The sequence below is a fragment of the Pristis pectinata genome, chromosome 3 (genome assembly GCF_009764475.1).
Source record: "Pristis pectinata isolate sPriPec2 chromosome 3, sPriPec2.1.pri, whole genome shotgun sequence".
NCBI classification, from domain to species: domain Eukaryota; kingdom Metazoa; phylum Chordata; class Chondrichthyes; order Rhinopristiformes; family Pristidae; genus Pristis; species Pristis pectinata.
In genome coordinates, this window is record NC_067407.1 from 111,604,909 (window position 1) to 111,676,997 (window position 72,089).

Consider the following 72,089-nt stretch of genomic DNA (forward strand, 5'->3'; position numbering starts at 1 on the left):
TCATCTGCAAATCTGCTGATCCACTACTCAAGTCATTCAATTATTTACCCAGTTACAGGTCCTTTTAGGCATCAAGCAGGCTTTGGGCAAAAAAAGAACATGATGCTAGAGAAACTCAGTGGGTCAGGCAGCATCTGTGGAGGGAAATGGACTCGCCATTTTGGGCCAAGACCTTTCATCTGGACTGAAAGATAGAGGGGAGATTGCCAGTATAAAAAGGTAGAGGGAAGGAGTGGAGCAAGAGCTAGCAAGCAATGGGTGGATCCAGGTGAGGAGGGGGTGACAGGCTGATGGAAGAGGGGAGAGTGGAAATAGCAGCAGAAGCTGGGATGCGATAGGTGGAGGTGACAAAGGGCCGAAGATGATGGAATCTGACAGGAGAGGAAGGTGGGGCTTGGAATCGTACAGGAGGTGGGGTGGGCAGATGGGAACAGTGAGTGAGAGGAACCAGTGGGAGGACTGGGTGGGGGATGGAGTGGGTGGAGGAGGGGAAAGAAACAGGGTGATAGGGGCTGGGGTGAGTGTAGGAAGAACTGGGTAGATCAGGAGGAGAGGGAAAGACGGATTGGGAGCAGTTTACCTGAAACTGGAGAATTCAATGTTAATGCCTTTGGGTTATAGACCACCTGGGTGACTGGTGGCCATCTTCTTTTGACAGATCTAAAGCACAAAAATGCTCTGCTCTTCCAATCTGTGTTTCCTGGATCTGAAGAACAAACAGATGATTGCATTCCAGCAGCTCGCTCAGTTCCTGCCAATATCCCAGCCAGCCGTTCCAGGCAATGACTTCAACTGTATCATTGACGCGACTGGGTGAACTGGCAGAACCAGCCACAAGCTGCACACCTCAACAGGGCTCCCCATTGAAACATTGGAAAATGCCATGTTTTGTGGTGTCCCCAGCAACCCTGTAGATGGTGCACTATGGCAATATACCTCGTAGAGACCAGACAGCTCAGTTAGTCACAGCTAGACTTCCTGTCTATGTCTCAAAAGCCTATGATCAGATCCATCGATGTTGGCCCAGTGTTCTCTGTCCATTGCCTCCTGGCTGTCTGTTACCTACAGAAGCCTGGCAGGGGAAAATGAAAGCTGAACATGAAACCAGTGGCCCCAGAACCTAAAGGAGATGACACAGTATGGAGAACCGTGCAAACCCCTCTTTGATTACCCACATCAGGGTGAACATCAAGGGGTTCTCCATCCTGAAAAGTTTTTCAGAAATTGCAGTTTGGGACTTCAGAAGAGCATGCAGAGTCTTCTCCCACTGCAGACTATGGGGGTCAACATTAGGGAAGAGCTCCAAGAGGCAAGGAGCCAGCAAGCCTCTCTCTTTGTCTAAGAAGCCTTCAAGAGCATTTTCCAATCCAGAGTCCTCTCCATGGAGCACAATACGTGCTCACCTTTCCTCTTTTGAAGGTTCACAGAGGGAACACCATGACCAGCAGCTTTAGGAAGAGGACAGCTCAGTAACACTTTTAAGGCCTGAGATATTCAGGATCTGCAAATCCTTTTCTGTTGAGCTTTATTATTTGAAGTCCACAGACAGCACAGCCTCTCCAAAAACCCGTCCACTAATGAGGAGGTTTTAGATGACAGCAAGCGGAGCCTCTGGACCACTCATTAACACTTAATGAGCTGATAAAGTTTATCCTTTTTTTTCCCCCGAGACAAGTAAAACTCTTGAGAGCGACAGCTTGCCAATTGAGTTGTACTTGGCTCTCTGGGACTGGATCGGCCCATATCTGCTGGAAGATTTGCATTATGCTCCAAGTGGTAGCACTCAGAATCTATGAGTAAGGGCATCATCATTAATCTATAAGCAGAAGGGGGAAGAGAGAAGATATCAGGAACTAGTGCCCTCCTCACAACTTAACACTTAATATTCCAGCCAAGGTCATTGCCAATCAGATCAAGTTGGCTCCCAGACAAGTTATTCATCTGAACCAAACTTGCACTGTGCCCAGCAGGAACATTGCTAATGCCCTTGCACCGCTTGTGGAAATGATCACCTAGGTGCCAAACAGTGAGGTAGACACCTGCCTAGTCAGCTTGGACCAGAAGGCGGCCTTTGACAGAATATTGCATATACATGCAATGGACGTGTTCCCCAAAATGTGATTTGGGGAGGGAATCCACAACTGGGATGCATGTCAAGGGGGAACAGTAAGCCCACAAGGCACATGTGCAAAAGGTGGTGAGCAAGTAACCCTGGAGGCCAATGCCAGGAGTCAAGCCCAATGGCCAAATGCAGTGCTGCAAGTTGTTCAATGTTTGGTGAAGGTGCACCTTCAAACGTAGATCCCTGAAAGTGGCAGCACAGGTGGATAAAGTGGTGTGATGCTTGTCTTCATTGGTTGTGGCTTAGAATACAAGAGCTGGGATGACACATTACAGCTTTATAAAACATTGATTTGGCCACCCCTGGAGTATCGTATGCAGTTCCGGTCACCACACTGTGATTTTACTGGAGAGGGTACAGAAGAGATTCATCAGGATGTTGCCTGAATTGGAGCATTTCAGTGATAAGGAGAGACCGGAGAGACCAGGCTTGTTTTCCCTGGAGCAGTGGAGGTTGAAGAGTGGCCTTATGTAATGTTATGAGGGGGATTGATAAGGAAGATCGTAAAAATCTTTTTCCCATGCTGCAGTTGTCCAAGACAAGAGGGTGTAGTTTTAAGATGAGAGGGAGGAGGTTCAGAGAGGATCTGAGGGGGAATTTTTTTCATGTATGTGGTGGATGGAATATGAAATGCGCTGCCCAAAAAGCTGATGGAGGCAGACACACTCACATTTAAGAAACATCTAAACAAATGCAGGCATTGCCAAGGCACAGCAGACTACGGACCTAATGTGGGTAAATGGGATTAGTGTAGATAGGTACAACGGGCGGCAAGGACATGGTGAGCCAAAGGGCCTCCTCCTGTGCTAGGACACTAATCCTACCATTGTGCCATCAGCAACATGCTGCCCATCACCTGCCTAGCAACAATCACCATTAGGTAGAACACACACAATATTCAGGTGCTTCACTTCATCAAATGTGGTTGATTCTTAACTGCCTACTCAGTTCAGGGGCGATTAGGGATGTACAATAAAGATTCTACACCCTGGACTTATTTTTCTTTCTCCTCTGTTACCAAGGCTGTGGCCAATGGTGCTGAAGCTATTGAAAATTATCTTTCTCACATCCCACCACACCCTCAGCTCACACAGTCTTCAAATTTCAAGCTAGAACAGATGTAAGCATCCACCTTTTGCGTCTCCCATCCTCCAAACTTCCCCTTGAGCCTTTTCACTTCAGGCACCCAATAAGGCAGCAGTCATGAAGATGGAGACACAAGAGAGACTGCAGATGCTGGAAATCTGAAGCAACACACAAAAAACAATGCTGGAGGAACTCAGCAGGTCAGCCAGCATCTATGGAGGGAAACGAACAGTCGACGTTTTGAGCAGAGTCCCTTCATCAGGATGAGAAAGGAAGAGGACAGAGGCCAGAATAAAAGGGTTGAGGGGAGGGAAGCAGAGGAGCACGAGCTGGCGGGCGGGTGATAGGTGAATCCAGGTGAGGGGGAAAGATGATGAAGATGCACTATCACTTGGTCTCACACTCACAGCCATCACTACAGATGCTGTAATTCAGAGGATAACAGAGAAACACATGGGGAAGACCCCAGGTATGAATGGTTTTCACTTAGGACAGCAGGCTAGGCTAGCAGAAATGCTAGTTCAAGAGAGGGCAATCTCACACACAAGTTCTGCTATAGAGGACTTTGATGGGACAGGTTGATTGGTATGCAGATTGAAGTGTTGGCACATTTGGAGAGTGGAGGAGTCCATAGCAACTTGGCACAGGCATTTGTGCAGAATGAAATCCAAGGTCCCAGATTCAGTACTGCAATAAGTTCAATGAGTGATTAGGGCCAGTGAATCCATATCACCATGTGCACCATTAGCCTTAGATATTGGTCAATATATAAAATTACTCATCTTCCAAAAAGCTCTACCAAACAGGTCTTGTAACTCACATTCATATGCCCTGTTGAACCTTCACACATATAACAATGCCAACAGCTTCAAATGCAACTCTCACCAGGCGTTCTCAAGACAGTGCACAACATTCACTGCCGCACCTCTCTCGCACAGCTGAGGTGGAAATTAAATGGCAGAGGACAGACACACCATCCCACAGTGTTGGCCATCATTGCAAGTGCCATAGCAGAATCCAAGACCAGTAATTTAGCTTAGATGTAAGATCTGCACATTGTGAGTCATCTGGCAGGAATAGCCTATTTAGAAGCTTCAATGATCTTTTTTTGTGCAACAGTGGGCAGTTGACTATGAGATATCACAAGTATTACCAGGTCCAGCTTGGACGGTTGGGGAAAGTATCAGGAAATTACAGCCATACTCCCCAAGGCCACTATCCTTTATCAGATTAGAATATAATGAGAGAGGTCAGATTCTGAATATCTGCAGCCACCATGTTAATTCTCCTCCCAGCTCAGAAGGAAACCATTATCTCAAATATCTTTTTAGTACATAATGACTGAAGGGATGTTAAATTGAATTTTGATTTGGATATTTCCACTACTGGGAACAGTAGATCTCATTCTACTTTTCAACAATGGCAATTCTCATGATATTCTAGTCCTATCACTCTCTGCAAGAAACAGTGGCCCATTCATCTTATTTCTACTCATCAGCTGCGACTATGTAGAAACTTAGAGCGTGAAATTGTACCTCATAGTAAATCTTTTCTGAACAGTAGATAAATGTCAGGGGGTAAATATAAATCTTTTTCCCTGAAATTATGTTTCTCATATTATCCAGTTCTTGATACTTTATCCTCAAATTTGTAAATTTTCTTCATGCTCAGTGCAAGCTGATCTGCAGATATACTAAATGAAAATCCAGCTTGGTCACATATACAATGATACTGGTTTTGTTAGTATCATTTGAACACAAGATTAACTTTACAATCAACTCTGGTCCTTTGTGATTCTGCAAGCCAACTGCAAATACATTACTGCCAAAAATCTAGCTTGAAAAGTTAAGGCTGTAGAGAAAGTAGTGTGCCCTCATAGTAATATGATCAAGTTGGCCACCCTGAAGTACAAAGTTTTGTTTAAACATTTCGTAGAAACATAAACAGTAGCACTGTTTAATTGAAATGCAAATATGTCACTAATACATCACCATAAGTTTCTTCAATACTTTTTTGCCAACAAGAAGTTTATACGAACAAAGAAGAATGATTTCTTGTTAAATTAAGTGGCAATACCAAGAATCATAATGCCAGTCCCAGAAATGTCCATTTTACAAGTTCATTTCCACACAAGAAATCTTTCAGAAAATCTAGCACATAATAAATTAAACTTGAATGCATTTTCAGAAGTGAGGTGTGAGTGACTGCTCTTGACATCAAGGCAGCATTTGACTGAGTGTGGAATCAATGACCCTGGGTAAAATTGAAGTCAATAGGCATTGAAGAGGAGCACTCCAATAGTCAGAGTCATATCTAATACAAAGCGAAATATCTTGGTTATTGGAAGTCAACCATTCCAACCACAGAACATCACTGCAGGTTTGTCACTGCAGTGTCCTAGCCCAAATAACCCAACCATGTCGACACTATGGCCAAGAAAGCACACCAGCACCTCCACTTCCTCAGGAGGCTAAAGAAATTTGGCATGTCCCCTTTGACCCACACCAATTTTTATTGATGCACCATAGAAAGCATCCTATCCAGATGCATCACAGCTTGGTAGGGCAACAGCTCTGCACGAGACTGCAAGAAACTGCAGTGAGTTGTGAACACAACTCAGCACATCATGGAAACCAGCCTCCCCTCCATGGACTCTGTCTACACTTCTCGCTGCCTTGGTAAAGCAGCCAGCATAATCAAAGACCACACACCCACCCCGGACATTCTCTCTCCTCCCCTCTCCCATTGGGCAGAAGATACAAAAGCCTGAAAGCACGTACCACCAGGCTCAAGGACAGCTCCTATCCCACCATTATAAGACTATTGAATGGTCCCCTCATAGAATAATATGGACTCTTGACCTCACAATATACCTCAACGTGGCCTTGCACTTTATTGTCTGCCTGCAGTGCACTTTCTCTGTAACTATAACACTTTATTCTGCATTCTGTTATTGTTTTTCCTTGTACTACCTCAATGTACTGATGTGATGAAATGATCCGTATGGATGGCATGCAAAACAAAGTTTTTCACTGTACCTCAGCACATGTGTCAATAATAAACCAGTTTACCAAATATCTTTAGCTACTTATCAATGATCTTCCCTCCATTAGAAGGTCAGAGATGTGGATGATCACTGATAATTACATAACAGTCATTTTCATTTACAAATCCAAAGTAAATGAAGCTATCCACACCAGCACGCAGCAAGACCCGTACAAGATTCAGGCAAGGGCTGATAAGTGGCAAGTGCCAGGCAATGATCATCTTCAATGAGAAAGAGTCCAATCTGACATTCAATGACATTACCATCACCAAGTTCCCCACTATTAACATTCTGCCATAACCAAAAATTAAGTTGAACCAGCCACATATATGCTATAACTGCAAGAGGAGGGCACAGGCTGTGACAAAATACACCCTAAAACCTTTTGACCTTGCTTGGATGAATGCAAATCCAACAAACCTCAAGAAGTTCAACACTATTTCAGACAAAGCAACCTGCTTGTTTGGTAGTCAATCAACAACTTTAAACATTCACTCCCTCTCCCCTTGGCGTACACTGGGCTTCAGTGTGTATCATCTGCAAAATGCACTACGATTACTTACCTTAGCTATTCACAAGCCCACAACCTCCACCAGCAAGAGGGATAAGGACAGCAGCTGCATGCAAACACCACCACCTGCAGTTTCCCCTCCAAGTCACACACAGTTCTGACTTGGAAATAAATCTTTGTTCCTTCATCATTGTTGGGATTGAATGCTGGAACTCCCTACCCAAGGCCATTGTGGGAGTATGCTCACCAGAAAGATTGCAGTGGTTCAAGAAGGTGGCCCATCACCACTTTCTCAAAGTGAGTTAGAGATGGCCAGTAAATGCTGGTATTGACAATAATACCCACATGCCAAAAATGAATAAGTGAAAAAAAATTAATCTTAGGAATAACATGGCCAAATAACTGAAATCAGCCTCTGGTATTCAAAGTTGAACCAAAATTTTTCATAGACTGGCCCTAATCTTCTGCCGAAATGTTAGCATTTACGTTTTAACTACATGGGAGTTTATTTCCCATACAGATCCAGAAGTTATGGCAGGCATAAGGTATATTTACAATTAATATATTTAATTAAAATGCATTCATTTTAAGTTTTAATTCAAAATTTAATTTTAAAAAATTGACAGATCTTAATAGTGTAATTAATTTTTAATAAAATACAATTAACATAAGGAATAAAAGGAAAAGACATAGGATATTCTGATTAGAATGTGGAAATCTTGCCAGCTCTAATGTCTTTATGAAACTCTTTCCCCTTGATGTGCGAATATTCTCTTTGAGGGTAGTGAATACTTCAAATTTTAAACCACAAAGAGTTGTGGAGGCTGAATCATTGAGTATAATTAAGGCCAAAGTGGGCAGACCTTTGGTTTATAGGGAAGTCAGGGGTATTGGGGGAGAGACAGGAAAGTGGAGCTAAATCCAAGATCAGATGAGCCATGATGTTACTGAATGGTGAAGTAGTCTAGAGGTACCAGAGACCTAATCTTGATCCTCTTCCTTATCTTCTTACATTCATTATTATCCCAACATTTTTCAAATAAGGACTTCACTGTTAATTACAAATTACTTTCCTTACTGCTCATTATGTTCATTAGTGACTTAAAAGTTCTTTAAAGGGCTGCTTTATCAATGCATCTATTTATATATTTTTTGCATATACAGAAAAATTCCAAAAAATGTTATTTTGATTAAGAGGCTTACAAGTGTGGACTTTGGAAAATGGAAGCATTTCACTGAAAGTCTTTGGAAATGCATTCCACATCATTTTGTTTGACCTGAGAGGCCACATGGCCCACTCTAGCTCCTATTTCTTATTTCTTATGACAGTTAAGCTGAAGTAGTGGAGGTTCCAGTTGCAGTTATACTGAAATACAAAAAGGCAAACACACTGAAGTCTCCACGGATTCTGTATCAACGAAACCTCCTGCCTTTGGCAGGTCATACTATCAGTTTTATTAATCACACAGACATTTATCACAGAGGAAATAGTAAAGATGTTTATGGAGCTCCTAAAAGAATGATGTTATGCTTTAGATGTCACTTATTCTCTTCAGTAGATGAGAAATCACAGCTGGCACTCAGTGAATTCATTGTTGAAACCTGCCCAAAACTAGGTTTACTTAAAAATTAGCCTGAGCCTCTGCCGAGTCAATTGCTTATGTGTTTAACCTGGTAGATTCCGGATAAAGGTAGGTGCATGTTCTGAGGAGGCTTTGCGTTGTTAGATAATCTGTGCTTTGGGTGAAACATTAAAGCAAGTCCCTTTCTGCTTTCTCATGTGGGCATATGTAATCTCAGGGCACCCATCAGAAGAAGAGCATGGGAGTTCTCCCTGGAAGTTTCTTCATTTTTGTTCTTCGCTCCAATGAGTTCTGCAAAGATGCATTCACTACGCATACATAAGGGTAGCACTGCAAATGTTACATTTTGATATTCTAGTAAACTTCCCAAAATCTTGAATTATATCAAATGATGAATGGTTATTTTTCCGAAAGGTTAACTTTATTACTCTCTCTAACAGATGCTGCTTGACCTGATGAATATCTCCAAGATTCTCCATTTTCACTGCAATTTCATTGTCAACTTTGCAAACATACAAATATATATCTTACGCCGTCAACATTAATATTTGCACGATAAGATGGACTCTTGACCTCACGATCAACCTCGTCGTGGCCTTGCACCTTATTGTCCGTCTGTACTGCACTTTCTCTGTAACTAACACGTTATTTTGCATTCTGTTATTGCTTTTCCCTTCTACTACCTCAATGTACTGCTGTGATTAAATGATCTGTATGGATGGCATGCAAAACAGTACCTCGGTGCTTGTGACAATAATAAACCAATTTGCAATTTGTATTCCTATATTTGAAAGTAAACCTGTGGCATCTCTTGTTTTACTTTTCAACTTATTCTATATATCAACTTCAACACTTTACATAGTAACGTGCATAGTAATACAGCCACCAAAAAGAGAAAATGGATGCTATTTATGTGGCACCTTTTACAACCACTGAAAGCCCTAAATCACTATGCAGCTATGGAAGTAATCTTTGCAGTGTATTCTTGTTGTAATGTGGAAGTGTAACTCTTAAGAAGAAAAAAAAATCACTAATTATTCCAAAGGAGACGATCCAGAATAAAGGAGAACATCTCCATGAAGTAAAAAGGTTTGCTGAATATCTTACTGAGATGAATGATCAGTCAGAATTAAATTTTGTTATGATGTTTAACTTGGAACAGAGTAAATGGTATATTATGTCATATGTAAGTATGGTATGTATATTTAATACATTTGTTTTTTTTAATGACAACATGTGTGCCTATTCCATGTAATCACTTTGTAATTATAATGCATATAGCTAGGATGGTTTGGGGTTACTGAGGTTTTTCACAGAATAGTAAAATTATTCTGTATTGTAAGTTCAGATAACCAAATTCCAGGTGGTGTTACTGAGGATAGTGGCTCTGGTTCTGTACTATTCTGTTGTTTGAAAACTAATATGCTGGGATCTACCAAATGACAATGTTCCATACACACATTTCATGTTAATGTAATATGTCAGGTGTGATTATGTAGAGATCTGTTTTGTACTGGATTTCTTTACAATTCTTCACATACATGTGTTCATATAATACATACATTCATACATATGTTCGTGTTATCCCCTTTTGCTGTGGCAACAAAGCTTTCGTTCCTTAAACAACTCTCTAAAGAATTTTTTCCTTGGTCTTGATATATCAGTTTTAAATTGTTGAGCTGGGTCATTGACACATCAATCAGAAGACATTTGACTTTATTTTTAGTAGCAATTTTGATCATTTATAAACCTTTATTACATTAAATCACATTATTATCTGTTCAATTAAAGGGTTTACCAATTGAAAGACCTTCATGTGCAAAGTGTATCTCAAATGAGGCCTCTCTTTGGCCTAACCCCTGGTTTCATTGTGGTATAATCCCAACTCCATTCCTTATTTGGATAATGAGTACTTCAGTAGTTCTCAGAACTTCAGGAACTTCAAATGAGAAACTACCAGCAGAAATTTCTCAGATTATTAAAATTGCAAAAACATTGAGATTTACATTGAAGTGATGTGTTAATATTGGAAATAATTGCATTGTGTAGATTGGAAATCAAAATATCTCACTTCCCCTCTCCCTCCATTTCCATCCCTCATACCAATACACACACCCCAACCTTTAAATGTGGTCTTTATATTCAGCTTTTAATAGTGAGTTGCTGCAATCCCTCTTTAAATATCTAGCAGGGTGATATTCTTTATATGATAAATACTTAGGTTTCAACAATGTTTATTCAGAAAACACTGAAGTATTTGAAGCCAATTCCAAATAGCTGTAAAGCACCCCAGATCTCCCAATGGTTGTGTAAATGGTTCTTTCTTACAGGCCACAGGCATAATCTATAATGTAATGCTTTTATTCCTGTCATCTTGGTGAAATTATTCGGATGAAAATCTCATACCGTTGTTAATTGTTATTCCTTCTAATTTGTCCTAAATGCATAAAAGAAAGAGGCAATAGATTTGTCAAAACAACACTTCCTGTCAGGAAACAGTTGCTATAAATGTTATCATAGCCTGTGGTTCAGGAGATAGGACAAACGCCTTACAGCAGGCAAAAAAAACAGAACGTTTATCATCAGTATCAACCTTTTCTGGGTTCCAATTTGTGATTTGCAAGAATGAAGAAAATGTAATGAGACTGTATCAAGAGTGCAGCTGGAGAGCTATGATTAAGTCCAATCAGTCATTGTTAAAGGACAAAAGTAAACTCAAAGTGAAAGGAAATGACTGATTAAAAAAGGCAAAAGAATTTGTTTTTTATGTGGTGCTGCAATAGTCTTCTAGTTTTTGAAATAAAATTAACACCTTAAGCAGAAAGAGTGTTTGTAATGTTAGCTATATTTTTAAATATACTTTATAGATTTTATACATTGTTTCAGGATCCAAATTATTTCTTGAATGCATTAGAGCTGGGCAACTTTCTGCTGTAATTCTGTGCAACGTAACCCCATGCCCACCTGTCTTGAGTGAAACTAGATTGGACAGATTAGCATCCATGACCATCTGAAGAAGATAGGTCAAACTGGTGCATAAACTAGGGAAACAACAGTCGAGGACTTCAACATCAGGTTCATGGACAGCAAAGTTTCTACTTATGTACTTTGTAGCTGAGTATTGTGCACTGGAAAGCACTTAAAAAAGACAAATTTGACTTACGGACAACTAAACTGATCATTCAAGTCAGCCCTAACAACTTACTGTCCATTTTGCACATCCTTCCTCCATACATTCATCAGAAAGAGCACTCCTGTAGGAAGTCCAGTGAACTAAGGAAAATAAATGTCTCCCCACTCACTCGATCCTCAAAAAATCTCCCTGACCGTTGGTTAAAGTTGTGAAAACTCTTCTGGATCCTTGCATTTTAACAATCATCCACATTCCGACATCAACCCTGAAGCAGCATGGAATATAAACTGGAGTTCAGAAGATGTCCTAAAGAAACATCTTGTAACGGATCTAATGTAGAAGATCCCTGCCTTTAACATTAGATGATGGCAACTCTAAACAAGGTTGACATGAACTATGAGGGACATTAAGACATGGCACACAAAAAAAAAGTTAGAAACTTTCTAATATGCAGCTGCCGTGACCACAACAAAGAAATTTGTGCCTGATCCACAAATATCACAGTGGTGCATTCTGCTACTCCTATTGCAAGTGTCTGCTTGACCACTGAAAATAAAATGAGGTGAGCATTGTTGTAACACCACATCTAAGACATCTTAATGAATTATAAGTCATTCATTTGATTCTTTGAATATTTTTGTAATTATTTGGGATTGGCAAAGGCTAGAAAATGTAATAAAGGTTTATAAATTATCAAGATTGCTAATAAGAATGAAGTCAAATATCCTCTGATTGATGAGTCAGTGACCCAGGTCAACAATTTAAAACTGGCACATCAAGACTAAGGAAAAAAATTCTTTAGAGAGTTGTTTGAGCACAGAAAGCTTTGTTGCCACAGCAAAAGTGGACAAATAGTTGAAGCAGAGAAAGATTTTGCTTTTTTTTCATTCCCTGGATCCAAGAGTCATTGGCAAACACTACTTTTACTGCTGAGAGTGATTGAATTTAGTTGAGATTGGTCCACAGAGCTGCACACTGCAGTTCCCAGCACGTGGTGGGCACTCCAGGCTGTTAGGTGATGTAGGCCCCCAACCATAAAGCTGTGTGTGCAGTTACTGTGCTGGTTGCATGCTGTTGTCAGATAGAGCCTTGGGAACAATAGCCTGATTTATTTATTGCATCCTTGAAAGAGAAGAGCAGAACTAACATTTCAGGCCTGTCACTCAGGTGTTTGGCCCAGTTATTTACTAAGTCCTTTGTGCCAACTGATGCTCAGTCTCAAAACTTCCCTCATGATTTACACACATGCATACATTCTCTAGATGCTAATCCACAGTGTTCCTTCTCCTCCATCACTCTGCTAATGATGTTGCTGCCGTCAATATCACCATGACAACCAGCAGCATCAGACAAAGCAGTTTTGATTATAATTGGATATTTCTGTATGGAGGATAACAATGACATATCACAGCGACCAGGAGTTCGTGTCCAAGTAACATTCATAAATTACTCCAGGGAGGATCCAGAGAGTTCCCAGCAAAAAAGACCATTTATATAAATTGAGTCAAATTAAATTCTGTTCAGCTGTTGGGAGTATCAAATAAAAGGGCAAGTCTTGGTTTCAAAGAAGTTTCAAAATTCTAGGGTTCTTGGTGATGGTGACAGTTTTGGGCCCTAATCCATGCTGGACTTTGTATCCCTAAATAAATCTAACTCTGAGTTCTTTGAAAGACCAGGATAACTCAGGGACTGAATCCAATCAGACTACCCAGAAGACAGTCACAGGTGTTCAATTATTTCACATTAAATATGTCAGCTATTTCACATTAAATGTCTCATATGTGTAAGTTCCAAATGCCATTCAGAGGGTGCTTGCTCTAAGCAATCAAAACACCATAGAAAGCATCCTATCTGGATGTATCACGGCTTGGGCAACTGCTCTGCCCAGGACCGCAAGAAACTGCAGAGAGTTGTGGACACAGCCCAGTGCATCACGGACACCAGCCTTCCCTCCTTGGACTCTGTCTTTACCTCTCGGTGAAGCAGCCAGCATAATCAAAGACCCCACCCACCCGGGACATTCTCTCTTCTCTCCTCTTCCATCGGGTAGAAGATACAGGAGCCTGAGGGCACGTACCGCTAGACTTAAGGACAGCTTCTACCCCACTGTGAAAAGACTATTGAACAGTTCCCTTATACGATGAGGTGGGACTCTGACCTCACGATCTACCTTGTTGTGACCTTGCACCTTATTGCACTGCACTTTCTCTGTAGCTGTGACACTTTACTCTGTACTGTTATTGTTTTTACCTGTACTTCATCAATGCACTCTGTACTAACCCCATGTAACTGCACTGTGTAATGAATTGACCTGTACGATCGGTATGCAAGACAAGTTTTTCACTGTACCTCAGTACAAGTGACAATAATAAACCAATACCAATACCAAATTTGCCCTTATGGAAATTCACAATTTGGTCTTGAGGACAAGACATAGAAAGTAATTCGTTATCTGAGTAGGACATGGAGCAGCAGCTTACCTCTGTACTTTGAAGCTCTAATTCTCTCCTCAAGCATCCTATCCCACTCCATGATTGTCCCTTCCCACTGGTGAGACTGTATTGGACCAGAGCTGGCAAACCAGAACAGCTCTGATGAGCCAGGTACCACCTTCACCCACTCTCTGGCCACATGTTCCATGCCTGGAGTTTAAATCTACTGCATATGTTTTTGAAATAATTGGCAATGATACAGTGCTTACACAGCTTAAACTATTAACAATTAAAATAATCTTGGTTTTTGAAACAACACAGGTTGGGGCATAGTTCACTTACAGATGGATGTCATGTTTTGTGGCTCTTTCCTCCTGTCCTCACTCCCACTGTAATCCCATGTATAAAAAAAACACAGCTGGCAATAGGGAGGAAATATGCTTGAAACCACAGGCTCCAGCTAGTCGCATTGCACATGCAGCACCCATTTAACACACCAATTTCTAAGCAGATGTCACACAGTATGCCAGACTAAAAACCTCCAGCCTTGTATGCCAGTCTAAAAATCTCCAATCTCCAGATTGACTGGGACAATCATTCCAAAGCCATTTTCATTCTTTGTTTCTTTCATTGTTCTTAAATTGAAGTTGCATGACTGCTATAGTCATGCAACACTGGACAGAACTAACAAATATTGGCATAATAGCTCTCATCCCAGCATATACATTCAAAGGATAATTCTAAAAATATTCACAACCACGCTAAAATAATCCAAGAATATTGTTTCATTGACCTTTCAGTCCCATCTGAGAAATGAAAATATCTTCTTGATTCAAACTTACATGAACAGAGTAATGATTACCTCCCAGCTCTCCTCATATCCACACGCCAATGGATACTGCAGGAAGGTGACTAATTTACATAAATATTAACCTGTCTAATAATATTATCATAGATGGGAGGCATTTTCAAGGGTAACCCACTCTTGAATAACTGCACTAATGTCACTAATTTTCACTGGGAGAATAGCAGAACTAAACTTGTGTGGTTGAGACCAAAGAATTTGTATGTTTTACCCGTTAAATTGATTTTATGAAGAAGAAGACAATGTTGATGTGAATCTAACAGGGTCATTAAATGCTCTAATCACAATAATCCTTGAAATTCGGAGCGGGTGTAGCATTATTGAAACTTTTCTATATCTGACACTGACGCAAATGAGGTCTGACTGACACTGGAAATTTCTAACCTTGAACATGATGAAAACTGTTATCATATTCCTTTAGGAGACATTGCCAATTGGTTTCCCCAGTTCCTGACATTATCATGATTGAATGGTTTACATGACATTTTTGAAATAACGTTTAAACACTTACTCCATTAACCTGATCTTGACAGAAAGACTTTCTGGAGCTATTGTTTGTTTAAGAGTTTCTACTGATTAATGGCTGTATGCCAAGTAAACTTTAACCTCTCACCTGGGAAGGTTAATTGCTAAAAGGAAGGAGAACTGTTCAGAATTACTTAGAGCATGCACACACCCAAGTCATATCTATTATGGTTTGCTTCTTTTTGGAAGTATTAATTCAGAAATATTTTACCTTTGACTTCTTGTACATGAATAACTTCACTGCACAATGTTACTCATGGTTCAGAATATTTATCTAATATAGGAATCCATCTATTATAGCATTGTCCTAGTTTTTATATTATTTGTTTCAATGAGAAAACCTAGATAGCTAATCAAATATTTCAATATTTCACTTTTTTAATGTTGCCTAGAGCATATTTTCCAAAGAGTGATTAAGTGATAACTATATCAGCTTTTAATGACAAACGTTAGTTTTTGGCCTGGATTTTTCTGCCAACACTCATCACTCAGACATCCTATTTCCCTATATTGGCTTGCATCCTGCATCTGATAGGTGAGGCCCTGAACAGCTGAAGGGCCCAAGCCTTGTGTGATATAATCAGGTCACACACATAAGCTTGAACAAACACTGGCCATCAAAATGCTGATTAAACCTTTGGCAGAGAGAAAGCCACACCCTGGTTTTGCCATCTGTCAATGCAGCCAAAGACTTTGGGACTACTTTGTAATGTCCCTGATGTGTAGAAACATACAAAAATGATTACAATAGAATAAACAAATTAACTATTACGTTCCCCAGAAAAGTAATATCACCTAAAAACATTCAAAACATTTTTTTAAATAACTGGAAACATGACTGTACACACAAATAACTAAAAACTATATTCTTCCCTTCCTTCCTTACAGCTGTAAAGTCTCCACTGAAGTGAATGGATCAGGCCTAAACTGGCATAGAATCTGTGATCATATTTCCCTGCGTGATGCTGAGGATGCTCAGCAAACTTGTGCTACCCTGCTGAACCTGTAACTGCATGGATTCCACGCGGACTCCGGTGATAGAGGGTATTGACAGATTTACCAGATGGAGTCTGTCAGCAAGGTCTGAATTTATGCGGCTGAATGGTGGCCGTTTCCAGACAACTGCTGGCATTTGCCAGCAAGTTTTAGTCTACTACATTTTTCAAGTAAAATACTCACTTAATATAACTAAAGCTTTATATTGATAGAAGTTAAACAAAGACAAACAATAACAAGTCGGATTTAATTAGAAGTAAACAGAATTACCAGAAATATTTAGTACTGAACAGGCCATTTGATCCAAATAATCTACTAATGCCCTCTTTTGATCCTTCCTCACAATCTCATCAACATAATCCTCAATTCCCTTCTCCCTCATTTACGATACAGATTTTCTTCAAATTGATCATTATTATTCGGCTCAACCACTCAACTTGGGAATGACTTCCCCATTTTCACCACTCTCATGATGTGGATGTTTCTTCTGAATTGCCTATTTTATTTCAAAAAGCAAAACAACTGCAGACGCTGGTAATTTGAAATAAAACAGAGTATGCTGGGAACACTAAGTTGGTCAGGCAACATCTGAGGAGAGAGAAACTGAAGTAACATCACAAGTCATTTGATTTCTTGTATTGTCAGCCTCTAGTTTTGCTCTTTCTCACTCCCTTCTGTGTCTATTCTAACTATCCTTTCCTAATTTTAACAGTCTTTATTAAGACATCTCTCAAGCTTCATTCTACAAGAGATCCAGGTTGTTACTCCTTTCTTGATTGGAATAACTTTATAGATTTGGAATCATCTTTTTTTTAATTCCCTGTACGCTATACTCTAACAAGGACTTAAATGAATATTTTTCATCTGTATTTACCATGGAGATGGTCATGGAAGCTAGGGAATTCAAGGAAGGAAATAGTGATGTCTTGCAACATATCCACATTACAAAAGAGAAGTTGCTGGATCTCTTACAAGCAGAGACCAAACCTTGAGAAACTATCCTGGGAAATAAAAATAATGGCAGAGAACTTAAATATTTTCCTTGATGGAAGAAGATGTAGAAAAGCTCCCTGACATAGTAGAGAATAAGATCTCTAGAGCTTATGTACTGTAGTTAGATTTTCATAAGGAATTTGATACATGTCCTGCATCTAATATGTGTGAAAAACAGTGATGCAGGAGGAACTCAGCAGGCCAGGCAAAATCCAGGGAGAAAAGCAGGCAGTCAATGTTTCGGGTCAGAACCTAATGTGGCTGTGCAGGCTAGGAGATTATTTGAATAGTTGAGTTTCGGGGGAATAGTTGAGTCTGGATGAGGGCTATATGTAGCAGATGGTTGTAGCGTATAGTGTAGGTGTCCAACATATGAGGTGGAAGTAGGCAGTTTCTTTTGCTGAAGAAGGCTATATGTTGGACAGATTTTTGATGGGTACCCCTGTCACTAACCACTCACTTGCTCCACAAGCCAAGTTTCCCCCAGCGTTCACCCCTACCCTACGCTTGAACTGTTATATAGAACATAGAACAGTACAGCACAGAACAGACCCTTCGGTCCACAACGTTGTGCCGACATAGCTATTCCCTCCTACCTACAGAATGCCCATCTCCCTCTATTTTCCTCTCATTCATGTGCCCATCCAAGCCCCTCTTAAAAGCCCCCAATGAATTTGCCTCCACCACCCTATCAGGCAACGCATTCCAGGCATCCAACACACTCTCAGTAAAGAATGTACCCCTCATGTCTGTTCTGAACCTACCCCCCTCACCTTAAATGCATGCTTTCTGAGTTTTTTCTTTGTCCCTCCTCATGCCCTCCCTGCCCACATGAGCCACCTGCTGTTGCCTGGACCCTTTTCCTGAATACTCAACTTCTTATCCTGACCCCCATCCGTGCTGACAGATTAAAGAGTCCCCACCTTCCATCACCACCTACTACAAAACAGACCAAAATTTGACATTTCTGTACTTAGAAGCTATTACTCCCTTTTCAAAGTCCTGGAACTTGTCATCACCTCCCAAATCTCTGCCCATCTTTCTCACAGTCCCACATTTCCACCTGCACTCCTTAAACATGATAGTAAAGTGTGGCTTTAGGTAATGTCTATGGGCCTAAACTCCAGTCTGCTAAATAATGAGGCAAATATGTGCTGCATGCAGTACCTGGAATTGGTGGATATTGCTAGAAGTTTTATCATTCTGAGATGTATGTTATTACTTACACTGTTGACAAATTAAATAGAGCCACCTCCCACTGAATGAAATATGATCATAAATCTTCCCTAACAATTAGGGTCTGGGGATTTTTAGTGGGAGACAGCGCCAGGGAGAATTGGATTTTTCTGCATCGGTGTACTCTTATGTTTTAGATTAAACTGATACCAACAAAATGATGCTTATTGTGTCCAATTGCCAGTAATGAAGCAACAGTCATTTGTAGTTTGAAATTGTTGGAACAGAACTTTATTCTACCCTAATAACTGATCATAAACATGTGGCTATTTAGCTTTCTGTTCCATTCACCATCATCCTATATTCAGGTAAGCTGAACTCATACATGAATGCAGGTTTTTTAATCAATAGCAAAAAATGAAAATACAAGATGCATTTGGCAGGATAAAGAAAAAGTCATTTTGTAGATTTCATGAGATAGATTGTTAAAATTAGTAATTGTAATATACAGCAAAGTAGTTTGGATACAGGATACAGTGTGTATTAAAGTCTTACTTCACATACAACAGCAAATCTGATTTCTTTAAAGAAAGAAGGTTTGCCCCTTACAAATAGAGTTAAAAGGATCTCCTCTGAGCAAGTATCCAAAAGGAGCTTGCACATTGCTGGGGTTTCCCTCAGACTTGAATGCGGCTATGGGAAGTGCTGGGTCATTCTCAGGGAATTGTCTCATCAGTTGGCCAAAGTGGACAATACTCTACACAAATGTTGTTTGCACCAATCACATTATTTATTCAATTGAAGACATTGAGAGCATGTCTTATGAGGATAGGTTGAGTGAGCTAGGGCTTTTCTCTTTGGAGAGAAGAAGGATGAGAGGTGACTTGGTAGAGGTGTACAAGATGATAAGAGGCATAGATTGAGTGGACAGTCAGACTTTTTCCCAGGGCAACAATGGCTAACATGAGGGGACATAATTTTATAAGGTCATTGGAGGAAGATATAAGGGGGATGTCAGGGGTAAGTGGTGGGTGCGTGGAACACACTGCAGGCAGAGGTTGTAGGGGCAGATAGAGAAATGGGGAGCTATGTGGGAGGGAAGGGTTAGATAGATCTTAGAGCAGGATAAAATGTCGGCGCAACATTGTGGGCTGAAGGGCCTGTACTGTGCTGTAAAGTTCTATGTTCTACGAAGCAATTTTTGACAGTCTTCATCACCCCTAACTAACAAATGATCAGCAACAGTCTCCCTCCTTTACATCAAATCCATTTCTCTTTCTGCTTCATGGCTCCTCCAAAGTCTAAGGCAGAGAATTGCTGACTACAACTCAATTTCACATTACATAATATTCAACTAAAGTGGGTAGAAAGGAAAACTTAAGATTTGTTTTGTTTGGATAATAACTAATGTGAGTAGAACGCTCAAAAAATGTACAGAGCTGCTACCATCCCATTATTTTACCGTATCGATCACAATTGGTAAATTGATTCATTATTGTCGCATGTACTGAGGTACAGTGAAAAACTTTGTTTTGCATGCCATCCATGCAGATAATTTCATCACAACTGTGCATTGAGTTAGTATAAAGGAAAACAATAACATAATGTGGAATAAAGTAATTTAGATTAAAAAGAGTAGAACGATAATAATAGAAGTAATGAGCAGATCTGCAGAGAGAAGCTTGTGATAAATCGCCAAGCTCCAGTGCCATCTTGCAATTGATTTGGAGAAAGATAATAGTGATTCTGCAAACATTAAATACTTTTACAATGTTGATGTTTATTGGCTCAAGCAAAGGTCTGTGAGACATAGGCTGACACTCTATGGCTGCAAGGTTATAGCAATTGTTCTTTATGAACAGCCATTGCCAGATCATGAGTCAACCTCATGTCTATTATTAACTTTTGAAAAATAAATCTTGAAAAAAAGTTTCTTTTTAAATTAGGACAGGCACACTGATGGATCCTATTACATCAGTAACCAGACACCCATTCCAGGAAATTAGTAAACTGTGTCTTCTTTACACTTTTAACAAGAGATCTTTAAGTCAATGAAAAGCAGCAGGGATGAGCTGGTTTCACATCAATAAAACATCATATTCAGAACACAATGAACAATCAGCATTTATTTGCAGATGACACAGATTTTGCAAATAAAGTTTAATCTTGGAACTATTTAATATGAATATTTTCCACCTTATTATATGGAGAGTAATGGTATTGTGATGTTCCTACCAGTTTGGCTATTCCTCAATAAGTACATGTATGTTATGGAACTAAAACTAGCTGATAATGACTATCAGCTCTCACCAGTCTCATAGGCACACATTACAGAACATTTGCTTCTTTCTTTTAAAATTGGGTTTGTTCTGACAAGGGTCATCTGGGATTGAATCACAACAATTCTGGGTTGATACTTCCTGGGCATCGCAACAAAGTGTAATAAGTTTACTGAATGTTTGTTTAAATGTTAAACTGCATTGTGTTAGTGAATTGATATATTTCACTTTTCATTAAAAAAATTACAACTGTTATAAAATCAGTAAAAATTTATAATCTGTGGATTTTCAGAACTAATTAACTCCAACTGAAAGAAACAAAATGTCAATAAAATTTGTAAATTCATTTGCTTAGGTACTAATTTTGACAATTGTAAAACAATCTATTATGAATTTAAAGCATACAAGTGTAACAGAATTCTGCTCTATAGCATCAGTTTTTATTTTCACAAATGTTTTACATGTAAGCAATGTAAGTGTACCTTTAAGAAAAGAGTGCACCATGTTGTATGATCTTTGATACATTGTTGTACAAGACATTGCCATCAATCAAGTGTAACTGTGTTCAGTAAAGAATGTTATGTAGATAGCTCTGCCTTGTTTCTGCAGCACTAAAAAGCCTACAGACACTAAACAGTCCTTACTCCTTACTTGCATCATTTTCTGCACGTAGTCCACAACTTAAAGTCACTATCCACCTAATTAACAGGATCTTCTCCATTTATAGAAGCACATTTTGCTTCACCTATTGCTGCTTTCATCAATCGCACCTTGACCATTTATAATGTGCAAATCCACAAACCATCTCACTGGATGACAACTAACACTATCCTTTCTTCTTTAGAGCAAAGCCAGTGATCACAAGTAGAGAAGATGTGAGAACAGAGGAGGCAGAGAATCGATGCAGATATTCTCCCTATTCTGTTCAGCGAGCAGGGTATGACGATGATGGGACTGGATTATTTCAGCAGTCTGGTGAATGGCTGTTCTGTTGGATGCACCCTGCAGAAATCTTGGCCACATGTCATTCTAATCTTTCATAAAGAAATCTCACTCCCAGCTTCCAAATATTAAAAAGTGCATTTGCTTATGTTTCACTAAAATCTAATCCTCTTGGTTTCTTCCCATTCAAATCAATACAATGTAGAATGCTCAGGACATGACTGAAAACAATGTCCAAAATGGCACGACTTCACTTACACCACTTAACGATTAGCCTATAATGGATAGGCATTGATGCAATCATGAAGAAGGTACGCTAGCGGCTCTACTTTGTTAGGATGGTATGTCACCAAAGATTCTTACAAGTTTCTATAGATGTACGGTGGAGATCATCCTGACTGGTTGCATCACAGCCTGGTATGGAGCCTCCAATGCACAGGATCGCAAGATGCTGCACAGGATTATAGACTCAGCCAGCTCCATCGCGGACACAACCCTCCCCACCATCAAGAACATCTTCAAGAGGCGGTGCCTCAAGAAGGTGGCATCTATCATTAAGGACCCTCACCATCCGGGACATGCCCTCTTCTCATTGCTAGGATCAGGGAGGAGATACAGGAGCCCGAAGACCCAAATTCAATGATTCAGGAACAGCTTCTTCCCCTCCGCCATCAGATTTCTGAACAATCCATGAACCCATGAACACCACCTCATCATTCCTTTCTTTTTGCACTACTTATTTATTTTTATAATTTATAGATTTTTATGTCTTTGCAGTGCACTGCTGCCACAAAGCAACAAATTTCATGTCATCTGTCAGTGATAATAAATTTAATTCTGATTCTGGTTCTGATAAAGAGGTCTAAACCCAGAGACACAGCGAGCACATACAAGGAAATGGCAGAAGGACTGATTGCTATACAACAGGACCTTTAAAATGCATTAGACAATCTGCTAGAAAGCTTGCATGTAATGGCACAGTTGAGGCCATAATGTGCAAGGCACTCAGACCATGTGGACAACTTCTCTGAGCACTGCAGTTGGGCCTCCAATGAAAGCAGTCACAAATACCTGATTTTCTATGGCTCCTCAACTCTTGAGGTGATAATTCATAAGCCCAGTAACATGCCCCTTTGAAAGAGCAATGTTGTTAACGTTATCCTGACTTCAAATCCATATGGCTATACCGCATGACTTAACAAAACAACTTTCCTTTCTATAAAACCTTTGATATTTCACATTTCCAAGGCAGCTCACAGAGCCACAAAAAGAGAAATTATCCAAGTGTCACCATGCTTCCAGCGCCAACATAGCATGCTCACAATTTCCTAACCCATACATCTTTTTGCAATGCGGGAGGAAACCGGAGCACCCGGAGGAAACCCAGCAGACACGGGGAGAACATACAAACTTCTTACAGACAGTGGTCAGAATTGAACCCGGGTCGCTGGCGCTGTAAAGCTTTATGCTAACCGCTACACTACCGTGCCTGCCCCTCTTGCCCTCGTGCTCCAGGGATTTTCCCAGTGAATCTCTTCTGGACTGTCCCCAATATGAGTGTATCCTTCCCTAAATAAGGGGACCAAAACTGTACAGAGTACTCCAGCTGCAGCCTTGTCAACACCCTGTACAATTGTAACAATATATTTTTATTCTTTAATCTCCAATCCCCTTGCAGTAAAGGTCAATATGCTATTTGCCTTCTTAATTACTTACTGCTCCTGCCTGCTAATTGTGTGTGTTTCATGCAAAGAACACCTAGATTCCTCTGTACACCACTCATTTGCAATCTCCATTTAAGTAATAGTCTACTTTATGATCCTTCTCACCAAAGGTCATGACCTCATACTTACCTACATTAAACCAAGTTGTTGTCCACTCTTTCAACCAGACTGTACCTTGTTGCAGAGTTACAATATCCTCATTACAACATGCCCTCCCACCCATTTTAATGCCATCAGCAGACAAGGCTATCCTACACTCTGCCCCCTCCTCTGATTTATTGATATGGGTAATAAATAATTGAGGGCCAAGAACTGATCCTTGGGCACTCCACTAGTCACATCTTTCCAGAACAAGACCCATTCATTCCAACTGCATCTGCTATGTGATAACTGGTCTTCAGTCCATGTTAACACACTTTCCTTAGCACTGTTACCTCTCATCTTCTGCACTGACCTTTTATGTGGCACTTGGTTGAGTGCCTTCTTGAAATCCAAATACACAACATCTACAAGTTCCCCCTTTTTTGACTCTGCTAGTTATATCCTCACAGAGCTCTGGTGCTTTCTTTGACCTGCTTTAAATTACATGAATCATTCATCCAGGACATCCAACAAATGGAACAATCAGAGCATGGCTGATTAACTTTATTTGTATTCAAAGCTAACTTCCCAGAAAAGGGATCTCAAAGGAAATTTATGAATTCTTTATAAAGTCTGTAAAGACCAGCTAAACTGGAAACTTCTACTTTTTGGTGACCACATCTCCTCATGTAAATCAAGGACACATAAGGAAAATTGTACTCACCAGCAGAAATCCTGGCGGTGATAGTATTAATGGACCTCTGATTATTCACTGCTGTCAACATCTTTAAAGAGTCAAAGGGAGATACAGCAAAGAAGCAGGCCCTTCAGCCCACTGAGTCTGTGCTGAGCATCAAGCACCCATTTATGCTCCCCTAACCTATTTTATTCTCCCCACAGTCCTATTAACTTGCACCCAATTCTACCACTCGCCTGTACACTAGCGTCAATTTACAGTGGCCGATTAACCTATCAACCCACACATTTTTGGGATGTAGGAGGAAAATGGAGAACCCGGAGGAAACCCACACAGTCACGGGAACATGAAAACTCCACACAGACAGCACCAGAGGTCAAGACTGAAGGTAGGCCACTGGAGCTGTCCTAGCTGTACAACTTTATAACTGTACAAGATAAAGCAGTATAACATATTCAATATATTTAACATTATATCATTATAATTTGGCTGTTGAATGACTGAAAAAGTCAGTTGTGATTAATTGGAGGATTAGTAAAAAAAAATGTGTTAAGTGTTAAGTTTTAATTACATTGTAAAACAATAATGCAATACCAACATTTTTATATAGAGCAAAAAGAAAATATTTTTTCCTTTAGTGAGGCAGAGGTAGAATAAGAGGGGAGATAAAAGAGGAAGCAAAGACAGAGAGAAGGCAGGATGGGAGTGATGTCCCCATTTAATGGCCAGAGAATGAAGATATTTTTGTCACCAACAGTGCATTTCCATGAAAATTAAGCCAAATACCAGTAAATGTACAAGCTTCCCTAACCACCTACATTCTAATTTGTTTTAATTCAGAATCTTTCAGTCAACACAGATATAGCCAGAATATTTGAGTCACCATAGGGCCTTGGGAAGTTTGGCAAACACATTAGTGATTGTAGTCTTGGCTTAGCTGACTGTCTGCATTGTCATAAAACAGAAATGCTTTTGATAAATTTCATGGTGGGCAGGTGATCAAAGAGCTATGTGCATGCAAGAGAACATTTAACAATCTGCAGTTTGAAAAAATTCACAACTGACTTCATGTTATTCTTGTAGATTGTGGAAAATAAATGTAATAACCTGTAAGTAGCACTTTCTTGTGTTTTAGATTAGTGAAGTGATTATTTTCCTTTATTATATATGTCACCACTCTGGCATCAGAAAGTACCACAAGTATAAAACCCCAGTACTGCCCTAATATGCAGAATTACCAGATATTGCATTGCTTAAGAGATACCACACAGAAATTCAGCCCAACCAGTGGATGCTGGCAATTATGCTTCACTCAGTCTTCCTCCCATCTTTCCTTGCCTAACCGAAACAGCACAAGAAAACAACATAAGAAATAGAAGCGGGAGTAGGCAATTCAGCCCCCAGTAGCAGCTCTGCCATTCAATGAGATCATGACTCATCTTTTTTTCCTCAGTGCCATCTTCATTCACTGACCCCCATGTCCCTTGATTCCCTTAGTATCTAAAAGCTGTTCATCTCTGCTTTGAATATGTATTTTTGACAGTCCTAGAACATAGAACTGTACAGCACAGAACAGGCCTTTTGGCCCACAATGTTGTGCCAACATAGCTATTCCCTCCTACCTACAGAATGCCCATATCCCTCTATTTTCCTCTCATTCATGTGCCCATCCAAGTCACTCTTAAAAGCCCCCATTGAGTTTGCCTCCACCACCCTATCAGGCAACGCATTCCAGGCATCCACCACTCTCTCAGTAAAAAACGTACCCCTCACGTCTGTTCTGAAACTACCCCCTTTCACCTTAAATGCACACCCTCTGGTATTGGATCGCTCAATAATGGGAAAAAGTCCTGATGACAAGAATTTTGGTGGCGTTGCGGAATTGTCTAAGACTACGTAAGGATATAGATCAGATGGAAAGTTGGATGGAGCATTGGCGAATGGAAGTTAATCCTGATAAGTGCAAAGTGATGCACTTTGGAAAGTTAGATAGGACGCACACAGTAAATAGTAGGGCACACAAAGAATGTTGATGAACCTTGGGCTTCAAGTCCATACTGAAAGTGGCACCACAGATAGATAGGGTACTGAAGAAGGCAAATGGCATACTTCCTTTCAGAGGTCAGGGTGCAGAATATAAAAGTTGAGACATTATGTCACAACTTTACAAGATGCTGGTTAGGATGCATTTGGAGTATTGTATGCGGTTCTGATGCCACTCTATTGGAAGGATGTGGTTGTGCCAGAGAGAGTGCAGAGGAGATTCATCAGGATGTTGCCTGGATTGGAGGACTTCAGTTATGGGGAGAGATTGGATGGGCTGGATTTGTTTTCCATTGAATGAAGGAGGCTGAAGCGTGACCAGATAGAGGTATATAAAATTAGAAGAGGCATAGATAGGATAAATAGTCAGAACTTTTCTCCAAGGTAGGGATATGAGAAACAAGAGGACATAGGTTCAAGGTGTGAGGAAGGAGTTTTAAAGACGAATTGAAGGGAAAGTATTTTACACAGGAAAGAGGTTGATACCTGGAACTCACTGCCAGAGGAGGTGGTGAAATCAGATGCAATTACTGCATTTAAGAGACATTTAGACAGGCAAATCATAAAAGGTTATTGACCTTGTGTGGGCAAATGTGATTAATGTAAATGAAGAATAAGGTTGGCCCATTTCTGTGCTGTACAACTCTACGGCTCTGTGAACCAAATGCTCCTCCACTGTGAGCTGTCATGGAGCAGGGAATCCCAGGAGTCAATGAGAATGTTGCATCTATTCAAGGAGACTTTGAGCACATCCTTGAATCTTTTCCTCTGTCTGACTGGTAATCTTTTCCCATGACAGACTTCAGAACACATTGCCTGTTTAGGAATCTGGCATACAAATGATGCAGCTTTCCCAATGAAGCCAATTGAGTGTAACTATAACCTCAGTGCTGGGGATGTTGGTCTGGAGAAGGCACTGAAATTGGTTCACTTATCCTTCCGGTGAATTTGGAGAATTTTGCAAAGGCAGTAAAGGTGATATCTTTCCAGCATTTTCAGGTCCCTGCAATATAGCAGGGCAGGAATGACAGTAAACCATGTGTTTTAAGCCAAATATGAGGATCTTCTAACCAGCCTTTTCCTCAATCCACCAAAGGCTGTGCTGAGATGCTGTGGCGGTGGTGAAGTTCATCGTCATTATCCACGTCACTGAGAGGTGGTTCCTGAGGCAGGCAAAGTGGTCCACAACTTGCCGTGAATGTTTATTGTGAGATAGCAGTGCTTTACAGTAAGGGCAGGTTGATAGAGGAGTTATGTCTTACAGGTATCGAATGTCATGTCCATCCCCTTGAATCTCTTAATTAAGAAATCGGCAATGGCTCAGCAGACACATAATCTGCATACCGTCCTCTACCACCAAAGTAGGGGAGAACTTGGTTCTCTAGTGTATTCCCCTTTAGTTCTGAAGATTAGCTCAGTCATGCAGGACGTTTATTAGAGGCAAGGTGCAGCATTGTGGCAAGAAGGAGTGTTGGAGCAATGGCACAGCTTTGTTAGACACAAGCTAACTCTAAGATAGATTGAGTAGGATGTCATTTGCAGGTCATTATGAAGGAAACATAAGGTGGAGATGATATTTTGTGGGCAGCCAAAATTAAAGAGAGTGCTCACTCTACAGTCCTTCCCAGGCGATGGAATCAAAAGGTTTTACTGAGGTTGAAAAGTTTAAAGTTATAGGGCTGGTCCTGCTCCCTGCATTTCTCTTGGAGATATCACACTGTGCAGATGATGTCCATCATGGCTCCAGCTGGATGAAATCCATACTGCAATTCACAATTAATATTTATAATTCTACAAGTCTCTGTCCTGAATGTACTCACTGACTGAGCCTCCATCCCCTCTTAGATAGAGGATACTTCTGGGTGAAGAGTTTTTTTTCCCCCATACCTGTCTTCAATAGCTGACCCTTGTTCTAGACACCTATTCTGCAACCTTCCTGTCACACTCCCTTGAGAACTTTATACATTTCAATCAGATTATCTCTCATTGTTCTAAACTCTAGGTTGCTTTGGTCCACATATGAAGACAGTACAGAGCCACAAGTCAACAGAGCATAACTCTTTCTCTTAAGAGCATCTGTATTACTTGCCTCAACCACTACCTGTGGAAGAGTTTCAAATTCTCACCATGCTTGGACCTTTTGTATAAGTCCATCCCTATCTGCTTGTTTAACTTACCATTCTGAATCATCAAGTTAGATGACTGATCCATGGAAGCTTTGACTTTTTGGCCAACTAGCTATGGAAAGACATTTGTAATTTAAAGTATAGTCATGGTATTTACATGCATTTTAACACATTTGAAGTTAAGATTGACTCAGCAGCCAGAGCATTACAGCTAGACAGACCAGTTTCTCATAAACTGTTACAGACTGAGAGAATGCTGACAGCACATTGCTCCAGGCCGGCAAATTCATTAATCTTGATTTTTCAACAAAACCTGGCAATATCCATAGTCAGAGACAGTCAGACTTGTTTGGACAGTCAGAGACTTTTTCCCAGGGCGAAAATGGCTAACATGAGGGGGCATAATTTTAAGGTGATTGGAGGAAGGTATAAGGGGGATGTCAGAGGTAAGTTTTTTACACAGAGAGTGGTGGGTGCGTGGAACGCACTGCCAGCAGAGGTTGTGGGGGCAGATACATTAGGGACATTTAAGAGACTCTTAGATAGACACATTAATGATAGAAAAATGGAGGGCTAAGTGGAAGGGAAGGGTTAGATAGACATTAGAGCAGGATAAAATGTCAGCACAACATCGTGGGCCGAAGGGCTTGTACTGTGCTGTAATGTTCTACGTTCTATGTAATATGAGTCAGCCCAACATTGCACATCCCTTGTACAATGAGATGGGCTATGACCTCACGATCTGCCTTGTTGTGACCTTGCACCTTATTGCACTGCACTTTCTCTGTAGCTGTGACTCTGTACTGTTATTGTTTTTACCTGTACTACATCAATGCACTCTGTACTAACCCAATGTACAGTAACTGCACTATGTAATGAATTGACCTGTATGATCAGTATGCAAGACAAGTTTTTCACTGTACTTCAGTACAAGTGACAATAATAAACCAATACTAATACCAATACCCACATTCATTTCGATTCCATTGACTTACAGTAAACCCCATGATATATCATCATCAGACCAGATATTGGACCATAATGTATGACAGTGAATGCAAGAAAATAAATGGGGAAGCTCAAGTTTTAACAATTACTTATGTCCTGTATCTCCAGCAGGTCTAATGCTTGGAATAATTTATCGATATTCAAAGTTATCAATACAGAAAATAAAATCCTACAGGCACATTATGGAGTTATTTACTAAGTGACAAAGAACAACCAACAGGAAGCCTCCTCTAATTATATTGTTTTACCTAAGTTACCATCACATCGGACAGTTTGTGCCAATGAATTATATCTGAGTGCTTGAATACCCTAAACTAGTTTTATATTTTTGTGAAAAATGCTGTGCTGAACACAAACAAAAGCTACAGAAGCAAAAAGAATTCAGCACATTTGGAAGTGCTTCAACCTATGAAACACAGAAGCATAGATGTAAGAGCAAGATTAGGCCATCTGGCCCTTCAAGCCTCCTCTATCATTCAGTCAGACCATCTTAATACCATATTCCCACTCTCTCCATGTACCTTTTTATGTCTTTTGTATTTAGTAGTCTGTCAATCTCCTTATTAAGTGCATTCAGAGATGTGTTTAGACCCTCTGAGTGAAGAAATTTCTCCTCTTCTTAATCTCAAATAGGGTCTGGCAGATGGAGTACAATGTTGGTAAATGTGAGATCATCCACTTTGGAAGGAAAAATAGAAGATCAGATTATTACTTAAATGGTGAAAGATTGCAGCATGCTGTTGTGCAGAGGGACTTGGGAGTGCTTGTGCATGAATCGCAAAAGGTTGGTTTGCAGGTGCAACAGGTTATCAAGAAGGCAAATGAAATGTTGACCTTCATTGCTAGAGGGATTGAATTTAAGAGCAGGGAGGTTGTGCTGCCACTGTACAGGGCACTGGTGAGGCAGCACCTGGAGTACTGCGTGCAGTTCTGGTCTCCTTACTTGAGAAAAGATATACTGGCTTTGGAAGCAGTGCAGAGGAGGTTCACCAGGTTGATTCTGGAGATGAGGGGGTTAGCCTATGAGGAGAAACTGAGTTGCCTGGGACTATACTTACTGGAATTCAGAAGAATGAGAGGGGATCTTACAGAAACATAGAAAATTATGAAAGGGGTAGATAAGATAGAGGCAGGAAGGTTGTTTCCACTGGTAGGTGAGACTAGAACTAGGGGACATAGCCTCAAGATTTGGGGGAATAGATTTAGGATGGAGATGAGGAGAAACTGCTTTTCCCAGAGAGTAGTGAATCTGTGGAATTCTCTGCCCAGGGAAGCAGTAGAGGCTACCTCATTAAATATATTTAAGACACAGTTAGATAGATTTTTGCATAGTAGGGGAATATGGGTTATGGGGAAAAGGCAGGTAAGTGGAGCTGAGTCCACGGCCAGATCAGCCATGATCTTAATGAAAGGTGGAGCAGGATCAATGGGCCAGATGTTCTAAATATCTTACCCAGTTTCCAGATATTATGATCTCCCATTCTTGACATGCCAGTCAGGGGAAATATCCCCTCCACATCCAGTCTGTCAAGCCCTTTCAGAATTGTATTGTTTCAGTGAGATCCTCCATCATTCTTCTTCTAAATGCAGGTGGATATAAGCCTGGTCAATGCAGTCTCTTCTCATACAACAGTCCTACCATTCAGGGAATCAGTCTGGTGAACCTTCACTGCATTCCCTTTCTGAAGAGTATATGCTTGTTTAAGTAAGAAGACCATAATTGCATACAGTACTCCAGTGCTGCATCGCCTGTAATTGGCTGGGAAGGTGTTGTGAGAAGGCGAGTGGTTGGTGGAAATAGAAGAGCAGACCAGAGAGTCATGAAGAGAACAGTCCCTTCAGAACACTGAAGGGAGAGGAGAAGGGGAGAGGTGTCCAGTGGTGGAATCTCACTGATGGTGGCAGAAATTCCTTTATGGTTCTGCTTATTAATTTAGTCTCTAGTACTTGAACTCTCTCAGTGGAATCTTTTTCCTAGTCATTAGTACTTCCACAGACCACACAACAGGATCCTCTCCTTACCATTCTAAGTTCCTCCCAAACCAGAGGAGATGCTCCCATTGGCATTGGCCTTTGGGTCCCATGCTCCTGGTTCCCTCCATCTATACTCTGCTCTACTATAACACCTTCCTTTTCACTCACCCCACACCACCCCCACCCCGCTCCGGTGCTTTGATCAGTTAGATCATCCTCCCCACAGTCCCCACACTTGTCCCCAAGGGTTGAAAGAATCTCAAAGCTATTGAACAAGTGCCAGTGACTGAGGCTCCCGTAATATCGCCCTGGTACCTGCCTCGCTCGTAGTCACCCCCTGCTATCCCTGCCCATGTGTCAATTCTGCCATATTTAATCTGGCTGCCTCTGGAGCAAAAGAGTCCGGGTAACTTTCTCCTTTCCTGATGTCTTGAGTTGTCTGCAGCTCAGACTGCAGCTCCTCAACATAGGGCCAAAGCTCCTCGAGCCACAGACATTTACCACAGATGTAGATCAATAATACTCCCATGCATTGCAGCAGCAACACAACTCCTGACCTCCCAGCACTTTATTATTTAATTAATTGTTTTACTATTAATCAAATTATTTACATTGTTCCATTTGTCCAGATGTAAAATTTAATTACGTGCCATGTTAACTTAAAACTTAGCCTTCAGCCATTGCCAATCTATAAACTGTGGTACCTGTGATGTTACACTGCAGGTCACTCTTGTTGCAGCTTTCAGATCAGTCTCCCAGACTCTCCTTTATACTCACAGCCACTCAGTTGAAGGGTCTCGACCTGAAACGTCAGCTGTCCACTTCCCTCCGTAGATGCTGCCTGACCCGCTGAGTTCCTCCAGTTTTTTGGGTGTTGCTCTGCACTTTACAGCTCTCCTTCTCTGCTCTCATAGACTGTGCCACTGTATGTCAGCACTACCTGACCTAATTTCACTAACCTGTTCTTTACAAATAACCTTCAATACTTTATTTTTCTTTAATTTATTCAATTTTCCTATAAATCTCAATTACAAAAGGCCAAATCAAGCCAACACAGATGATGGTTCTGTGTGGAACAGTTGGCTCTCAGTCATTCACACTTCAGCTCCTCCTGATTCCCGTGCATGCTCATCCAAACACTGAAGTCCAGGGCAAGTTATAAACTGCAACTATCAGCCCTTGCATCTCTGATTAGTTATGCAAACTTACTACCGATAACTATGTAAAACAATGGCTGCTCTCTTTATTGCCACACCTGAGATAATTGATATAGTCAGAACTCAACAAGAACTCAATTCAACAAGGAAATAAAAAGGATACATGTGGTGCAACAATAACATAACAGCACTGATCTCTTCCCTTTGCTGCAGGACTGACCACCGCCTGGACAGAGGGACTTGATGTCCTTTTGCATCTAGACCCTCAATTTCATGTCAGAGAGGGCTAATGTATGACTTAACTTCAATGGGGTCACCAATCCTTTGAGTAGAGATAAATACAGGTGTTTGAGTTATTTTGTTTATATTGTAATGTTTTTATGATTAATTTCTTAATGTTTCAGGAGCTTAATCAAATTTATGTTTAGCTTTTAAATTATTTAGATCTAATTTAATAGCTTTAGGGATTTTTGTTTTGCAGAGAGTTGTCAAAGGCTGTCAGAGCATTGAGGAAAGTGCCTTAGCGGTATGCAGCCGGAGGTTTAGCACAATTGAGAGCCCGCTCCCAATCACAGAGCACTTCTCAGCTATTGAGGCTCAGCTCACCTGGACCTCTGCATCCTGAAAGGTTCATACAAGTGGGCACTGTGGATGCTGTGTCCATACAGGGCCTGGGTCCAGTATGGTCCAACCCACTGCTGGATATGCAGAAGATGCAGGGCAGCTGAAAAATAATTGGATTGATCCATAAAATTAATTGTAATTTTTGTGCAACAGTCTAAGTTCTCTACTAGAGAGACATCTAAATTCATCCAAATTCTCTGCTATCTAATTAATGCAAACATATCAGGAAAAGTAGCCCTAATGTTCAGAGCTGTATACAGCAAATGATAATAAACCAGCCTTAAAAGGAGCAACAGTCCAACAGAAGTATCTCCTTTTAGTAATTGTGGCCAAGTTTGTTTACCCCTTTAGCTCAAATAGCTAATTGAAAAAACAAGTAAAAAGAAGAAAAGTAGTTCAGGGAAATAAAGGACTGCAGATGCTGGAATCTAGATGAAAAACACGATGATGCTGGAATAGTTTCTCGTTTAACACTGATTTGATTTACGAGGTATGTTTGAGGTTAACTCCCGGAAAACTCAATGATTGTGTTTAGATCTCTCCCATGCCAGAAGGTGCCAGGAAGCCACAGCAGTACCCTGTTAGATGGCCGCCACACCAGCTGTCAGTTGTTTCAGGCTGGCCAGCAGAATCTTCCAATATATAAAAATGTGAATTGCAGTGGCTTAAATAAGATATACTTTGGCTTTCAGCATTCACTGGCATAAAGTGCATTAGGGTTTCTTTGCTTAGACTGCAGCAAAACAATTGCTTGTCTGAGAAAACAGAAATACATTTTTCAGACACTACTATCAAAGGTGTGCACCAAAATAAAGATCAGAAAGGGAGAAATTTTCCTTTTTATTAATGCATGATCCAGAATGCAATGTGCATCAGTGTGAGCTTCAGCCACCAAATACACATTAGCAAGCAAGATAAGGATAATTACAGATCAGAAAATGTGAAGTGAGTTCCAATTTTAATATTAACACTAAGTCAATTTTTATTCTAAATTGTATTCATTAAAAGGAATAATATTATATCAGTTTATAACTTTGATCAACGAAGTTTTTGCAACAAGTATTTGGATCTTCAGACTCTTTGCCATTGCAATTTAAGTTTATAGGCTACAATGTCCTGTTTGATGGGCTACACAGAGATCTTTTCATAGTGTACTAACACTGCATCAAAAATATCATTAGTTGCACAATGCTCCAAGCAGTTTACTTATTTCAGGCACAACAACATTAGCAGTTTGGCACACATGGGAAGATAATAATATAATTCATCATTTAAGGTCACAACCTAGAATAGGATATCATTCTTTAGTGTGTACTTTGTGCAAATAAAATACTGCTCCAAGTTTTAAGTTTGCCAGCAGACCACCATGAAGATGTTTATATCAAACGCAAGGGTGGGAGACCAGTACATGTTGCAAGCTTACATCATGATAAACACAATCTCAACTGAAAATGTATAGGTACCAGTGAATAAGTCATTTGAGAATAAGTGCTCTGTCTGAAAATTCAACACTGACGTAAGCTTGAGTCTGAGTTAACGACATTGGAAAAATCAGCCTCGGCCAGTTACTTGAAGTGTGCACCAGTGCGAGAAGGGCAAACTAATCAAAATCAACAAACTTTAGGCATCACATTGGTGAATATAAAATAAATATAAAATCCTGCAGAACATGAAAGAGGGATTTTTAACCTTGAGAAGTGGATAGGTTTGGATGAAAATGATGGGTTAAAACCAGCAAATGAGTATCAATATCAGTACCCGGACCCAACCCACTAACTAGCACTTAAACTTGAGCTTTAACTCAGGAGAGATGGGATGCCTATCAACATAAGGTAATTGCTCATTTATGTTGACCTTTAATAGTTTTAAATAAACATTGTATCCATAAACCTCCCTGGCTTCCTGAAACTCACCATTGAAAGCAAGGCAAGATCAGAGTGGTAACTGAAGGCACTGAAGCAAACTCACACGTACTGCTGAAACATTCTCAATTCTAAGATTATTTCAATTATCTTTCTCAACTCCCTGTGGAAAAGGCTTATTTCATGGTATTTTTGATGAGATTTGATGTCCTGCACTTAGGAGATCTCTGACTCTCATTTGTACATTGATTTCCTCAGACTAGAGCTAGGACAAGGACCAGAATGACCAACCCATGTTACCAGCAGCAGTCTGCGCTTGAGAGGGTGGATCCAGCTTGGGTCGACTGGGTGACTCTATTTAAAGGCAAAGGAACAGTTGGCAAGCGAGAGGCTTTTAAAAGGCGCCACACCAAGTGTCCGGGGCGGCATGTTCCTGTTGGGGTGAAGGGTGGACATACCAAGTTCAGGGAACCTTGGCCGACGAGAGATACCGAGGTTCTGGTCAGGAAAAGGAAGGAAGCGTACATTGAGTTTAGGCAGCTGGGTACGAATGAATCCCTCGACAAATATAAAAAGTTTAAGACCAGGCTTAAGAGGGAAATCAGGAGGGCAAAAAGAGGGCATGAGATGGATTTGGCAGGCAGGATTAAAGAAAATCCTAAGAGGCTCTTCAGTTTTATTAACAGTAAAAGGGTGACTAGGGAGAGAATAGGTCCTCTTAAGGACCATCAGGGCTGCCCATGTGTGGAGCCGCAGGAGACGGCTGAGTATTTTAATGTCTATTTCTCCTCAATGGAGAATATCATGGATGCCAAAGAAATGAGGGTAATAAGCACTGAGGTCTTGGATCATATACATATTATGAGGAAGGAGGGATTTTCAGCCTTGAAGCACATTAAGGTGGGCAAATCTCCAGGGCCTGACCAAGTGCACCCCTGGACCTGATGGGAGACCAGGGAAGAAATCACAGAGGCCCTTGTAGAGATATTTGCTTCACTGTTAGCCGCTGGCGAAGTTCCAGAAGACTGGAGGGTGCCTAATGTTGTTCCATTGTTCAAGAAGGGTAGCAAGGACAGGTCAGGGAACTACAGGCTGGTGAGCCTGACTTCAGTTGTAGGGAAGATACTGGAGGGGATTCTGAGGGACGAATCCACCATCATGAAGTGCTTTGAGAGGCTGGTCATGGCACGCATCAACTCCAGCCTACCAGACAACCTGGACCCATTGCAATTCGCCTATCGGCGAAACAGGTCTACAGCAGATGCCTTCTCCCTGGCCCTACACTCAGTTCTGGAGCATCTGGACAGTAAAGACACATACGTTAGACTATTGTTTATTGACTACAGGTCTGCCTTCAATACAATAATTTCAAGCAAGCTTGTCACCAAACTCCAAGACCTAGGACTCAACACCTCCCTCTGTAACTGGATCCTTGACTTTCTAACGAACAGACCACAATCAGTGAGGATAGGCAGCAATACATCCGGCACGATTATTCTCAACACTGGTGCCCCACAAGGCTGCATCTTTAGCCCTCTACTCTACTCCCTATACACTCATGACTGTGTGGCCAGATTCTGCTCTAACTCCATCTACAAGTTTGCAGATGATACCACCATTGTAGGCTGTATCTCAAACAGCGATGAGTCGGAGTACAGGAAGGAGATAGAGAGCTTAGTGGAATGGTGTCATAACAACAACCTTTCCCTCAATGTCAACATAACAAAAAAGCTGGTCATTGACTTCAGAAAAGGGGGCGGTGTACATGCACCTGTCTACATCAATGGTGCTGAGGTCAAGAGGGTTGAGAGCTTCAAGTTCCTGGGAGTGAACATCACCAACAGCCTGTCCTGGTCAAATCACGTAGATGCCACAGCCAAGAAAGCTCACCAGCACCTCTGCTTCCTCAGGAGGCTAAAGAAATTTGGTTTGTCCCCTTTGACTCTCACCAACTTTTATCGATGCACCATAGAAAGCATCCTATCTGGATGTATCAGGGCTTGGTACGGCAACTGCTTCGCCCAGGACCACAAGAAGCTGCAGAGAGTTGTGGACACAGCCCAGCGCATCACGAACACCAGCCTCCCCTCCTTGGACTCTGTCTTTACCTCTTGTTGTCTTGGTGAATCAGCCAGCATAATCAAAAACCCCACCCACCCGGGACATTCTCTCTTCTCTCCTCTTCCATTGGGTAGAAGATACAGATGCCTGAGGGCACGTACCACCAGACTTAAGGACAGCTTCTACCCCACTGTAATAAGACTATCGAACTGTTCCCTTATACAATTAGATGGACTATGACCTCACGATCTACCTTGTTGTGACCTTGCACCTTATTGCACTGCACTTTCTCTGTAGCTGTGACACTTTACTCTGTACTGTTATTGTTTTTACCTGTACTACATCAATGCACTCTGTACTAACCCAATGTAACTGCACTGTGTAATGAATTGACCTGTACGATCGGTTTGTAAGATAAGCGTTTCACTGTACCTCGGTGCAAGTGACAATAATAAACCAATACCAATACCAATGTGGATGGACAAGGCCTGATCAGAATAGTCAGCATGGTTTTGTGTGTGGGAGGTCATGTCTGCCAAATCTTTTGGAGTTTTTCAAAGAGGTAACTAAGGCAATAGATGAAGGTAGGGCAGTGGATGTTGTCTATATGGATGTTAGTGAGGCCTTTGACAAGGTACCATTGGCAGGCTGATCTGGAAGGTTAGGTTGCATGGGATTCAGGGGGAGCGAGTGAGGTGGGTCCGGAATTGGCTCGATGATAGGAAGCAGAGGGTGATGGTTGAAGGTCGATTCTCCAACTGGAGGTCTGTGACTAGTGGGGTGCCCCAGGGGTCAGTGTCGGGACCTCTGTTGTTCATTATTTATGTAAAGGATATGAATGTTAATGGCACAATTAGTAAGTTTGCTGATGATACTAAATTAGGGGGTCTTGTTGATAGTGAAGCAGGTTACAATGAATTGTAACCTTGATCAGTTCGGGAGATGGGCTGAGGAATGGGAAATGGATTTTAACTTAGATAAGTGTGAGGTGATGCATTTTGGACATTCAGACCAGGGTAGGTCTTGTACAGTGAATGGCAGGGCACTGACGAGTGCTGTGGAACAGAGGGACCAGGGCATACAAGTGCACAGTTCGCTGAAAGCAGCTGTGCAAGTAGACAGGGTGGTGAAGAAGGTGTTTAGCATGCTGGCCTTCATCAGTCAGGGCATCAAGTTTAGGAGTAGGGACATTATGTTGCAGTTATACAAGTCATTGGTGAGGCTGCACTTGGGATTTTGTGTACAGTTTTGGTCACCCTGTTATGGGAAAGACATCCTCAAGCTGCAGAGGGTGCAGAAGAGATTTACAAGGATGCTGCCTGGACTAGAGGGCCTGAGTTATAGGGAGAGGTTGGCCACGCTGGATCTTTATTCCTTGGACCGTAGGAGAATGAGGGGTGACCTCATGGAAGTTTATAAAATCATCAGGGGTATGGATAAGGTGGATGGTCTTTTCCCCAGGGTTAAACCCCTCCCCTCTTATCTTGTATCTGTGCCCTCTCGCCACAGGAGATGGCCGAGATTTTTATGTCCATTTCTCCTCGGTGTTTACTAAGGAGAACATCATGAATGCCAGGGAAATTAGGGTAATAAGTAGTGAGGTCTTGTATCATAACTAGAGGGCACAGATACAAGATAAGAGGAGAGGGATTTAAAAGAGACCTGACTTCTTTACACAGAGGGTGGTGAGTGCCTGGAATGAGCTGCCAGAGGAAGTGGTCGAGGCGGGTACAATTGCAACATTTAAGAGACATTTGGGTAGGTACATGGAGGGGAGGGGCTTGGAGGGTTATGGGCTGAACGCGGGCAACTGGGACTAGCAGGGAGGATGCTGCGGTCGGCATGAACCAGTTGGGCCGAAGGGCCTGTTTCCGTGCTGTATTACTCTAGGGCAGCAGATGGGCAGCAGAGCACAGCAGAGAAGTGCATCTCGTGGGGGGCAGTGGCTGTGAGAAGGGGTGCACAGGCAGAGGTTACATTTCTCTGACAGGGTTTACATTTCTCTGTTGGGTCTAGTGGATTCTCCAGCATGCTCATTCAAAACCATTGCCAGAAGTGGCATAGTCTGATGGGATGGTAATTAGCTGGATCTATATGAATGTTCTCAGAGAGCGGACCTAGAAGGGTGATGGTGCAGCAGACCGCCTGGGGTGAATTAGGAGCTGGGATGGACGAAGGAAGGAATATGCAACAGTAATCATCCGCAGGGTGAAGCAGGGAGAGCAGGGTGATTGGGCGTGGACTGCACAAAGTGAAGAGATGCAGGGTGACAAGTCAGGGCACCAGGAAGAGGGAAGCATGAACAGGTTGTAAAGGCAGAGCAAAGCAAGAACGAACCAAGAGCACAGAGGCAGCCGGGGGGGGGGGGGGCAGGGAGGAGCGCAGCGGCGGCCAGCCGACTGGAGCGCATCTGGGTGCGGACCTGAAAGGGTGATGGCAGGGTGGTGCTTAAGCGGACCCGAAAGGGATACGCCGGGGGTGCCGCTCAATGCGGACGTGAGAGGGAGATGGCCTAGCGGACGGCGACGATTGAACCAGGCGGAGGATGGAGAGCGCGAAGGGGCAGCAAGCCGGGAAATCGGCCGCAGGGTGAAGCAGGGAGTGACTGGAAGTCCTCCGGGCAAAGCGGGGAGATGCAGAGCGAACAGCCAGCGCACCAAGCAGAGGTAAGCAATGAACAGGCTGAGACGGGCAAAGCGAAGCGAGAGCGAACCAATTGGGCCACAGAGGTAGTGGGCGGCGGTGGGGAGTGCAGGGGAGACGCGGAGCGCATCTGGGAAACTGGGTGCGGACCAGAAAGGGCGATGGGAGGGTGGAGCTAAAGCGGACCTGAAAGAGATACACTAAGGTGCTGTTCAAGCGGACCTGAAAGGGTAAAGGTCGAGCAGCCCTGAAACGGCGATGGCCGAGCGGACCACGTGGACTGAATTAGGAGCTGGGCTGGACACAGTGTAGGGACAACTAACGAAGGAATGTGCAACAGTGATCATCCGCAGGGTGATTGGAAGTGGAGTGGAGTGGACCGCGCAACGTGAAGAGATGCAGGGTGACAAGTCAGCGCACCGGGTAGGGGGAGGCATGAACAGGTCGTGAAGCGAGAGCGAACCACGAGGGCCACAGAGGTAGCGGGCGCTAGTGGGGAGTGCAGGGGAGACGCGGAGCGCACCTGGGAAACTGGGTGCAGACCTGAAAGGGTGATGGCAGGGTGGAGTTATTCAAGCTATCCCTTCAAGCGGAGCTGAAAGGCTGGAGGCCCTGTGGACCGTGGAGGTTGAACCGGGAACTGGGATGGCCACGATGAAGAAGCAACTGACCAAGGAATGCGCGACAGTAATCGTCTACAGGGCGAATCAAGGAGAGCGGGGTAATTGGAATTGGTCCAGGCAAAGTGAGGAGATGCAACATGACCGGCCAGCGCACCAGAGAGCGGGGAGCATGAACAGGTTGTGAAGGTAGCGCGAAGCGGGAGCGAACCACATCGGGCACAGAGGTGGCAGGGGCCAGGGAGAAGCACAGAGGTGGCAGGATGACCCGGAGAGCATCTGGCAAACTGGGTGCGGATCCGACCAGTGTGCAGCTGAAGCGGACCTGAAAGGGATACACTGGGCTGTTGCTCAGGCGGACCGAAAAGGGTGAAGGCAGAATGGAGCCGAAGCGGACCGGAAAGGGTGAAGGCAAGAGGAGCTGAAGCGGACCTGAAAGGAATACGCCAGGATGCTGCTCATGCGGACCTGAAAGGGCGATGACTGAGTGGAACTGAATGGGAGCCAGCCCAGCGGACCGTGTAGGGTGAACCAGGAACGGGATGGACAGCGCGAAGGGGCAACTGACCAAGTAATCGGCCGCAGGGTGATTAGAAATAGACCGACCAATCTGAAGAGGGTGCGGACACGGCAGGGTGAAAAAGAAACGATGCAGGTAGATGGGATTAGTGTCGATAGGTGTAAGGGCGGCAGGGAAGTGGCGGGCGTAAGTTTCTGTGCTACATGACGCTCTGACTCTCCCCTTCCACAAAAGACTTGATGAGTTATTACAACGCTTTTGTTGGATATTGCAAACAGCAGCCAGAATGTTCAGGTAATGAAAGAAGCAACGGATGGAAAAGATTGGATCAAGGGGGCTGTTTGTCTTGGATGGTGCTGAGCTTGAGAGTTGTTGGAATTGCAGCTTCAGCCTATTCCATCTAAAATGCCCAGAGAAGGAAACACAAAGAAACATCAGCATCTGCCAATTCACCTCCAACTCACTCAACATCCTTCCTGGGAAATATATCACCATTCCTTCATCATCACTGGTACAAACATCTGGATTCTGCAGCCTGTCAGCACTGAAGGAGTATTTCATCAGGAGGAACTGAGGTCTGCTCACCAACTCATTCACCAAATCAATTATGAATGAGTATTAAACTTTGCCAGCAACATTATAAAAGTCAGGACCATATGCAAAAAGCATTTTTCCTGCATGCTCATCTTTTGCAATAAGAATGACTCAAACAACCTTTAATGTTTTAATACCCCACTCTTTAGTCCATATCATGCTTTCCTAGTCATACTCAAAAAGTTGCCACCCAGCAACCAAGAAGTGAGAAAGTTGTACAAACACAATGGGCCAAATGGCCTCTAACTGTATCGTAAATTTTCTTTGATTCTACAATTCAATGTGAGTCTACTCCATAATGCAGTGTTATTTTGTACAACATCCAATTCTGCGGCTGTGTTATACAGACTTTAGGTGAGTGGAGGCAGGCTGCACAAACCTGTGGTCTGAATCCTGAAGTGTTTTCACCCAATAGCCCCAGCTGGGGCGCCTCCATGGACTCTGCACCAGTCCTTGCACCAGACCCGGGTGTGCAGTCCAATGGTCCTTCCGCCCTGCTGCTGCTGACCATCTTCTTCCTGACAACAGCAGGTTTCTTTATTCCATTGCTAGAGATAACATCCCTTTATGGCCCCCAGCAGTGTATCAAACAAAGTGTCGGTGAGACTGGTGCATCCGTTCAGCTTTCGAATCCATTGTCATGGCTTCTATTACTACCATCGGGGAGGAGGCACAGGAGCCTGAAGACCCACACTCAACATTTCGGGAACAGCTTCTTCCCCTCCGCCATCAGATTTCGGAACGGTCCATGAACACTACCTCGTTGTTCCTCTTTTTCATTGTTTTTATTTATTTTTTGGTAACGTGGTAATTTTTATGTCTTGCACTGTACTGCTGCCGCAAAACAACAAATTTCATGACGTATGTCAGTGATAATAAACCTGATTCTGATTCTAACTGCAAATTATTCCAAATTACATCATTAGAGTGGCCATTTGGGATCACTTTTATACTTACTACCAAACAATCAGCAGGAAACAAAGTACTGTAAATTCTTTATCAGTTATGTCATTACCTGATAACATTTCAAGCAGCACACCTGCCAAGATTACTCCTTTTCTATTCATCTACCAGATATTCCTATTAGCTGCTCTTGCCACTCATTTTACTAACTGGTGAGACAAAGTTTTAACAGAGTTTCAAATAAAGACTTGCTATCCTGGGTGGTCTGAGTCAGCATGGCACCATCTATAGTGTCTATGAGCAATATATGTATGGAATAGCAACGCTTTGGAACAAATCTGACTGGAGAATCCTAACTGAGCAGATAATACAGGCCTGGTTTTTGTGGTCAGTGATAAAGTGATGGCGCTTGCCACTGGCTTTGAAGAACGCCAGCCAAAAGGATCCAGCAATGTCTGCAGCATAGACGTGCTCTTTTCCAGTTATGTCTTCTGTTAGTCAAAAGTGTTCCCTGGAATGCATCATTGATGATGCATAAATAGATCCTGCAATTAATTTTTGAGGATTCACTGACTCCAGACCAGTGATGAAAAGCACAATATTGGCCTAATATTACAAATAGAAAAATGAAGTTTGAAACATGTATCCAATAAAAGTAAAAGCTACAAAGAAACTTCATGATATTTCTAAGTTCATTATACTTTTAAACATTTATGTCAGGGAATAAGAGTCTACAAATATATAATTTTTTTTGCTGGAGAGTTTGCTAAACTTTAATTAGGCTTAGTTGGCCAATAATTAACTCACTTAGGCTCCATGCAACAAAGTATGATATGTTCCCGGTACTTTAAAGAGAAGATAGTTTGTAATCAGCTGAAATTCAAATGGTTTCCCTTGGTTGTCATGGAGAAGGCTAACTGCTTATGTTTTTACAGATGCAAAATCTGGATGAATTATTAGATTTAAATGGTGAAGTGAAAGTAAAATAACAATTAGATGATGGATTAAGTTAGGGAGATAAATGAGCAAAGTGAAAGGTTGAGTACAATGTTCTATTTTTTTTGCAATCAGCAACATTAATTTTCCTCTGAAAGATGGAAACAGAACACATGTAAGATTGCAAATGTAATTGTAATTCTCTCCACAGATGCTGCCTGACTTGCAGTGTATTTCCAACTTTTTTCTGTCTTCAGGGCCATTGAGACTGTTCAGCAATATTTATCATTACCATTAAAATTTCACTTACTTCAGAATGTACAAGCCCTAACATTTTTTAGCTGTGGGTACGAACCCACATCCTTAATGCTGAGGTTGCAGCGCTGTGTCTTTTGGTGAGGACTGTAACAGGAGGAGCAGGGCTCTATTTCAAAATCCAGCCCAATTTACTCACAGGGGCTGTAATTTCATGCTTGTGTACACCCATAGCGTTCTTCGTTTGTGCTCACCTTTACAACCATTCAAAAATATGAAAGCAAAAATATTGAGATCGAGTAAAACAGTGTGACTCGAAAGAGTGCAAAACAAACTCCTCCAACAGAAGATTGTTGGAAAGATTGCAATGTAGCGGCTGCTACCGCGGAATGAGCACAAGACGCGAGTCGTAGAGTTCCAGAACAGAACTGGTTTATTTTGCCGCCTTGCACGGGCCTTTTAAGGGAGACTGTTCCCGCCCAATGCAACCGGCAATGATGTATATGCTACGTCATCAAGTCTTTCCTTCGCGCGGGTTCTCCCCGTCGCTCGGGGAAGACGTAGGCCCACTGCCATCTTGGGCCTCGCCGCTCCGATGCCGTGCGACCCAACTACCGAGCTGGTTTGCTTACCCGGACGGTGAGTCACTACAGCAAGCTATTATTTCTTTATTACAAAGATATGCAGACAGATATGTTAAAGAGTAAGATGGGCAGCCACAGTAGTGTAGCAGTTAGGGTAACGCTATTACAGTGCCAGCGGCCCGGGTTCAATTCCGGCCGCTGTCTGTAAGGAGTTTGTACGTTCTTCCCATGACTGCGAGGGTTTCCTCCAGGTGCTCCGGTTTCCTCCCACATTCCAAAGACGTACAGGTGAGGAAGCTGTGGGGCATGCTATTTTGGCGCCAGAAGCGTGGTGACACTTGTGGGCTGTCCCCAGAACACTCTATGCAAAAAGATGCATTTCACTGTGTGTTTCAATGTACGTGTGACTAATAAAGATATCTTAAAAGTTGATTTCTTACACCCCAGTTATAATAAAAATTGCACTATGTATTTGTTCCAGCTACTTCAACTAAGAATGACAGACGTTTACCTTCGTAATGCAGTGATTTGCAATGACTTGAATGACGATTGATTGTGATAAATTACAAGAATTACACTAAAATTATACCTATATACGATGACAAATAACACACAGTCCATTAATCTTTCAGTGTACTGAGCAGAATGCTCCACAATGTCTAACAGATCACAGGGGCAGATTCTGAAGCAATTACATCACTATTACAGGATAACTCAAGGGAGCCACTGTACAATTAAATGCAGCAAAGTAAACACAACCTGTGTCAATAGAACAGCACTCAGTGCTTCTCTCTCTCTCTCTCTCTCTCTCTCTCTCTCTCTCTCTCTCTCTCTCTGATCCTTGTTCCCCTTTCCCATCAGACACATGCACAATCCACTTGCAAAAGAGTAATCAACACCGTCTTTTTTGCTTCTGTCACACCTGTCCTTCTTAAATAAAAGGAACGGGAAGAAAATGAGACAGTAGCAGCATCATTCTGCAAGGTCAAATCAGTTTACATTAGCACTAACATGCTCGGTGCATACCACCTGCAAAGCAGGCTATACATTAGTGATTCATTGGCTGGAAATCCCAGAGGGAGCAGCTGAGAAGAGGCTGCTGCTGACATTCTTACAGCTAGCGTGCATATTGTTTGGGAAGGAATTTTCTACATTGAAGGTGTAGTTCTGATGACCTACAGCGGGCTTGACTGGGTAGATGTCAAGGCATTTTCACTCGGGGGAGGGTATCAGAATTGGGGGGGGGGGGGGGGTTGGTGGGGAGGGTGATGTAGTTAAAAGATAAGTGGCCAGTCATTTAAAACTGAGACATGTAGAACTTTCTTCTTGCAGAGGCTGGTGCGTCTCTGGAACTCTCTATCCCAGGGAGATGTGGAGCCTAGCTCTTCAGAAGTCGTTGAAGTGGAGGTAGATACATTTTTGAAAGTTCAGGGGGTTGAGGGTGATGGGGACCTGGCACAAAGGAGGATTCAGGTCTTGGGTAGATCAGCCACGATCGTATTGAATGACAGAGCAGGGTTGAAGAGCGAGATGGCTTACTCCTGCTCCTATTTTCCTGTGTTCCAGTGTGCATGGAACAAAGAAGGTAAGGGCCTTTTGCCAAAGACACAGATTTGGCTGGCTTCCCCCCATCATACTTCTGACAGAAGTTGGCCCATTTCCGAGTTCTGCGGTAGTTCCCTGCAGAATTACTCTTCTCTCCACCACCAGCAAAGTGATGCAAGGTATCATCAGCTGTGCTATCAAGTGGCACTCGGTCACCGAGGATCTGCTCACCCATGCCCTCTTCGGGTTTCATCGGGATCACTCAGCTCCAGATCCCTTCCCATCCTTCACCAAACATCGGCCAAAGAGCTCAATTCCAGAGGTGGAGTGAGAGTGACTGCCCTTGACACCAAGGCAGCACTTGATTTTGTCAGATATCAACGGGTTCTTCCTGGTACAACTGAAGCCAATAGGCATCAAGAGGAAAGTGTTCCAACAGTTGGAATGATGTCACGTAGACGCCACGGCCAAGAAAGCTCACCAGCACCTCTACTTCCTCAGGAGGCTAAAGAAATTCGTTACTTCCCCTTTGACACTCACCAACTTTTACCAATGCACCACAGAAAGCATCCTATCTGGATGTATCAGGGCTTGGTACAGCAACTGCTCTGCCCAGGACCGCAAGAAACGGCAGAGAGTTGTGGACACAGCCCAGCGCATCATGGACACCAGCCTCCCCTCCTTGGACTCTGTCTTTACCTCTCACTGCCTTGGTGTAGCAGCCAGCATAATCAAAGACCCCACCCACCTGGGTCATTCTCGCTTCTCTCCTCTTCCATCGGATAGAGGATACAGGAGCCTGAGGGCACGTACCACCAGACTTAAGGACAGCTTCTACCCCACTGTGATAAGACTATTGAACGGTTCCCTTACACGATGAAATGGGAGTCTGACCTCACGATCTACCTTGTTGTGACCTTGCACCTTATTGCACTGCACTTTCTCTGTAGCTGTGACACTCTGTACTGTTATTGTTTTCACCTGTGTTACCTCAATGCACTCTGAACTAACTCAATGTAACTGCACTGTATAATGAATCGACCTGTACGATTGGTATGCAAGACAAGTTTTTCACTGTACCTCGGTACTATTGACAATAATAAACCAATACCTTACAGAAAGAAAGGCATCTGTGGTTATTGGAGATCAATCATCTCAGCCCAGGACATGAATGCAGGAGTTCCATAGGGCAGTGTCCCAGACTCAACCGCAGTCAGCTAATTCATCAAGGCCAGGGATGGGCATGTTTGCTCTGATTGCACAATTTTCAATTCCATTCACAGTTCCTCGACAAATGAAGGTGTCTGTCCAAGACCTGGGCCATATTCCAACATCAACTGAGAAGGGGCATAACATTCGTGCTATGAAGTGCAAGACCATGAGCATCTCCAACAAGGGAAAGTTTAACCACTCATCTTTGACATTCAGTAGCATTAGCATTATTAGATATCGAAAAAGAAAGCTGCAGATGCTCGAAATCTGAAACAAAAACAGAAAATCCTGGAAAGAAAAAAACGTCAAGTCAGGCAGAATCCGTGAAAGAGAAATAATCAATGTTTTCGGTCTGCAAAGCCAAGTTGAAGGGATCCAAAATGTTGGCTGTTTCTCTTTCCACAGATGCTGCCTGACCTGCTGAGCTTTTCCAACACTTTCTGTTCTCGTTTTAGGTTATCGTTATTGATTCCCCAACCATCAACATCCTGGAGGTCGCCGTTGACCAGAAATTCAACTGGACCAGCCACACTGCAATGATAAGAAGAAGTTGGAGGTTGGGCATCCTGGGGTGAGTGACTCAGCTCTTGACACCCCAAAGCCTTTCCATCATCTACAGGGAACAAGTCAGGAGGGTAGTGGAATACTTTCCATCTGCCTGAATGAGTACAGTTCCAACAACACTCAAGAACCTCAGCACTCTTATGAGGATAGGTTGAGCCAGGTGGGGCTTTTCTCTTTGGAGAGAAGGAGGATGAGAGGTGACTTGATAGAGGTGTACAAGATGATAAGAGGCATAGATCGAGTGGACAGTCAGAGACTTTTTCCCAGGGCGACAATGGCTAACACAAGGGGGCATAATTTTAAGGTGCTTGGAGAAAGGTACGGGGGGATGTCAGAGGTAAATTTTTTACTCATGTTACGGACTCGGTGAATGTCCTTTTAAGATAGAGTTAGTAGTGTGTGTGTGTGTGTGTGTGTGTGTGTGTGTGTGTGTGTGTGTGTGTGTGTGTGTGTGTGTGTGTGTGTGTGTGTGTGGCGTGCTTACGTCAACAGAAGATAAAGGACGTAATGACGTTGTTGAAGAGGTCAGTCGAAGTCAGTCAGAGAGAGAGAGAAAAGGGAGAGAGACACCGGCCTGCTAGTTTCTCTATCGATGGATGAGAAACAATAACTGTGTCTGTCACTGCAATCCACGTACGGAAATTGGGAGTAATCCGGTGGAGTTCACTTTGTTGCTGACCTGTAGAAGGAAACAGGTATTTGTGTGGACAGCCACGATTCGGATGCTTTTCGGGGTGAGGAAGTCACTACGGAGTAAACACTGAGGTGTCGTTTGGGTTCCATCGTGGAACATTTGGATTTCGTAATTACTCTCTCTATGTTCTCTACATCTACGTCTTATCTTCAGACAACGGTCGTTGTTGAAGAAGCCCTTGCTCATGTTTCACCTTACGGCTTGCTGAACTGAACTTTGAAAACTATTCCTGGACTTGGAGTTTGGGAATTTGCCACACACACATGACGAGTTTAGTTTTTGGGGTTAATGTTCAAAGTTTAACATTTTTACTTCTAACATTCTAACATTTTTACTTTTATTTTTCTTATTATCATAAGTAGTTATTAATAAAGTAGTTTTTAACACTTATCACATGACTCAGAGTGTTTCTTTTGTTGCTGGTTTGTAACCAAATTGGGGGCTCGTCCTGGATTTGAACCCGGGACCTCTCACACCCCAAGCCGTAACACACAGAGAGTGGTGGGTGCGTGGAACGCACTGCCGGCAGAGGCTGTGGAGGCAGATACATCAGGGACATTCAAGAGTCTCTTAGATAGACACAGGAATGATGGAGAAATGGAGGGCTATGTGGGAGGGAAGGGTTAGATAGATATTAGAGCAGGATAAAATGCCGGCACAACATCGTGGGCCGAAGGGCCTGTACTGTGCTGTAGCGTTCTATGTTCTATGTTCTATGTTCACTCTCCAAGACAAAGCAACTGACATGCTTGTTGCTTCATCCACCATCCTAAATATTCACTCCTTCCACTACTGGAGTATGGTGACTGTAGTGTGTTCCATCTGCAAAACCGACTGCAGCTGTTCACCTGAGCCATTCCGGCAGCACCTCCCAAACCATCGTCCTCCACACTGACAAGGGCAGGGGCGGCAGTGGCATTGGGAACACCACCACCTTCTGTTTCCCCACCAAGTCACACACAGTCATATATGTAGCGGTTAGCATAACGCCATTACAGTGCCAGCGACTCGGGTTCAATTCCGGCCGCTGTCTGTAAGGAGTTTGTACGTTCTCCCCGTGTCTGTGTGGATTTCCTCCAGGTTCTCCAGTTTCCTCCCACATTCCAAAGACGTACGGGTTAGGAAGTTGTGGGCATGCTATGTTGGCACCGAAAGTGTGGCGACACTTGCAGGCTGCACCCAGAGCACTCTACACAAAAGATGCATTTCACTGTGTGTTTCAATGTACATGTGACTAATAAAGTCATCTTTATCTTATCTTATTCACCAGTGCTGGACCCTAAGTGTCAAAACTAACTCCCCAACAGTCCTGTGGGAATACCTTTAGCAGTTCAAGGTAGTTTACCACCATTATCTCAAGGGGAATGAGGGATGGGCAATAAATGTTTGCCTCAGGAGAAATGAATGAAGGAAAAGCTGGTGTCCAGTGCTGCTCCAATAGGAATGGACGGAAAACAGGCCTGGCTCAAGAAACATTACATCCTGGTGTGACTGGAATTGCCTGGGCAGTGCCAGGGTTGGAACACCAGCCAGCAACTTACAAAGGCTAGAGGTGGGAACAGGGACCCTTAGTCCAATGAGTTGTAAAATTCCCAGCTTGTTAGGTAACAGGACCAATAGCTAGAGTGGTGGGTGGGATAAGGTGTGTGTGAGCCCGGGGGAGTGGGGGATCAAGGCCAAAATTGTGGTCTGGAGTCAAAAAAAGGAGGTACTTTTTATCATCTAGATGTCACCCCCTTGCAGGAATACTTTCTGGGGAAACTCAGCAGCCTTTCACCTTGCTGCAGCAGTCAATAAAGTATCTATTGCTTTGGGGAAAGCAAGCATCCAATACATGCCATTGATAGAACAAGTCTCCGGCATCATCAGGGGGCTGTGCAATCCTAGACGTTAGCTGATATCACCAGTGGAAGCTTCCATAGTGGTTACAGGCAAATACCTTTGCGTTCTCTATACATCCTGAGTGAGGTAATATACACAGCCCTGACATTAACAAAAGCACGTCCATGTCTATATTTCTATGGAGTACAAATGCCACACGTATAACTTGCAGCTACGACTCCAGGGCACATTGCCAATACAAAGTACCTCCTTGTTATGTCTTAGTGACTCAAATAATAAACCAGATTTTTTGAAAATGAACAATGGAATGTGATGTTTGTCTACACTGACTGCTCAGAGGGCTAAAGTGTCTTAATTAGGTAATATTAATCCTCTTGAATCATGAATTGACTGTAGCACCTGAAAAGCATGCTAAGGAAGCTAAGCATATAGCTTTCATTTGGTAATGCAAAATCTGGTCAAGGAACATCAGAGAGAGGGATGTAAATGTGGCAGAAAAATTCAGTATTGTTCAGCGTACCACAAAGGAAAATTGGGAGCAAAAATTAGGACAACTGAATTTGAAGAATTAAATGTTCCATTGTGAAAGGTGTACCAAAGAGAATTATTTCTATTTGGACATGATGGCCATCTTGAGTATAAGCCAAGGTTCAAACAACGTGAAAAATGGTTGTAAGATTTTCTACTTGTTCAAGCACAATTGCTAAGATTCCTCCAATCAGGGTGTAAGGCAACTTGCACCTTTCTTAGACCTCTTTATTGTTCCTGACTCAGCTCATCATTTACAACACTACAGCACAGTACAGGCCCTTTGGCCCACAATGTTGTACTGACATTTTATCCCACTCTAAGATCTACCTAAGCCTTCCCTCCCACATAGCTCCCCATTTCTCCATCATTCATGTGTCTATCTAAGAGTCTCTTAAATGTCCCTAATGTATCTGCCCTCACAACCGCTGCAGGCAGTGCATTCCACGCGCCCACCACTCTGTGTAAAAAACTTACCCCCGACATCCCCCCATACCTTCCTCCAATCACCTTAAAATTATGCCCCCTCGTGTTAGCCATCGTCACCCTGGGAAAAAGTCTCTGACTGTCCACTCGATCTATGCCTCTTATCATCTTGTACACCTCTATCAAGTCACCTCTCATCTTCCTTCTCTCCAAAGAGAAAAGCCCCAGCTCGCTCAACCTATCCTCATAAGAGATGCTCTCCAATCCAGACAATATCCTGGTAAATCTCCTCTGCACCCCCTCTAAAGCTTCCACATCCTCCCTATAATGAAGCGACCAGAACTGAACACAATACTCCAAGCGTGGTCTGACCAGAGTTCTATAGAGCTGCAACATCTCCTCGCGGCTCTTGAACTCAATACCCCAATTAATGAAGGTCAACACTCCATACACCTTCTTAACAACCCTATCAACCTGCGTGGCAACCTTGAGTGATCTCTGGACGTGGACCCCAAGATCCCTCTGTTCCTCCACACTGCTAAGAGTCCTGTCATTAACCTTGTATTCTGCCTTCAAATTCAATCTCCCGAAGTGTATCACTTCACACTTATCTGGGTTGAACTCCCTCTGCCGCTTCTCAGCCCAGGTCTGCATCCTATTAGTGTCCTGTTGTAATCTACAGCAACCTTCTACACTATCCACAACACCACCAACCTTTGTATCATCAGCAAACTTACTAACCCACCCTTCCACATCCTCATCCAAGTCATTTATAAAAATCACAAAGAGCAGGGGTCCCAGAACAGATCCCTGCGGAACACTCAGCCAACCCTCCAGATTCAGCTATTCTGTTCTGACCTTCTGTTTCTCATGCACCAAAATTTTGTTGCCTGAACCTTGACTTGCATCAGACTCCAATCATTCATCACTTGTGCACTCACTAAGCTGCAATTACTCATGAGCCAGCAACACCACAATTTAAAAGTCTTCATCCTCCTGTTCAAATCCCATCAAAGCCTCATCCCTTCCTACCTCTGAAAGCTACTGCACATCTATACCCTTCCATGATATCCATAAGACATAGGAGCAGAATTCGGCCATTCGGCCCTTCGAGTCTGCTCTGCCATTCAATCATGGCTGATTTATTTTTCCTTTTCAACCCCATTCTCCTGCCTTCTCTCTGTAACCGTTGACGCCCTTAATAATCAAGAACCTATCATCCTCTGCTTTAAATATACCCAATGACTTGGCCTCCATAGCTGTCTGTGGCAATGAATTCCACAGATTCACCACCCTCTTGCTAAAGAAATTCCTCTTCATCTCTGTTCTAAAGGGACGTCCTTCTATTCTGAGGCTGTGCCCTCTGGTCCTAGACTCTCCCACTACTGGAAACATCCTCTCCATGTTCACTCTATCCAAGCCTTTCAATATTCAGTAGGTTTCAATGAGATCCCCTTCATCCTTCTAAACTCCAGCGAGTACAGGCCCAGAACCATCAAAGACTCCTCATACGTTAACCCTTTCATATTCGGGATAATTCTTATAAACCTCCTCTGGACCCTCTCCAATGCCAGCACATCCTTCCTTAGATAGGGCCCAGAACTGCTCACGATACTCCAAATGTGGTCTGATCAACACCTTATAAAGCCTCAGCATCACATCCTTGCTTTTATATTCTAGTCCTCTTGAAATATCAATGCTCCTCCAATCCATCATTTTGAAAGTGCCCTGCCTTAATCCATCCACCACTACTTACTCAATGTATAATTTAAGAACAAAAAAAGTCTCTGCCAAAGATACACAGCACTAGGCCAGGATGACCTAATCCACAAGTTTTTCTTTTTCACCCTCGAAGTACTGTTCAGAACCTGTTATCTCTCTCTTCAAAGACGTGGTGTGGATAGAAGGAATTGTGCAATGGAGCCCTTATTTTACTGCACCTCTGCTCCTTCCAGTCCTTTTAAATAGGCCATCTTATTTAGAATAGATTGAACAAGAATACTCCCTAGGGAAAAAAAAGTTGAAATTGGACCTCAAAATGATTGGAGGTCCACAGGTTAGTTTTCATATTTGACTCTGAGTAGGCTTTTGGCACTATATGTCTATATCAGCACTGCATCTTCTTTTTCCTCCTGTAACATCGCCAGACTTCACCTCTGTCTCGGTCAGTATTCTACGCAAATGCTCATCCATGCCTTTGACACTGGTAAATGTAATTATTTCAACACGCTCCTGGCCACCATCCCTGTTTCCACTCCGTGTCAACTTGAGGTCATTCAAACCTTGCTGCCCCTGTCAAAATACATTGCAAGCCCTGTTCACCTTTCCCTTCCTTTCTCACAGAATTACATTAATTTCAAGTTAAGCAATCGTACAATTTTAAAATTCTCCACCCTTTTCTTCCCCCCCAAGTCTCCCCTTGATCTTGCCTCTATCCCCTCCTCCTACCCAAAACCTTCCAGGATATGGAGAAGGATATCCAGGATAACCTTCCCTGAAAGTGGTGTTGCAGGTAGACCAGGTGGTGGAGAAGGCTTTTGGCACGCTGGCCTTCATCACTCAGGGCACTGAGTACCGAAGTTGGGATGTTATGTTGCAGTTATACAAGATGTTGGTGAGGCCGCATTTGAAATTTTGTGTTCAGTTTTGGTTACCCTGCTATAGGAAAGATGTCATTAAGCTGGAAATAGTGCAGAGGAGAACTACGAGGATGTACTGGAACTCAGGTGACTAAGTTATGGAGAGAGATTGAGCAGGTTAGGACTGTTTTCATTGGAGTGTATGAGAATGAGGGGTGATCTTATGGAGGTGTATAAAATCATATAGAGGTGATGTTATATAGAGGTGTATAAAATCAGGTGTATAAAATCAAGAGGGGCTTAGATAGGGTCAATGCATAGAGTATTTTACCCAGGGTTGGGAAATCAAGAACAAGAGGGCAGAGGTTTAAGGTGAGAGGGGAGAGATTTAATAGGAACCTGAGGGACAACTTTTTCACCCAGAGAGTTGTCAAAATATAGAATGAGCTACCAGAGGAAGTGGTTGAGGCAGGTACATTAACAACATGTAAAAGGTTCTTGGACAGGTACATGGATAGCAAAGATTTAGAGGGATATGGGACAAACATGGGCTAATGGTACTAGCTCAGATGGGAATCTTAATCAGCATGGACCAGTTGGGCTGAGGGGCCCGTTTCTGTCCTGTATGGCGCTATGATATCTGCACTTCTCTAATTTTGCCCTTTTGCTTAATCTCACATTGAATTGCTCCACCATCGGCACCGTGACTTCTGCTGAGATGAATTCCCCGCCTAAACTTCTCCAGCTCTCTGTCTGTAATCCATGCTTTAAGATGTTTCTTCAAACCTATCACTTTAACCAAGCTTTCCGTAATCTCGTAGGACTTGGCATCAATGTTTTTTGTTTGAACACCTTGAAATAGTTTTGCTATGTTAAAGGCACTATATAAAGAGTAGAGATTGTTGTCATTGTAGTAACCACCAATGAATCTATTTCTGACAGAATCCATAATAACAATGGGGAAAGCCAACATTACATTTATTTAATAAGGACAATCTGTTTCTTGTATCCTTCTGTATGGGAAAGGCTGCCTTATCAATCAGATATTCTAATGTAAGAGCTAAATCCATGGACCTTAATTTTAAGGCATTTGGCCTCTGCTTCAATAGTTGGAGTAGAAAATGGCTCTGGAACAAAACTTAAAAGAAATATTCCTCATCAACTGAGAAGAGTATATGACAATTGATCACCTGCTTCGTTGGAAAGCCAGAGGAATTCCACAAAGTGAAGTTGGCTCATTCTTGCAAGGCACCTCTCTAATTAACTAAATGGCACATCTTTTCAGTTCAATTGGATTTATACAGCAAAGAATCACCTCTCAATTAAAAAAAACACAGCAAGGGTTTGCTTCTTATAGGAGCCAAACATTTAAAGGTTACTTTCTCAAGGGGAGTCTTTCTTCATACTGGCACACATTAGGAAAGTGGATGCTCATTACATAGGATTTTCCAAGCAGGGCCGCCCCAGACTCTAAAGCTCACTGCTGTTAGGCAAGGCTTCCTTGCAGAAATGTGTAGCCAGAAAGCTACTAAAATAGTTTCCGTGACATCACTTTGTCTCTCATTTTAGCAGAGGCATTAATCTATATAAAATAAACATGCCACCGTGCTTAAAAGTAGCAAAGGAATATCATAGAGATGCATTAAGCAGTCTGCCATTCATACTGACAACAGTTTTTTTCTACCCAATTAATTAGCATAACAGGGCAGAGTAGGGTATCTTGGCAACAGATTTCAGCCCTTCCACTATCACCTTTAAGCTGAATGACACAGAGATCTTAGCAAATCCTTTGGCTCCAGACTCTAATCACTTGGCTGACACTTAAGCTCCTTAAAGCTAGGTCTGAGATTGCATCAGAAATCCAATCCTGCTGAATTCCATAGTTACTACAATGCACATTTTAATTTTATTGTATACAGTAATTTCTTTGACTTAACAAGGAGCAGTCACTATTCTTTGATCTGCAAACCATTTCTCAGAGCCTTTTCACAGATACGTACATTCCTGGAAGTGGATCACGGAAATGTGACTTATTTACCTGTGTGCCAGGAATTTCCTTGGAGTCTTCTTGCTGTGGGAGTGTAGCAGAGCCCCTGCTTACGGGTGTAAGTGGGGGCTTCTGTTGTTCTATTTCTGATGATGCTATGGCAGCACTGTGAAGACTTTCCTGGGATTGGGGTTTGTACCCAAATTCTTTGGAAATTGTGTTATTCTTTACTTCAGGATGTGTTATGATGCACAGTAGTTGGGTCCTAAAGTTCCTTAGCCTCTCCAGAGCAGCCCTGCCATTGCAGTAAATTGAACTGGAGGGAGCCAGATAAACTGGGCCCGCAGCTTATGCCTATACATCCAGTATCATCGGAGCCCTTATGGTGGTGGAATCAACATGCTATCTGTGTCTAAACATACATAGAGCTGCAGCAAATATCACCCAGTAATTAAATAAATTGTTCACAACCACTTCCACGATATACGGAACAGAGAGAATGCCTGGCACTTCAATTAAAACAGCTGTGATCAGACTTCAGTTGCTCATCCACCAATCATTCAGAGCCTTTAACTTTACGTAAACAAAGGACACACATCAATCTTACTACTTGTCAAATGAAGAATACTTATACCCATAAAATCCAGCGCTATCATTCAAGTTTTCAGTGTATGAGAACTTGATTCTGTCAGGAGATACTTAGAAGTAATGATCCTCCCTTTGGGTAATTTGACTATATTTAGGATATTTCTTTTGATGGTGAACAATATTATTTAGTGAGACTAGATGAGAATTTGATAATCAATGTTCTCCTTCAATCATGGTTCACCTTGGAGCACTTTCAACTTTGAATCAAAAGGTTTTGATTTCAATTTCCAGAGCAGGACTGCCTGCAAAAATCTAAGTTGACTCTTCCTAAAAGTTCTGACGATTGTTGGTTGGTGACACATTATATAAAGTAGCTGCAGTAAGGTATACAATTTATGTATTAATATAACTGAATATTGATCTCCTCCAAGCCAGCAGGGGTCATGATGCTTTTGGGCACTTACCATGTGTCACTGTTTTGTTCTTTAGCACTCATTAATATCAGTAGTGTAGCGGTTAGCATAATGCTATTACAGTGCTAGCGACCTGGGTTCAATTCCAGCCGCTGTCTGTAAGGAGTTTGTACGTTCTCCCTGTGTCCGTGTGGGTTTCCTCTGGGTGCTCTGGTTTCCTCCCACATTCTAAAGACGTATGGGCATGCTATGTTGGCGCCGGAAGCGTGGCGACACTTGCAGGCTGCCCCCAGAACACTCTACGCAAAAGGTGCATTTCATTGTGTGTTTCGATGTACATGTGACTAATAAGGATATCTTATCATTATTTAGGTTGATCTCTGTACGGACTGCATTTGCAGATATGTGCACTCAGCAGGCTCTTGTGTGGTCCATTTCATCTTTCCTTTGAAGGATTAATGGAGACAGCTGTTCAGACTTCTTTGAAATCAAGAAAATGCAAGGAGGCCCTTCGAAACTGAAGGGTCTCAATTCCTATTCCGTTATCTCAGTATATCGCAGTTTACCATTGGACAGTCTCTGAGAGTTACTCCTGGCAAGGAAATTGGTGTCAACTTTAGACCTCATTGTTCCCAACCAGGAAGTCAAATCAATAAACAATTAAAAATTAAAGTATACCATGGCAAATATACAAAACTAGGAGGTTTGTACTTGGATATGAAGTATTTGCTTGCAAGTTCAATGTTGGATGAAAGTGAGTTCTTGCTGTGACTGAGGACATATTGTTAAATCTGGTCATTCTGGGAAATGGACAAGTCATCTGTTGGCATGTAGACCAAATACAGGCGAGAATCTCTGGTTTATCACAGTTCTTAAAGCATGATCAGGTCTCTGAAGTGTATTTGGTTAAGTGTACACCATCTGATGAACTGCTGGGTCAACATCTTTTGAGATGGTGGGGTCAGAGGAGGTTTCCACTGCAGACAAGGGGAACTGAGAAACAGCCTATCCTGCCTCAAGCAGCAGACAGAGATTCCACCAGAAAGAGATACAATATCTTGTAAAGTAATATTGAACTAGCTTTGAGGGAAGTTGGGGGTGGGATGGAAGGTAGCAATGTGGTATATATAATACATATATAGTAATAGTAGATATTTTATATATGTATAATTGAATGTGTATGGTTGATAATTATTATCCTCCAAGCCAGAAGGGGACATGGTGATCTGGGGGGGTTTATTGTGTGTTATTGTTTTGTTCTTTGGTAGACAAGTTTGGCTGATCTCTGTAAGTGCAATGCATGTAGACATGTACACTCAGCTGGCCTGAAGTAAATAGATGAACTTCCTAAAGGTCAAAGTACACCCTCCACCATTTTTGTATGCTAAAATGTAGCAGTGGCCTTTGTCAATGCTCTTCATTGGAAGGCAGCCAATGAAAAGGGGAAAGCAGGAGAAAGTATGCATTATACCTGAGTTTCGCTGAGACAGTGAATCTCAGATATAATATAATCACTGTCCAGTTCACTGTCAATATGATTTTTTTCTGCTTCTATCACAGGAAACATCAATCCCTGGAATAGTGTTCATAGTTAAATGAAAATTAAAGACATGTAGTAATGAGACAGAAAGAATGTTGGATTTCTGATGCAATTCAAACGACACTCTCTGACGTTATGATACCATAAGTATTTGATGGATTGTAATTTCCTGAACAGTATTAAGTGTTACAGGTGTTATTGAGAAAATTTAATTAAGAACAACGAGTGAAGATAAGCGGATTTTTCTGAACAGCTCCAATAGCAGAAGTGTGGCATCTGCTGGTTTAGCATGCATTTGCAGTCTCAACTTCAATTGAAATAATTTCCCTTGCTATAGAAGGCTCTGTTCTGCCACCACTTTTAAGCTGATGAACAATTTTTGCTTTGCACAACCGCAGAGTCAAATACAAAACTGCTGGAGTGAGATTGTTAATCTGACATCTAGCCACATTATGGCATAAGGAGTGAAGCATTGGCTGTTGAATAAAGCTTTGCACCAGGTGTGTGATAACTCAGTTCACTGCCAGTCTGGTTTGCCAAGTATCTGGGCAATCCATTGGATGTGGAATAAAAGCAGCCTTATTTTGTAGTTCTATTCTTAGCACAACTTATTTTTTTCCCTCAAAATATAAATACCATCATTAAGCAGAGCCGTGAGAAGAGAAAGGAATGACCTACAGTAAGAGCCATGCAATTCACTTTCATTTGTCTAAATTCCCTTAAAGTAACAAGCAGAACTTTAAAGGAAGATTTTTTTCAATAAGTAACAACCCTTAGTGGAAAAGTTAACAGATATCCTGTATAAAGCTTCAATGTGTGTAAGTTCCTTTAATATTTTCTTGGATATGTTTTGTGAATTAAGTCTAAATAATTTTAAAATTTGCTTAATGTGGAGAGATCAGAGATTGACCGTTGAAAGTAATAACTTTATATGTATCACATTAAAAACCCAGCATGAATGCAAAACCAGAAATCCAAGATAAATCAATATAACAGATCACAAATGGTCTTGATGACAGCACCAGAGAATCCCAGAGGACAAGAGTGTAAAATTTTTGTAAGGGGACCGTTCTGAAGATTGGTTTAGCATATGTATACCTTATGGCTATGTTATTAAATCCAAGCATGAAATGCAAATACTTAACACTGTGGGATAGTAAAACATGGAATTTGTTAAACCACCATGGAGTAGCTGGGAGTGATTATAAAGATATGGGTCTAGAAATTTGATCGCTTGAAATGGGCGTGCAAGTTTCCAATTTTGAGGGCATTCATTCCATGCCGGTTTGGGTTCCTCCCTGAACAAATGGAAGGGTACTGGGAGGTAAAGGCTTGTTAAAATATTTAAGTTGGAGGACCACTAAATAAAAATCACCTCACCCAGCATATAAAATGCTTTGTGATATACTCACCCAGGAACTCATGGTATTAACATATGGGAAGAGCTCTAACCATGCTGTTTAAAGGCCTTGTCCATAGAACCATAGAACAATACAGCACAATACAGGCCCTTCGGCCCACCATGTTGTGCCACCCTTCAAACCACTCCTAAGACTATCTAACCCCCTTCCTCCCCACATATCCATCGATCTTAAATTCCTCCATATGCTTATCCAACAATCTCTTGAACTTGTCCAATGTATCAGCCTCCACCACCACCACCCCAGGCAGTGCATTCCATGCACCAACCACTCTCTGGGTGAAAAACCTCCCTCTGACATCTCCCTCAAACTTCCCACCCATTACCTTAAAGCCATGATAGAGGTATACAAGATATTGAGAGGAATAGATAGAGTGGACAGCCAGCACCTCTTTCCCAGGGCATCAATGCTCAAGGCGCTGGCTGTCCACTCTATCTATTCCTCTCAATATCTTGTATATCTCTATCATGTCTCCCCTCATCCTCCTTCTCTCCAATGAGAACAGCCCTAGCTCCTTTAGTCTCTCCTCATAATCCATACTCTCTAATCAGGCAGCATCTGGTAAATCTCCTCTGCACCCTTTCAATGCCTCCATATCCTTCCTATAATGAGGTGACCAGAACTGGACACAGTACTCTAAGTGTGGCCTAACCAGAGTTTTGTAAAGCTGCATCATCACTTCGCAGCTCTTAAACTCGATCCCCCGACTTATGAAAGCTAACATCCCATAAGCTTTCTTAACTACCCTATCTACCTGTGAGGTGACTTTCAGTGATCTGTGGATATGAACCCCCAGATCCCTCTGCTCCTCTACACTGCCAGAATCCTGCCAGTTACCTTGTACTCCACCTTGGAGTTTGTCCTTCCAAAGTGTACCACCTCACACTTCTCTGGATTGAACTCCATCTGCCACTTGTCAGCCCAGCTCTGCATCCTATCAATATCCCTCTGCAAGCTTCGACAGCCCTCCACACTATCCACAACATCACCAATCTTTGTGTCATCTGCAAACTTGCTAACCCAGCCTTCTACCCCCTCATCTAAGTCGTTAATAAATATCACAAAAAGTAGAGGTCCCAGAACAGATCCCTGTGGGACACCACTAGTCACAGCCCTCCAATCCGAATGCACTCCCTCCACCACAAGCCTCTGCTTTCTACAGGCAAGCCAATTCTAAATCCACACTGCCAAGCCTCCCTGGATCCCTTGGCCTCTGACCTTCTGAAGAAGCCTACCATGCGAAACCTTATCAAACGCCTTACTAAAATCCATGTAGACCACATCCACTGCACTACCCTCATCAATCTTCCTGGGCATCTCCTCAAAGACCCCTATCAGGCTTGTGAGGCAAGATCTTCCCTTCACAAAGCCATGCTGGCTGTCCCTAATCAGTCCATGATTCTCTAAGTGCTCATAGATCCTATCGCTTAGAATCCTTTCTAACAGCTTACCCACCACAGACGTAAGGCTCACCGGCCTGTAATTCCCTCTATGTCCTCTATGTATAGTTTAATTGCTGTGTCTCTGTTCAGAACTGGTGCACTGATGATATGGGTAGTCAGGGAGGCCGTAACTTGAGGGCTGAAGGATAAGTGAGAGCAGTTAGGAAGGCAGCAGAGAACAGGAGCAGCTGGGAGGAGAGGAGGAGGGGGGACGTGTGCAGAAGGCTGCTCAGGACCACTTATAGAGGAGCAATTTATCTCTTCACCACAGTGGCTATCAAGTCACTTCAACCAAAAGCCAAACCTCAGACCACGTCATAAACACCAATGCCCTTAATTTTTCCACCACAGCATTATTCCAGGCTCCAGGATGTGAGATCAGAAATATCTCCTGGTTTCCCATCTACAGTAATGAGCTGCATATGGTTGTGATGACTGTTAGTTTAAGGCTGTCACTCTTTTCAGGATCGTGCCATGTGACTAGCTGTTCTCTGGGCTGCAGCAATATTTTGCAGGTTCTGGAGCTTGTCAGTGAATAAGTCTTGGATAAACTACCCACATCTGAGCTCCTTGTGTACTGTGTGTATAAATCTGTACATTCTGCAATGGACTCTAATAGAGGATAAGAACCCACCAGACACATTTTATTCAAGGTGACCAAGTTCTCTATGCCAAGAGTGACAAACTAAAACAAAATGAGATTCAGTTATCCATGAAAGGTTGGTTTGTTTCTCTCCCCACTGATCCCTATCTTCCCTGCTGACTATTTCTGGAAGCTTCTGTTTACAACAGATCACAGGCTGGCCATTAGGTGACAAGAAGACAACAACTATCCTCTTCAGGATTAGCTCAATTACTCCAGTCAGAGCGGACCTACAGTAAAAGCTGTGCCACCATAAAAACTACCATTATGCAGTCACCACTCTCACTTCTGGACCATTCAAGAGAAGCTGTCCAACACAGAGCTGTAGAGGAAAGATCGGGAGTTAGTCAACAACCAGAATGGGCAGCACAATGTTGCGGCCAGTAGAGCTGCTGCCTCATAGCACCAGTGACCTCGGTTCAATCCTGACCTTTGGTTCTGTCTGTGTGGAGTTTGCACGTTCTCCCTGTGACTGCACGACTTTCCCCCAGCTGCTCCAGTTTCCTCCCACTTCCCAAAGATGTGCAGGAAAGCCACTGTAAATTGTCCTAAGTGTGTAGATGAGTGTAGGATTTAGGGAGGTGGGGAGAACAAAATAGGGCTAGCATAGATGAGTGCTGATGATCAGCATGGAATTGATGGGCCGAAGAGGGAGATATGCATGTTTCCATATCTCTCTATGCTCCCTAATAAATTGAATCCAGGTCTTTCCAACAGTTTTCATGGCCTCCTGTTCCAGGCAAAATTTCTGGTCGTTCCAAATAAGATTGTCATTGCAGAAGGGATATAGTCAAGTCAATGAAGGAGTTCCCTTATAGGCGTTATTGGCTGCAGTCTGAGAATACTCCGGTGGGTCATACACAGCAGGGAAAAAAAATCTATTAGTTCATAATAGACAGGGTTTGATCAGGAAAAATAAAGGAAACATATGGCAGATACAGGCAACTGGAATCAAGGGAGTCTCTTCAGGAATATAGAGAGTGTAGGAGAGAATTTAGAAAAGGGATTAGGAGGGCAAAACAGGGCCATGAAATACCTTTGGCAAGTAAGGTTGAAAAGGATCCAAACCATTCTGTAAATATATCCGGAGCAAGAAGGCAGCCAGGGAAAATGTGGGTCCCCTTAGGGACCAAAAGGGTAATCCACTGGTGGAGGCAGAGGATGTGGGTGGGGTCCTAAATGAATACTTCCACATCTGTATTCACTAAGAACGTGGCAGATAGTCAGTTCAGGGAGGGGTACATGGACAATCTGGAGCCAGTCAGTATTAAGAAGGAGGAGGTGTGAGAGATCATGGGATGCATAACAGTTGATAAATCCCCAAAGCCAGAGGAGATCTATCCCAGGTTGCTATGGGAGCAAGGGAGGAGATAGCTGGGGCCCTGCTGGAGATTTTTGTATCTTCATTAGCCACAGATGCCATTCAGAAGACTGGAGGATAACTAATGTTGTTCCTTTATTTATGCAGGGCAGCAGGAATAAGCCAGGTTATGTCTTGGCCAGTGACCTTTTTTCAGTGGTCGAGAAATTATTGGGAGAAAATCTTAAGGGATATACTTATATACATTTGGAAAGGCAAGGACTGATCAGGGATAATCAGCATGGCCTTGTGCAGGGGAAATCTGACTGATCAGGGATAGTCGGCATGGCCTTGTGCAGGGGAAATCCTGTCTCACTAATTTGCCTGAGTTTTTTTTTAAGAGGATTGATGAAGGCCAGGTGGTAAATGTTGCCTATATAGACCTTACTAAGGCATTTGACAAGCTCCAGCATGGTAGGCTGGTTTAAATTTAAATTCTTTTTATATTTTATTTACAGTGTGGTAACAGGCCTTTCCAGCCCAATGAGTCCACGCTGCCCATTTTAAACCCATATTAACCTACCCGTACATCTTTAGAACGTGGGAGGAAATCGGAGCACCCAGAGGAAACCCAAGCAGACACGGGAGAACGTACAAACTCCTTACAGACAGTGACGGGAATCAAACTCCATTCGCTGGCACTGTAATAGCGTCACACTAACCGCTACGCTACCGTGCCGCCTCTTGGTTCAGAAAGTTACGGCACATTGGATCCAAGGCAAGCTAGTTAATTGGATCCAAAATTGGCTTGGTGATAGGAGGCAGAGGGGAGTGGTGGAGTAATACTTTTCTGATTGGAGGTCTGTGCCCAGTGGTTTACCACAGTGATCAGTGCTGGGACTCAATATGTATCAATGACTTGGATATGAATTTTGGAGTTATGATTAGTAAGTTCACAGATGACAGGAAGGTTGATGGTGTTGTGGACAGCAAGGAAGGTTTGTCTAAGAGGTTGTCAAAGGATATAGATCAGATGGAAAGTTAGGAAGAGAGTTGGCAGATGGAATTTACTCCCAACGTGTGAGGTGATGCATTTTGGGAATTCAAATAGGAGTAGGACGTACACAGTAAATGTTAGGGCAATAATGAATGTTGATGAAAAGAGGAACATTGGGCTTCAAGTTCATAGTCCCCTGAAAGTGGCAACACAGATAGACAAGGGTGGTGAAGAAGGTGTGAAGCATGCTTGCATTCATAAGTCGGGGCATAGAACATAAAAGTTGGGCATTATTTTGTAACTTTACAAAAACTGATAAGACTGCACTTGGAGTATTATATGCAATTCCGGTCACCACGTTGGAGGAAGGATGTGGTTGCACTGCAGAGAGTGCAAAGGAGATTCACCAGGATGTTGCGTTTAGTTATGGGGAAAGCTTGGATAGGCTGGTCTTGTTTTCCCCGAGCAAAAGAGGCTGAAGGATGACCGGATAGAGATATAGAAAATTCTAAGAATCATGGAAAGGATAGGGGTATCAAAACTAGAGGCATAGGTTTTAAGGTGAGAGGAAGGAGTTTTAAAGGGGATTTGAGATGATGTTTTGTTTTATGCAGAGTTGTTACTATCTGGAACTCGCTGCCACAGGAGGTGGTGGTGTCAAATGCAATCACTACTTTTAAGACAAGCACTTACTGTATATATATAGGCAGGCATAAAAGGATACAGACCTAAAGTGTGCAAATGAGATTAATATAGATGGGCAAAATAGTCAACATGGACATGGTGGAAGAGGCCTGTTTCTGTGCTGTACAACTCCACGACAGTTAGGAGCAGGAGTAGGCCACTTGGCCCCCTCAAGCCTGCTCACCATTCCATGATTGTGGCTGATGCGATTGTAACCTCAGTTCCAGGTTCCCGCCTATCCCTGATAACCTTTCACTCCCCTTATCTATCTATGCCTGCCTTAAAATATTCAAAGACTCTGCTTCCACCACCGTTTGTTGGAAGAGAGTTTCAAATTTTCGTGACCCCCTGAGAGCAAACATTTGTATTGGTATTGGTTTATTATTGTCACTTGTACCGAGGTACAGTGAAAACTTGTCTTGCATTGCCGTTCTTACAGATCAATTCATTACACAGTGCATTGAGGTAGTAGCAGGGTAAAAACAATAACAGAATACAGAGTAAAGTGTCACAGCTACAGGGAAGTGCACTGCAGTAGACAGTACGGTGGAAGGTCAAATGAGGTAGATAGTGAGGTCAAGAGTCCATCTCATTGTTATAAGGGAAACATTCAATAGTCTTATCACAGTGGGATAGAAGCTGTCCTTGAGCCTGGTGGTACGTGCCCTCAGGTCCTGTATCTTCTGCCTGATGGGAGAGAAGAGAAGGGAGAATGACCCGGATGGGTGGGATCTTTGATTATGCTGGCTGCTGGCTGCTTCACCAAGGCAGCAAGAGGTATAGAGTCCATGGAGGGGAGGCTGATTTTCGTGATGTGCTGAGCTGTGTCCACAACTCTCTGCAGTTTCTTGCGGTCATGGGCAGAGCAGTTGCCGTACCAAGCCGTGATGCATCCAGATAGAATGCTTTCTGTGGTGCATTGATAAAAATTGGTGAGTGTCAAAGGGGACATGCCAAATTTCTTTAGCCTCCTGAGGAAGTAGAGGCAATGGTGAGCTTTCTTGGGCCATGCGTTTCCTACGTGGTTGGACCAAGACAGGCTATTGATGATGTTCACTCCAAGGAACTAGAAGCTCTCAACCCTCTCAACCTCATCACCATTGATGTAGACAGGTGCATGTACACCGCCCCCTTTCCTGAAGTCAATGACCAGCTCTTTTGTTTTGCTGACATTGAGGGAAAGGTTTTTGTCATGACACCATGTCACTAAGCTCTCTATCTCCGTCCTGTACCTCATTACTTGAGATATGGCCTACTACAGTGGTATTATCTGCAAAATCTGGCCATGCAGTCATGAGTATATAGGGAGTAGAGTAGAGGGCTGAGGACACAGCCTTGTGGGGCACCAGTGTTGAGAATAATCGTGCTGGAGGTGTTGCTGCCTATCCTCACTGATTGCGGTCTGTTGGTCAGAAAGTCAAGGATCCAGTTACAGACGGAGGTGTTGAGTCCCAGGTCTTGTATATTTCCCCTCATCTCTGTCTGTTTCTAAACAGTGATTGCTCATTCTAGCTTCTTCCACACAAGGAAACATCCTCTCCACATCCACTCTATCATGAGCAATCAAGATCATACATGTCTCAATCAAGTCACCTCTCACTCTCCTACACTTCAGTGGGTACAAGCCTTGCCAATCCAACCTTCCCTCATAGGACAACCCAGGCTCACCAGGCTCAAAGACTTTGGGCCAAAGTTCTTTAGGCTAACAGTTTTCCCTTCCTCTTTCACCTTAAAAATAGAATTGATGGGTGGCTTGGTGAAATGTTTTCAGGATTACAGAGCAGTGCTGAATAAGCACCATTCCTTTGAGTAATAAGACAGTACCACAGTTTATGACTTGACACTCCAACAATCAACCAAGGAGTGCTGTTACAAAGAACTATTCCTTGAACCTGGCTTCTCGGAGGGTCTGGGCCCATGCTGGAAATTCCTGTTGGCACTGAGATATTGAGGAACAAGGTCATTATAACTCACCACGGTCCTTATGAGAAGTAGTTTAAGGATGGGGTTAACCACTCGTCTTGTCACTGCCACAAAGCAGTGTTAAAAAACAGAGCGGACACTCAGTGACCTGGTCTCGAGATGTAAGGGGTTTGTTCACATGCATGCGGGTAAACAGTTTACAGGATTTTCCATTCATTTACAAGTTCTCATTGCTTTTATACAGAAAATACAGCTACACACTCCATAAGGGGGTGGGGTGAGGGGAGATGGGGACAACCAGCCTTTTGGTTATTTACCACTGGGGTTATCCACTTCCTTTGCCCCCTCAGGGGGTAAGAGGTTATTCAGCTGGTCAGTTACCTTTCATTGATTTTACATGTGAGTGTGTTTATTCTGTGCCCTATCACCAGCATCCTATGTCCTGTACCTTGTCCTGACCTGAAGGTCAATTAAGTGTAGAAAGGTCATTTGAGAGCAGGGGCTGAATAACTCAACTCTGTACCTACATCTTATGTTTCTAAGTGTTAGTCATGTTCAGTCTGTTAACCACTGGTTCATCCTGTCTGTCGAAGTATTTTTGGACTGGGCTTGGTCCCATTCTTTGGAAGGCCTCTGTATTCGCAGGGCCTTGCATATTGAAATAGGAGTAGAGTTGGGTTATCAAGCCCCTGCACTCAAATGACCTTTCTACACTTAGTTGACCATTTTTTGTCTCCAAGCTCTGTGAACCCCTTCCGTCTCTGTTCAGATGAATTGACTCGTCATCCTTCATCACTGATACCGACGTGCCATGTGTGAACAAAGGAAAAGATTACTCTTCTGAACTGTTGGCCTAAAATTTCCTGGCAGCAGTGAGCCACTCTACCTGGCAGCAGTGAGCCACTCTACCTGGCAGCATCTCACATACCTGGAACGAACCTTTCAGAGGCATCCACTTGGAGGAGTCTGGCTCCAACTTTCAGCAAGGACCCATGAATACAGAGGCCTTCCAAAGAATGGGGCCAAGCCCAGTCCAAAAATGCCTCGACAGACAGGATGAACCAGTGGTTAACAAACTGAACATGTCTAACACTTAGAAACGGGAGCAGAGTTGGGTTATTCAGTCCCTTTTACCTCTTCCACCATGCAGTAAGATAATGGCTAACATTTTACCTCAGCATCACTTCCCTGTTTTAACCCTATATCATTTAATTCTAGATTCAGAACCTATCCATCATTCAAATATTAAAAAAAAACTAAAAAAATATAACCACACTATTAAAGAAATAAAAAAATGAGGTTTAGAAAATTTTAAAAATCAATCACATTAAGTTAACTCGATTAATTCAAAGACTGTAAATCCCTAAAATTTACTGAATTTTTTTCCCCACAGCCATTAAAATGAATGGGCTGCTGTTTCTATGCCATTTCTAACCTGGCAGAGGTTCAGTAGGCAGATTCCGCAGTGTAATTGCTGGGGAATTGCAAGAAGTTGGCATTCTGCCACTGGACTCCATGAGGAGGGAAATGCCAGCAGTTCCACAGAGATCTGCCAGCATTCCTCAGGAAAATCCAGGCCGTTAACTCTGTTTCCCTTGCCAGAGTGTTGCCCCCAGCACACAGAAAGCAGCAAAACAAACAGAGGATGCTGGATGCACTCAGCAAGTCAAACAGCAGCTAGGCAAAGAGGATCTTCAACCTGAAAAGTTAGCTCAGTTTCTCCTTCCACAAATGCTGCCTGACATGCTGAGTGCTTGCGGCATTTTCTGGTTTTATTTCAGATTTACAGCGTCTGCAGTTTTCTAACTTGCAAAACAAATGTAGGAACAGGTATTGTTCAGATTGTTCAAGAGGGAAGTCAAAGATGGTTTTGGCAATCTTATTGACAGAGATTGTTAAGGAAGAGCAGGAATGAAGAGTGAAGGTTACCATGTCCATTCAGAAACCAGAAAAGGGTTGAGGTGGAGCAGAAGGAGAAGGAGCATGGTAAAGCTGATTGAAGCAAAGGGGGAAGAGAGAATAGGGAAGGATCTCTACCCTACACCAATACAGGTGAAGAGATTTAGTAAACCATACTGTAAAATTTGCCGTGAATAATGTCCTTTGAAGATCCACCAATCTTAGTGGAAAAGAACAAGATGCTTCTGAACTTAAACACAATTCATGGTACAATAACACAACTCAGAGGAAGTCATATTGCATTCTCTAAGTTATTGTAAAGAGTATACTTGGAGTGCTATAAAAATTCCAAAAAACATGTGACTCTTGCAGGAACGCAGAGAAGTGTCAATGCTATGATTGCTGAATTACAATGAGAAAGATTGAACTGATTGAATAGTTTGAGAAATGATGGGTTCAAATGTAGCTGCAGGACCAGAGGATAAAACTCAAGATGTTGGAGATTGGAGGAATTGGTTTACTGCAATTTGGCTCCTTGCAAAGGAGGTCAGATGATTATCTGAGACCAGGCAGACTAAGAGAACTATAAGGATAGGTTTAGGCCGTGGTACTCAAGACAGAAGAATATGGGAAATAATAGCAGGAGGAGACCATACTGTCCCTCAACCATCCTCTGCCACTCAGAAAGATCTGCCAGGAGAAAGATCATCGTAGCATTGAGCCTGTCAAAATTCCTCAGAATGAAACGTTTCTGGAACACTGTGCACATTATTCAATCCATGGGAAGAATATTTGGTAGAAGTTAGCTATTTTGTCTTTCTGCAGATTTTACTCAGTTTAAATCAACGCCCAGGAATGTCAGATGGGTTTGGTAGAGGTCATGATATGTGTGAACGAAAAGGAAAATGTCAGAGATGCTGGACAACTAAAAGCTCAGCGGGTTAGAAAGCACCAGTGAAGAGGACTTGTTTAGGATATCAAATCCGTCCCCATGACAAGAGGGTGTTCATATATGCAAACATCTGTAACATCTTCCAGTTCAGATGTTGCATTACCAGCATTTTCTCATTTAGTGGCATGACAGTGTGGTTGTACTTGGCGCATTGGATTGGGTCCTGCAGCCTATTCCTATCCTATAGTTTCTTTTGTCTCTTTGCTATTTTCAATGGGAATGTATTACCATATTAATAGATGCAGAGAGGGGCTTTGGAATTCCAAACCAGATACCATTTTGGATAATTTTTTTTCGGCATCTAGTAGCTACTTCCAATGTACTGATAAAGATGCTGGTAACAAATCACACTAAGCCAGACATCACAGATATGCCACAGTGCAGTGTATGCTTAGTGTACTGACCTATTTTATGAGCTTACATCACCACAAGAAGTAAATAGATGCAACAATAAAAGTACATGGGAAGTGCGTACCAGAAACAGGAATACAAATATTTGAAGAGTATACTGTAAAAATAGTGATAAGAAAATCTAGAGTTTGTCAGAGCTAAAGCTGACTTTTATCATCATTGCAACACACTTGGAAGTATTTGTTATTAGAGATGTTTCTGTGCTCACCAGCACAGCTTTTCTAAGTTCCTACTTGTTGCCAGATTTAGGATACAGGAAATACTTTGCATTGACTGACACAGTTAAGCCTTACAATAAGGCCTCTAACCCATTCCATAGCTCAACCACCTGCCAATTTTTTTTTGCAGATATGAGTTAAAAAAATCTTAAATATCGTTGGATGATTTGTGTGAAATCATCTCAATATCAGTTTATCATTCCCGATCTTCTCTACAATGCTCACATTGAGGGCAAAATCTAGTGCATAAGAATTACAGAAGCCCTACTAGCATGAGTTTGGGAACAGGAGGAATAGAGAAAGAGGAAGCAGTACCTAGAGCTGCTTTCTGGCCGGACAGTCATAGGAAAACTCATCAGTCTGTGATTCCAGTCCACAGCAGGTACCATCTAACGGTCCTTTTAAGATAAGATAAGATGATTTCTTTATTAATCACATGTACATCAAAACACACAGTAAAATGCATCTTTTTGCATAGAGTGTTCTGGGGGCAGCCCACAAGTGTCGCCACGCTTCCAGCGCCAACATAGCACGCCCACAACTTCCTAACCCCTACGTCTTTGGAATGTGGGAGGAAACCAGAGCACCCTGAGGAAACCCACGCAGACACGGGGAGAACGTACAAACTCCTTACAGACAGCGGCTGGAATTAAACCCAGGTCGCTGGCGCTGTAATAGCGCTACGCCAACCGCTAAGCTACCGTGCCTGCTGCTGTTGTTGATCATTGCATTTGCAACAGTCACAGAATTCAAGTCCTCGCCAAATCAGCATTCCAAGCCACATTTACATATCCAGCTGTGCTAAAGCCCCTTGTGCATTCCAACATTGCTTCTCTTCCTAATGTCTTTGTCTTCCCTGGTGCTCCTACATAGTGCTCTCAGGGGGGCTGGCAAAAGGTTAATGACTCAGTGCAGGGTGCAGATCGATCGCCTCGAGCAGCTTTAGACGGACAGAGCCCAGCTTTGGAGTGTGGCATCTCACCTAAGGTGGCATAGTGTGGGCAGGCTACCTGACTGATTGGGGACTGGCAAGATTGGCCAAAGTTGGAGCATTAATCCCACTTGTATGAAGCCACTGCCTCCCGGGGGCAATGCCTCAATACTTCTTGCAATTGGCTGAAGTACGATCGGTGAGTTGCTGGAACACCCAGCAAGTCCCTCTGAACACTAGAGCCTGAAGCCTTGGTGGCAGCAGCCTGAGCTTCTACTGTAACACCCAGGCATGGCGGAGGGCTGGGGGTCTTAACCCTAAGTCACCAACAGGAGCCAGCACATGATAGTTGGAAAGGATGGATTCTAGCTCCACAAGTCTTGTCCAAGATGAAAACTGGATTCAAAGAGCTCCCTGAATTTTCACACATGTTCTCTGGCAGCTCTGCCAATGCACCGATCATCCTCCTTCTGTAGGCTGCCCTGTTAATGTCCTCATCAGCGTCATCTGCAGCACAGCTCAGGTGTAACCTACCTCTGCAGGGCAGGTTGCTTTTCCACTTCAATTACTACTGGCCAGTTGAACCCAGGAACTTACCTGTCACTGTGTTATACAATGTCAATACCCGCTATTTGAGCCAGTAACTGAAACTGTCAGATCAAGTGATGGGATACTTTCTTCATCACTCTATTGTTGATTGGTTGCCGTTACCTGAATAGATAGAGTTCTAGGCCATTGTTCAGGAAAAAGGAGGATTAGGGGTTTTGCAGTGAAGCAAGACAGGCAGACAGGTGGGTCAAGTAAGGCATATATGCATACAGCTGTTAAATCACTTCAGCACCAGCACTGAACACCCTACCACCCACAGCCCCTGCTCCCCATCCCCAGCACAGGCACCAATCATTCCTTCCCCACATACACTCCAACCATAACTGCTGTTAGCACGCCATTGCCATACCAGTCTAGTGTACCCATTTAGGTGCAGGGGAATTTCATGGCCAATGTTACATCTAAAAGATTGCTCAATTCATATTGTGCAAAAGTACCGCTCCCACAAATTGCAGTGATAATGACCAAATAATCAGCGCTGTTGAGGAGAAATCCTGCATAGAAGTCTGGGAGCACTATGAATGTGTCAATCAATCTCTGACAGCTGGCTACTACAGCCAGGGACCAGATTTTAAAGGAATTTTTTTGTATATTTTGCAGCATTTATCATGAGAGCAGGTCAATGTGGTCAATGAAAAGG